General features: G+C 50.6%; 7 non-coding genes across 7 annotated transcripts; 5 read left to right on the forward strand and 2 right to left on the reverse strand.

The window, feature by feature from the left end:
- The first annotated feature begins 33540 nt into the window (after positions 1–33540).
- TRNAC-GCA lies at positions 33541–33612 on the forward strand. The gene has a single exon. It is a non-coding gene; the product is annotated as a tRNA-Cys (tRNA).
- Positions 33613–38386: 4774 nt separating this feature from the next.
- Positions 38387–38459, forward strand: TRNAK-UUU. Its single transcript has one exon. It is a non-coding gene; the product is annotated as a tRNA-Lys (tRNA).
- Positions 38460–47956: 9497 nt separating this feature from the next.
- Positions 47957–48030, reverse strand: TRNAT-UGU. Its single transcript has one exon. It is a non-coding gene; the product is annotated as a tRNA-Thr (tRNA).
- Positions 48031–55038: 7008 nt separating this feature from the next.
- Positions 55039–55110, forward strand: TRNAK-UUU. Its single transcript has one exon. It is a non-coding gene; the product is annotated as a tRNA-Lys (tRNA).
- Positions 55111–56379: 1269 nt separating this feature from the next.
- Positions 56380–56451, forward strand: TRNAA-UGC. Its single transcript has one exon. It is a non-coding gene; the product is annotated as a tRNA-Ala (tRNA).
- Positions 56452–59830: 3379 nt separating this feature from the next.
- TRNAK-UUU lies at positions 59831–59903 on the forward strand. The gene has a single exon. It is a non-coding gene; the product is annotated as a tRNA-Lys (tRNA).
- Positions 59904–69502: 9599 nt separating this feature from the next.
- On the reverse strand, positions 69503–69576 carry TRNAT-UGU. The gene has a single exon. It is a non-coding gene; the product is annotated as a tRNA-Thr (tRNA).
- Between the last annotated feature and the right edge of the window lie 1328 nt (positions 69577–70904).

Consider the following 70904-nt stretch of genomic DNA (forward strand, 5'->3'; position numbering starts at 1 on the left):
TGGGTGTCTCTAGGGGCAATACTTCCCCTGGCCAGCACCGAGTCTGAAGCCGTGTCTACACTACCAATGGCAACAACGGGTTCCGCTCGACAACGATTCACAGCAGTGCGGCCCGACACACGGTCATTTTCATCCTGTGAGTCAGGAAACCCACAAAAGCCTTTTCTTTTGTGCTGGGGCAGGCAAAAATAAGGGGACACTAAATTATTCTGATTGCTAAAAGCAGGTTTAGGGGGTTGTGTATTTTTGAAAAAAAATCAGTACTGATCCTTCTAGCTAGCAGCATGAGATAAAGAAAAGAACCTGGACAAACCTTGTCAGTAACGGCTAATGTCCTAACTGGGAAATCAGCAGCGGTTTGTAGCTGGGGGAGCGCACAGTCTGAATGTGTGTGACCCGACCCCAGCCCCCAGCCCCACATAGCGGTAGGGCTTGGCACTCTCTGTGCATTGGTGTGGTGGTGAGTGGTTAACCAAGCAGTGACAATCCAAGGAGGTTCCCTGAGTCGGTTTCACTCCTCAGGAGATTCTGCATAAAAAAAAATAAAAATTCTGTGCACAATATTTTAGAATTCTGCAAATTTTATTTGCCAATAAATAAATGTGGAGGCTCCAGCATGGTAGAGGGGAGCAGAGGCTCCTGGATGCCCAGAGGTGGGATATCACCCTGCAGCCCCCTCTCGCCTCCAGGGAAACAGACTCTGTGGTGAGGCTGCACCTCTCTGCCGCCTACTCCAGGAGCCCCCAAAAGACTCCCCAGAACTGCTCATGAGGGGCACATGTGCCTTCCCTTTGCTTCCCCGGGGCCGGGGGCTGGTCGGGGCCGGTTATTACGGGGGGGTCACGACCCCCCCCGGCTCTGCCGCTCCCCGGGAACAGGGGGGGGGGGGTGGGTGAGGCACCGGCTGGGGGAGGGGGCGGGGCCGGGGGGAAGGAGGAGCGGTGGGGGGAGGGTCCGGCTGGCCCCGGGAACCTCCCTTCCCGGGGCTGGGGAGGGCGGAAGCGCCCCCGTGGCAGGCTGGGAGATGTAGGTCCTCACGCTCCCTGGACAGGAAGTGACGTTGGCGAGGGAGGCGGAGCCGGAGCCGGACTGCGAACGCGCGCGGGGCCGTTGGCGCCTCTCCCGGAGCCAGAGAAGAGTTGTGTGTCTCCCGGCTCTGGGCATGCGCAGATCGGGGGGGGCGGAGTGTGATCAGCTGCTGGGTGAGCGCCGCGCGCTGCTCCATTGGGAGCCGGGAGCCCGGGCGGGGCAGCGGGGTCCCGGGGCCCGTGCCCCGGGGCTGGGAAAGGGGGAAGTGTCAGTGCAGCCCGGACATGGCCGGGAGCCAGTGACCCCGAGGAGCGGGGAGAGAAAGGGGGGGGCTGAGACCCCCTCGGATTTACCGCTGCCCCCCCCGTGGGGACCCCCGCCCCTTTCTCTCTAGAGCCACGAGCAGCCCCCAGGGTGACCCCCCTCCCCCAAACCCTGAGAAGTTCCCTGTCCCCCCCCCCGATTGTGCCCCATTTTCTCTCCCCTTCGCCAGTGGCCAGTTCAGAGCTCGGGTTTGGGGGTTTCCCCCATTTCCCCTGCAGGGATTTGTCCTTGTGCGGGTGGGAAATGGTTCCCCCGAGTGATCCCTGAGCTGGGCAGAGGGTGAATGGGCAGAGGCTGGGGGGGGCCTGAGACAGGGACACCTCTGGGCTGGGGGGGGGCCTCTCTCTGCTGGCAACGGGGCCTGGGAAGGGCCAGGAAGGGGGGGAGGAGCAAGTGTCCCCCATGGAGACGGCCCAGCCCCAGGTTTCCCCTCCCAGCTACTTCCCCTCCCCCACCCTGCCCAACCCAGCATTCCCCCCCCCCCCAGTCACATTCCCAGATCCCCCCAGCCAGTGACTTTCTCAGTCACAGCCAGCGACCTTCTGACTCCAGCCCCCTCCTCTCCCGGTCAAAGCCACATCACCCAGGGCTCCCTGCCGGCCATGGGAATGTGAGGCAAGAAGAATCCGTCCCATTCTGCTGTTGATTCAGTATCGCTGTATAATCGCCTCAAATTTCCCCTCTTTTCTCTTGAGTGGTTGAATGGTGACACAAAATCTCCCCACCTGTTTTATGCTTGTCCCTTATATTGGCAAATATTTAGTTTGTGCCCCATTTTCTCCTCTGTTCTGAAATACTGATATCGAATGTTCAAAAATCTTCCCCCTTTTCTCCCCAGGTGTGTGACTGAGATCAGGGCTCTTATCACACTGAGCGTGGCCCTGTTCTGCCAGGCGCTGCAGAGACCCCAACTGAGATCTGGGCCCTGTTCTGCCAGGCGCTGCAGAGACCCCACCTGAGATCAGACCCCACTGTTGTGCCAGGTAAAACTGAGACCTGGACCAAGATCATGGCCCCCCTTGTGCCGGGCAGCGCACGACTGCAGCCCAGATTGCTGCCTCCATTGTGCTGGGCACTTCAGAAGCCTGATTGAGATCTGTGTCCCTGCAGGGCCTGGCCCTGCACTGACCCCGACCCAGATCACACCCCACCACTGTAATGGGCACTGCACTGACCCTGACAGAGCTCCTGGCCCCACATTTTACCAGATGCTCCAGGGACCCCAAACAAAATCCGGGATCCTGTAATGCCGGGAGTTGCAGAGCCCCGACTGAGATCAGGCCCCCTGTTGTGCAGGGCTCTGCACAGACACCGACCAAGATCATGGTCCCCATTGTGACAGGTGCTGAACAGACACCCAGGGTATCTCTACCCTGCCATAAAAACCCCCCAGCTGGCCCATGGCAGCTGCCTCAGGCTCACAGGGCTCAGGCGAAGGGGCTGGTTAATTGCCGGGTAGATGTCTGGGCTCAGGCTGGAGCCAGGCTGTAGGACCCTGCGAGGTGGGAGGGTGCCAGACCTTGGGCTGCAGCCCCAGCCGGAACATGGACACCACCATTAAACAGCCCCACAGCCTGAGCCGTGTGCACCCAAGTCAGCGGGCACGGGCCAGCCGCCGGTGTCTGACTGCAGTGTAGACGTGCCCACAGGGACAGAGAGGCCTTGCCACAAAAAGCTCAAAGGCTAAATAGGCCAATGGTGGGAGGTGACTCTCCATTTTACAGATGGGGAAACTGATGCTCCAAGAGCTGAAGTAATTTGCTCAAATTTCTATGGAGAATTTGGGGCAAAACTGGGAACTGAACCCAGATTGTTAGAATTCTTGCCTCTCCCCTTAACCCCAGGCCCAGCGTGTGTGTGTACAGCTTGTTTTGAGCTGTGCCTGCCTTGCATTGGCTTCCAAGGGAGGCTGTGGCATTTCCTTCACTGGAGGTTTCTAAGACCAGGTTAGAGATACACCAGTCTGGGAATGTCTAGGGATACTTGGTCCTGCCTCATCACAGGGGGCTGGAGTAGACGCCCTCTCAAGATCCCTTCCAGGCCTACACTGAAATAATTCTCTTTTGTGCTGTGTCCTGTTCTACGCTGAGCTGTTTTGCATGGTGCCATTTGGAACTGTGATGCACCATGTTGTGTAGCAGTTTTATGATTCATTGTTTTGCCTCAGCATGTTTGGTGCCTGTGCTGTGTCGGTTTGAGTTGAGCTATTTTCCATTGTGTACTTTTGTCCTAGGAGGTTGTCGTTTGCATTGTGTTGCTTTCTTTTCCTTTGTATTGTCATTTTATGCTGTGGAGTGCAGGTTGTGTTTTTTCCCCCCTGAATTGCCTGACATTATGTTGTGGTGGGTTTTATTCTGTATGTTGGGGTTTTATATGTATATATTGCATCGCATCCTAGATATGTAGGGCTAGATAAGACCTCAAGATGTCATCAAGTCCAGCTCTCTCTGCTGAGGCAGGACCAAGTCTCTGTAGATTGTCTCTGACAGAGCTTTGTCCTACTTGTTCTTAAAAACTTCCAGGGAAAGAGACTCCTCAGCCCCCCTTGTAAGACTATTCCAGAGCTCAACTGCCTTAGCTCTGGGGACACCCACACAGATTTGAGTGGTGAGCAGCTCTGGAGAGAGAGGAGACCCCAGTGAGTGGGCAGCTGGGTAAAGAGACTGAAGTTGGGAGGAGAAAAATTGACGTGTCCGAGGTCACCCAGGCTGTCCTGACAGAGCTAGAAATAGATCCGAGTTCTAGTGCCACCGTACTGCTGTTTTGGGCACTGAAGGGCTCTGCCACACTGGTGTTTTAGGCACTGGTGCAAACCTTTAGTGTAGACAGAGTTTACACTAGTGCACTCTGATTGGTACTGGTGCACCATGTCCCACTTTGAAGGTTTGAGGTGGGGGCGGGGGGAAGTGTATGGAGATTTCACCAACCTAGAATCCAGTGTAAACGCTTCAGGCTCTGTAACAGCATTAACATGGAATCACAGACAGTCCCCTTGGGTGATCCCATATATCTTTCTGAGCCCCCCCCCCCCCCGCCCCATACACACATGCTATAAAAACTCCACTGCCCATGTGGGCCACAATAACTGGTTTTCTGCATATAAAAGCCAGGGCTGGCGTTAGGGGGCAGCAAGCAGGGCAACTGCCTGCGGCCCCATGCCACAGGGGCCCCCACAAAGCTACATTGCTTAGGCTTTGGCTTCAGCCCTGGTGGTGGGGCTCAGGGCCCTGGACTTCAGCCCCATGCGCTGGGACTTCAGCTTTCTGCCCTGGGCCCCAGCAAGTCTAATGCTGCCCTTGCTTGGCAGCCCCCTGAAAGCTGCTCACGGCCCCCCAGGGGGCCCCAGACCCCTGGTTGAGAACCACTGCCTTACCTCACGAATCACAGCAATGTTCAAGTTACTGCCAGTCCCAAAGGACCAGTCACTTCCTTAGGTCAATTGAATCTTAGATCTTCCAACAAAGACAACACTTGTAGCCAGTCCTGTCATAACCTGTATTAAGACTTATTTAAAAGGACAGGAGAGTTGTTTACAAAGTTAAAGCAGGTAATCCTATAGATGCAGACAAGTTGCAGTCTTAAATATCAATGGTAATAGAAGCTTCTATAATAAGCAAGCTCTACATATTCTTTAGGACTAACCCCGGTTAAGCAGCTGGGGATCTCTTGCTTATGCCTAGAAACTTTGCCCCCCAGAGTCCAAGCAGCATTACAGATCATCAGTTCCTTCTGCATGGGGTTTTATATCCCCTTCCTACCATGTGCTCTGTCCTGGAAACTCAGCTAATGGGAAATCAAGAGCACAACAGTTTTTTGTGTCTTCGTTAACGTCCCGTAATAGTCTCTCTGATGTTGATGGGCCTTTCCTACCAGGCAGGGTGTAATGCATTCTGTTGCCAATCAGCACTTTGCACAGGTAAAGTCTCTCTCCTGTCTGATGATTTACAGAGCCACAGAGGCTCACAATGCAACTAGTCAGATGTTAACCCAGGCAGCAACTCACAAGCATTCAGTAAAGTCTAAACACTAAACACATTCTTATGTTCACAGTCTGTATGAGGAGTATCTACTCATTTGGACTTGCTGGGGAGCCACAGAAAGGAACAAGATGTGCTGAGGCAAGAAGGCCCAGTCTCAGAGCCCCCGGGGTCACGCTTCCCAAAAGCTAAAACTAGGCCCAGCCCATGAAGGGGGCACTGCCAGGAGAGACTGGATAAAGGCTGGAGCATCCAACAACTTAGTTAACCTGAGAGAGCTGCCTTGGGGACAGTGACAGGGAGAATCCCCAGAGTGACTCCTTTGATTCTGCTCGTCTCTGGCCTTTGGTTCATGGAATCACAGAACTGGAAGGGACCTCGAGAGGTAGCTAGTCCAGTCCCCTGCCCTCAAGGCAGGACGAAGTATTATCTAGACCAGGAGTGACCAACCTGAGCCTGAGAAGGAGCCAGAGTTTACCAATGTAGATTGCCAGAGAATCACAGTAATACATCAGCAGCCCCCCATCAGCTCCCACCCCCTGCTCCCAGCGCCTCCCACCCATGGGAAGCCACACTAATCAGCACCTCCCCCTCCCTCCTCGCACCTCCCGATCAGCTGTTCACGCTATGCAAGACACTCGGGGGGCGGGGGGGGGGGGGAATGGAGCGAGGGCACTGCAGGCTCAGGGAAGGGGTGGACTGGGGGCAGGGCCTGTAGCTGAGTAGTGAGCACACCCAGCACACTGGAAAGTTGGTGCCTGTAGCTCCAACCCCGGAGTTGGTGCCTATACAAGGAGCCGCATATTAAATTCTAAAGAGCCACATGTTGGCCACCCCTGATCTAGACCATCCCTGAGAGGTGTTTGTCCAGCCTGCTCTTAAAAATCCCCAACGATGGAGATTCCACAACCTCCCTAGGCAATTTATTCCCGTGCTTAACCACCCGGCCAGTTAGGGAGTTTTTCCTAATGTCCAACCTAAACCTGCCTTGCTGCAATTTAAGCCCATTGCTTTTTGTCCTGTCCTCAGAGGTTAAGAAGAACAATGTTTCTCCTTCCTCCTTGAAACGAACTTTTACGTACTTGAAAGCTGATCATATCTTCTCCAGACTAAACAAACACAATTTTTTCAGTTTTCCCTCATAGGTCATGTTCTCTAGACCTTTAAGCATTTTTGTTGCTCTTCTCTGGACTTTCTCCAATTTGTCCACATCTTTCCTGAAATGTGGCACCCAGAACTGGACACACTACTCCAGTTGAGGCCTAATCAGTGCGGAGTAGAGTGGAAGAATTACTACTTGTGTCTTGCTTACAATACTCCTGCTAATACATCTCAGAATTATACTTGCTTTTTTTGCAACAGTGTAACACTGTTGACTCATATTTAGCTTGTGATCCACTGTGACTCCAGATGCGTTTCTGCAGTGCTCCTTCCTGGGCAGTCATTTCCTGTCTTGTATGTGTGGAGCTGATTGATCCTTCCTAAGTGGAGTACTTTGGATTTGTGCTTATTGAATTTCATCCTATTTACTTCAGACCATTTCTCCAGTTTGTCCAGATGATTTTGAATTTTAATTCTGTGCTCCAAAGCACTTGCAACCCATCCCAGCTTGGTATCGCCCACAAACTTGATAAGTTTAACAGAGAGACTCTGCTGCTGGGAGGGTGTCACCCTGTCTCGGAGGGTCACACCCTCGTGGGAGGGGGCTAGGCCTGTACTGGGATAAGGTCACTCTGTGCTTCACAGTGTGGCAGAACCTAGAATGTCCATTAGCAGGGGAAAATCCTGGGGGGAATCGACATGTGGAAAGGACAGAAACCCTGTCTGAATTCTCTCACATTGCCCTTCTCGCCCTGGCAGGCTACAGAATAACGTCCACGTTTCGCCCCAAATCATCCCCTCCTCCCAGGGGGAAGGAAATGGCTGCAATGGAGCTGGCTCAGGTAAGGGATTATCAGACAGCTGGTGGTGGGTTCTGCTTGGAGGGAGAGGAGCAGTAAATGTATAGGAGGGTGGGAGGCAGAAACTATCTAGGGTGTGGAATGGGAGGGGACAGGATGTGACAAACCTGCTGAGACTTGTGTACTCTAGGATGTGATGGGTTGTCACCCCGGGGTGCAGTCTGGGGGGCTTCTGGGAACCGCTGCGCCCTCTAACCCTCAAGCTGGGCTGGCCCTTCTCACACTGCTTTGCTGGAGATTCGGCCAGCCTCTCCAGGCCCTGTTATCACCCAACACGACAGCAGGGGGCGCCATGCAGCCAACTGAGCGTTTTACCTAAGCCACTCAAGGACAGATAGAAGACAAAAGCCAATTTCCCAGCCGTAAGTGGTAGCAAACAGATCAAAGCAGATTACTTAAATAACCAAAAACTCAAACTAAGCCTAACATACTATCTGGATAGAATTTGAATTAGCAATTTCTCACCCTGACTGATGATAGAAGCAGTCCCCCAAGTTTCCATACACAAGCTAGAAATCCCTTTACCCTGGGACCAACACTTTCCCCCAGTTCAGTCTTTGTTCCTCAGGTGTTTCCAGGAGTTCTCTTGTGTGGGAAATGAGGCCAAGAGATGACGTCACACCCCACCTTATGTAGCTTTTCCATATGGCAGGAACCATTTGTTCCAAACTCAATTCCCAGTCCAGTTTGTGGAAAAATACAGGTACCAAAATGGAGTTTAGTGTCATGTGGTCTGGTCACAGGCCCTACCATATCCTGCTGAGTCATAGTAGCCATGACTCATAGGCTGGCTGAAACATTCACAGGAAGGCTAAGCTCTTCCATGGTCCATTGTCTTTGTTGATGAGCCATGAACACTGTCTGGCTTCTTTGTTGTACCTGAAAGGCTCGTTGTGGATGTTACCCAGAGTAAGCACATTTGAAATACAGATACAGAGTCAATATCCATAACTTCAGATACGAATATGAAACATGCACACAAATAGGACAATCATATTCAGCAAATCATAACTTTTTCAATGACACTGAACATGACGCATCTTGCACAAAATGCGTCATAATTATGTCCTAATCATTTGATAATCATACCACTCTGCTGAATGTGGGGTGTAGTGTCAGGGCCTAATTTCAAGGCACAGGTGTTGTGAATGGAACTTCCCCTCTTTGTGGAACAGGAAATAACCCTCTAGCCAGGGCTGGGAAAACTTCCCAGACTCCCAGTGCTGGAGCCTGAACCTACTGACACTTCATTAGTTACCACCAACCCCGATCTTTGTGGCAACTGCAAACGTTATCGGTGATGATTTTATATTCTCTTCCAGGTCATGGATAAGAATGTTAAATAGCACAGGGCCAAGAACCAATCCTTGTGGGAACCCCCTAGAAAGAAATCCACTCGACCATGGTTCCCCATTTACAATCATAGTTTTTAATCTGTTTAATGTATGCCGTGTTTATTTTGTATCTTTCTAGTTTTCTAGTCAAAATGTTGTGCTGAACCAAGTCATATGCCTTACAGAAGTTTAGGTATATTACATCAATACTATTAGTTGCAACCAAACTTTTGATCTCATCCAATAAGGATATCCAGTTAGTTTGATTGGATCTGTTGTCTCTGAACCTTTGTTAATTGGTACTAATTATATTACCCTCCTTTCATTCTTTATTAATTAAATCCATATTTGCTGCTCCATTATCTTGCCCAGTATCAGACTAACACTCTTGTAATTAGCTGGGTCATCTCTTTTACACTTTTAAAATATTGGCACAGCATTAGCTTTAGTCCAGTCTTCTGGAATTTCCCCAGTGTTCCAAGTCCTTATTATAATCACCATTAACAGTCCACCACACTTCTCCACCAGGTCTTTCAAAACTCGTGGATACAAGTTATCTGGACCTGCTTATTTAAACATGTCGAACTGTAATAGCTGCTGTTCAACATCCTCGTGAGTTATTGTTGGAATGGAAAGACTGTCGTCGTCAATGTCTTATATGACTTACATCATCCGTTTTTCTCCAAATCCAGGAGAGAAATATTTATTTAACACTTTTACCTCTTCTACATTATTTTTGATAATTCTGCCATTTCCATGTAGTAATTTGCCACTTCCATTGTTAGGATTAATTTTGTACTTAATATACTTTTTAAAAACTTCCTTCTTATTTTCATTAATTGGTCATTTCTGATAGCTTCCCTTGCCAACTTTCTACAATTCTGACCTTCTATTCTTTACTATTGACTTCCCCTTTCTTCCATATATTTTATTTGGAGAGTGTTGGGATTCCTACCAGGGAGACACCAGCAGGGTCCAGAAACAGCCTCATCTCCTATATCAAGCTCTGGCTAGTAGGTATGTGATAAATGTGAAGATCCTGCCTCCGTCAGCTGAGAGACACAGAGGTTCTCTCTTTCTACCCTCTGATGCCTCCTGGCTGCTCTAGACAAGGTGGGGTGGGACTCTGTTAACATGGGCCTCCCGGAGCTTCCATTTCCCTGGTGCTGCTGTTCCGTGAATAGCAGGGTTGTGAGTGGGGCAGCAGGTCCTGAGTGTTGGACTCTTGCTCTTTCAGGGGCCGGTGACCTTCGAGGAGGTGGCTGTGTATTTCACCAGGGAAGAGTGGGCTCTGCTGGACCCCGCTCAGAGAGCCCTCTACAGGGATGTCATGCAGGAGAACTATGAGACGGTGACCTCGCTGGGTAAGGAGTCCTGTCCCCTGGGTTATTAGAAGCTGCGGGGTCTCTAAAGAACCCGAGTAGTGATAACTTTATACCTTGATTTGTCATACAAGTTTTGGCAAGTTTCCTTGCCCCCCCTTTTTTTGCCTTATCTCCCACCCACTAGTATCATTTTGGACATGTGCCTTTTTAGTGCCATCAGTCATTTTAAAATTGAATTTAATGTATCCTTATTGGATAAATTAATAACTGTAGCTTTCATGCCTTTCCCTCATTTTAAGAGGAAAATATACCTCCTGTAGAATTCTAAATTGAGTAAATAGGTGTATGACTCATGCATGGCTGGTGTGACAGTCAGATGAGCTCCTCTTTCTAAAGGAGAGCGTATAATGTTGCCATTCAGGACCCCATGGGTGAAGGGAGAACAGAGCTGTGGGAGGGGAGGAGAAGGGGGGAGTAGATAATTCTGGGGTGCCAGGACATGGGGAGGGTGTGTGCAGGGTTAGAGCTAAGAAGCAGCAGGGAGGGACGAGGTAGTGAGAGGTGAAGAGGGAACACAAGAATCTCCCAAGGTGCCGGCAGGTGGTGCCGGCTGAGAGTAATGGGAAGAAGTGGAGAGGAGTGTGGAGGAAGGGCACCGAGGAAGTGGCTCAGTCTCAGGTGTTGAAGCTAAGTGGCCTGTCCTTGTGGAAGAGTGGGACCCCTTGGGGGTCTAGTGCACTCAAGAGGCACCTCCCAAGGACTGTTTAAAAGCCAGGGCATTGCAGAGATCCTATGGATCCATGACAGTGTGCCAGAGGTTCAGCCTTATGGGGAAAAGATATAAAACAAGAAAAGGATCTAAATGCGTGTTTACCATCACTCCCTCTCGGTCTTCAGGGGAATCCCTGGTCCGTTCCAAAGTGTATTAAAACCTTCCTTAAAGGCTCACCTCTTGGTTATCAGGTCATGTCCATTTGTTAGAGGGTTTTCCCTTCACCCTCCCACTTCCCTGGTTCTTGTCACGCAGACAGCAAGCAGCGGAAGACCAGAAGTCTGAAGCACAGATAATGCGATATTTATTAGGGTTATTTCCAAGCAAGCATATTCCACTGCCCTAATGAACTTACACCTAGAAAAATTAATTATGCAGCAGACAGAAACAATTAGAGAACCAGACTGATTAACAAGGTAAAAGTGGTGGCCATAAAGATAAAACAATACAGAAATGAGGGTTTCAGAACCACAACCATTGATAAGGGATTTCTTGCCAGACAGGATGCTATCAGACTAAGTTTTCATTAACCATATTAAGATCTGTTTCTTTATCTGGTGGTGATGGGCGCTATCAGGACAGGATCATCTTCCTAACAGCCCCAAAGCACCTTATTTCAGCGTGACTGGTTTGGGATGTGAGGATGTGACCCTTCGCTTCCCAGCTTATGGCTGCCCCTGCTGCTTAGCCAAAGGCCTTAGCCTAAGAACAAGGCCTCAGACTGTCACAGTGAGAGAAGGCCCAGACACAGGCAGACTGAGATTTTGATTCTTAGCTAGTTACAGGGGTATAAAGACAAAGTGATAAAAATACCCCAAAGTTCTTAAACTATAGGCTTTACAGGCAGGCCTGAATGTCTGTTCTAACAGTGGGTTCTAGCCCTTCCCCCATTCTGTGTCTGTCTTGTGTATTTAGATCAGGGGTCAGCAACCTTTCAGAAGTGCTGTGCCGAGTCTTCATTTATTCACGCTAATTTAAGGCTCCGTGTGCCAGTAACGCATGTTAACGTTTTTAGAAGGTCTCTTTCTATAAGTCTATAATATAGAACTAAACTATTGTTGTATGTAAAATAAATAAGGTTTTTAAAATGTCTAAGAAGCTTAATTTAAAAGTAAATTAAAATGCAGAGCCCCCCCCTCGGACCAGGGGCCAGGACCCAGGCAGTGTGAGTGCCACTGAAAATCAGCTCGCTGCCGCAGGTTTCCTACCCCTGATTTAGATTGTAAATTCTTCAGGGCATGGGCCATCTACTATTCTCTGTTTGTACTTTGCCTAGCACAATGGGGACCCACTGTTAGTTGGTCCTTAGGCACTAAGGTAGTGAATATGATTTGTTATAATAGTAACTCTCCTGCCACTTTGAGCCAAGGAAGATGGCCTTGGGATGCGTAGCCTTATTTGGGGTGTGTTAGTAATGTTGATTTGATTTATCAACTTAATTTAATGTGTATTTTAATTATTTTAATTAATTAATAATAATACTTAATCATTTATATTAATTAATATGAGTTTAGGCTCGCCAATTTGTTTGATCAGAAGATAAAAGTTCGTGTTTCGAATCAGGTTCCACAGAATTGATAAAGGGACCTTCGAGGGTATGACAGGAAGCTCACACGGAGACAGATATAGTCATAAAGACTTTTTATTAAACTCAATGAAATAGTAAGTAAATTGTAAAACAGGTAGAATTACAGAGTTACAATTGTATTACTGTTATTCAAGAGATACATATGATGATACAATATTATGTGCTGCAAACTTTGGTTAATATTCACACCCTGTTTTGATAAACTGGCGTTGGCCTCACCTCTGGCGGTTCTGGTTTCACAGCTCTTGCAAGGGAAACTAATGTAAAGAGCTGTCAAAGCTACTTTGGAATTTACTTTTTAGCTCAACTAAATAATCTAATACACAAATTAAAATAAAGTTTAGAGAGACCAAGCTTAGCCGAGTCCCTTTTGAACTTAAAGTTTGAAAAGAAAATAAGTGCGGCCTATTACTGGTTAATAGCTGTCGTAGATGGATAGCATGAATACGTAGTTGAAGATGGTGAAGTGTGGAGAAGGAGGAGGAGGTTGAGGTGCGGGTAAAAAAAGGTAGGTTACTTCTTTTTATAGTGAGGTAGGTTACCTCTTTTTATGGAAATAAATGCCGGAAATCCTTCCTCTTATGCCCAAATTTCAGTCTTCCCCCATAGAAATGTTAGGATACGCTTACTCCATAGGCTAGTATGTGTGTGCGTATGGATGGCAGGTATCTGCGCACTTGTGGGGTACTTGTTAAGTCTGTGAGTACAACTTTGAAAAATCCCCTTTGCTATTCTTCATTGTCTGTTGGTCTAGGTAAAGGGTCTTAGACCTAAGCGTAGGCACTTTATTTGGGTGTAGGAAAAACAGTTCTTTTTCTGGGTAAAAGGGCACAGGATGTAGCTATGCTAACTTTGCTTTAGCTTAAAATGCAGGTTTCTGGCCTGTAGGTTTCTTGCATTACAGCCAAACATATTTTTAATATGAATTAATAAACCTATCACAATACTGTACTTATAAAAAAAGAGATATTGATGCAGGCAAGCAGATGAATCCTGAGGGCTACAGATGTTACTGCCTAAAAATGAGATGGGGTTAAAACTATGGAATATTCTTTGTGACAAGTATCCCACAAATTCCACTGACCTCCCTTGTTTTCTTTGCCTGCAGTAGGGTTTCCAATTTCCAAACCTGATGTGATCTCGCAGCTGGAACGAGGGGAAGAACCGTGGATCCCGGACCTCCAGGGCCTTGAGAAAGAAGTGATCCGAGCTGCCTTCACAGGTGAGGACTTGGTTAAACAACTCAACAACTGCTTAGAAATGCAGGAAACATTTGGGATGCCCTACAAAGACCCTGTGAGCTCTTCAAGTTCAGGATTGTTCCCTGCAGATGTGGAATCATTATGGCAGATGTCACTCATGGCTTCCCTCCTATTCTGACTGACAACTGGCAGCAGGTCCCTCCCCGATCTCACTTCCCCTGAGAGTTATGGTGCAATGAGGACCCAGAACTGATGCCTTCCTCCCTTCTCTGTGGAAGGGCTTGGGGAAAATCAGCACCTGATAGGTTTGATCTCTCCCACATATATTTTGGTTTGTTCATCCCTTTTTCCATTCCTCTCTCTGACATTTCCTTTTTCTCAGGCACAGGGAGTGACCTATGTCTGGATTCTCTGTCTCCCATCCGGCGATGGGCTGGTGAGTGAGAACGAGGAGGAGAAACCCCAGCAGGAAGACACTGTGCAAGTAGATCCACATTGGCTGTTATCAGGAAGATCCAAAGGGAATGTTTCCAGGAGTTGTGCACTCCCAGAAAGCACAAAAGCCTGTGAGACTCAGCAGAGGCCAGACGAAAACTACAGTAGCCACTCAGCCCTTATTCCACGCAACAGAATCAACTTGGAAGAGAGACGCTACATGTGCCATGAGTGCGGGAAAAGCTTCGGGCGGAGCTCTCACCTTATCACACATCAGAGAATCCACACAGGGGAGACGCCCTACACGTGCTCTGAGTGCGGGAAAAGCTTCAATCAGAGCTCTGTCCTTATTACACATCAGAGAATCCACACAGGGGAGATGCCCTATACGTGCTCTGAGTGCGGGAAAAGCTTCAATCAGTGCTCAAACCTTATTACACATCAGAGAATCCACACAGGGGAGACGCCCTACACATGCTCTGAGTGCGGGAAAAGCTTCGGGCGGCGCTCTGACCTTATCACACATCAGAGAATCCACACAGGGGAGACACCCTACACGTGCTCTGAGTGCGGGAAAAGCTTCAATCGGCGCTCTCACCTTATCAGACATGAGAGAATCCACACAGGGGTGACGCCCTACACGTGCTCTGAGTGCGGGAAAAGCTTCAATTGGCGCTCTCACCTTATCAGACATGAGAGAATCCACACAGGGGTGACGCCCTACACGTGCTCTGAGTGCGGGAAAAGCTTCAATTGGCGCTCTCACCTTATCAGACATGAGAGAATCCACACAGGGGTGACGCCCTACACGTGCTCTGAGTGCGGGAAAAGCTTCAATCAGCACACAAGCCTTATTAGACATCAGAAAATCCACATGAGAGAGAACTGTTATAAATCCCTTGACTAGGGCTGGCCAAAGTTTGGTTTTTTTAATTACATTTGCTAATTCCCACATAGTGATTTTTGCACCATCTTCACCAAGGTCTCTCAGCTCCATCAGATCAGTTGCCTGCTTCTGCCTTTTGCAGCTCACCCTTCTTTGGGGTCAGTCCTGTGATCTTTTCTATCAACTCCTTTCCTTTGAGTCGTAGGAGTGTGTGTCCCTCCTGCCAGGAATGTTCATCAACTCCAGGTGGGAGAGGGGTTTGATCCCAACAAGCTACACTGAGGCAAAAAGTACCTGTGCCTGACAGCCACTAGGGCTGTACATGGCGGCTGCTTAAGTTAGTGATCTTGGTGTAACAAGACAATTATAGTTGTAGAGCAGATGTAGCCCAGGTGCAGGGGTTGGCATTAGCTTTCCCCTTGACCTGACCTAAACTCCATCACTTTTCCTAGTCTAAACAAACCCTGAGCATCACGGTTATACTGTTCCCCCATTTCACAGCAATTGTTAGTCATCGAGTTCTCCCTTGGGGAACCAATTGTTTCATTCCCAGTTGCTCTGATGTTGCTTTAGGTTGTGCTGGGGAGCAGATATTTTTATTATTTTCCACACTTAAAATATATTGAACTATAACAAAGAGCAGGAACAGGGCAGGGATAGGGAAAAATGTCATTTCACCCATTGTAACAACAGACGTAGTTAGGGTAAGTCAGAGGGATTCCCTTATTCCCCATCACCATCCTCGTTCAATCCGTGCTAGAGCCTAAGAATCCTTTTCCTTTCCCCCGTTGTGGGATGGGAGACTTCCCAAAGTGCTCCCTGTGCTATAGCACATGGCTAAGCTCAGAGAATAAACCCGAAATAGCCCCTGAGCTTTGCTTTTTGAATTCTGTGTTTCCGATTACTTCAAGCCAGGGCACTGTGATTATTTACCAGTTTCTCTAGCACTGTTCCTACCACTGTTTCTGTAACATATTTTGTTTTTTGTGGGACAGGGTTGTTATTCCTTTGCCTAACCCCAACCTGGAAGGCCAGGGTGTCTGTCTTCTCTGGCCCCTCCCCACAGACAAATCTGACAGGGTTGCACCTGCCAGGAGCAAACAAAAAGCCCCACTGGTCACACACAGAAAGCAGATAGACACACACAAGATACAGAAGAAACTGAATTATTTGAGCTATCAACATTTCCACTTTCCCACGGCATGTTAGTTCTGAAGGTTGTTTTAATTTATTTTCTTGGAACCAGAAATGGGGAAAGAGACACTGGAGTCAGTTGAATTACAGCAGGAAGAGTTAAGTCTCATGATTTGTCACTAACCCAAAGGCTTTGTAAACAGAGCGATAATGTTACTGAATGGTCTGGCTAACCCTGCAGTTAGAAACAATCAGCTCTATGGGTGGCAAATTGACAGAGGCTCTGCTGCTGATCATGAAATAGAAGCACATTACTTTAAAATAGCTGCTACTTCAGTGCCTCTGGAAGTACAGAAAACAATGATCTGTGTTAAATGAAAGTTGCCATTTCTCAGAGCCCCAATTTCTATTGTGTGTGTACAGGAAGGTTTGAATGTGTAGCAGGTAGTTTGGTCAAGCTTAGCTATTTTATGTGTGTAACAGGCTCCTGCCCACCTCCAGCAGAGGTTTCAATCACATACGATGGCAACTTACCGAATGTCACACAAATTAGTCCATCCCTCCCCATATTCAGTCTCTGACGGGAATGTTAGGATGAGGCAGAGAACTGGGAAAGTATCGCAGTAGGAATACATTAAAAAGTGGGATTAATCAGAGCTGGGCTGCAGACAGAGCCTGTTCTAGAGCTGGTGAAGTGACAGGGACACACTCCCAGTAGTGCTGGCTCTGAAGTAACAGCAGAAGCAGATCGAAGAGAATGAGCTCAAGGGCAGCTGCCCTGTCAGTGCATCACTCACCTGGCAGGTGTTACACAAAACACAGCATTTCCCCCACCCGCCACCACTTCATTATACTGTCCATGGGGCTGTTTGTCCTGCAGGACTTTGATCTCTCTGGGTGGTCCATGGTGATTCATAACAGAGCCATTAGGGGAGCAGGAGTCATCCCAATGGAAATCTCTCCACTTCTTTCTCAGTGTTACCTTCTTAGTCCTGGCTTTGGAGATGACATTAGCCTTATCCTGTCTTGATTTTAGGTAGGATTGTGATCACCTTCTGGGGCTTGGCAGCTTAGAACTTTTGAGGGCTTTTCTCTGCCTTTTTGGTCCCCGCTGCAGTCAGTACATTCTAGACATGGGCATGGTGACCTTCCTGAGGATCTTGACAGCTTTGGCCAGCTTCTTGGTGGCTATTTTCCTGCTCAGAGCCACTGTCGTCTTCTCATGCCTTGTCCTGGGGGCCCAGCCGTTGGCTGAATGTGAAGGAGCCCAAGTGCTGGTGACTTTAGCCTGCAGCAAGTTGCCTTTGCTCGTCAGACTCCTGAACTGCAGCTGGATGTGGTTCTTGTTCTTCTGCACAGCACAGCCCTGGAGAAGAGGGATCTGCAAATGTACATTCATATGATCCCTTTGTTTAATTGATGAAAACATAAACTAGACACTTAGAGGATTGGAACTGATTTCAGCTGATGGACAGGTTTGCTAGGTTTTTATGCATTTGGACAGCAAAATGTTGAGTGTTCACATTCATTTCAAGCATCCTTGTATAGTGGAGCTCCTGAACATAATGGAGAATGGTTTTTGTAAAGGAAAATCATGCCTCACGAATCTACTATAATTATTTGAGGAGTCAACAAGCATGTGAATAAAGGTGATCCCGTGGATATAGAATACTTAGATTTTCAGAAAACCTTTGACAAGGTCTCTCCCCAAAGGCTCTGAAGCAAAATGGGATAAGATGGAAGATCCTCTCTGGGATAGGTAACTGGTTCAAAGGCAAGAACGAAAGGGTCTGATTTTCAGAATGGAGAGAGGTAAATAGTGGTGTCCCCTCAGGTCTGTACTGGGACCAGCACTGTTCAACATACTCCTGAGTGATCTGGAAAAGGGGTAAACAGTGAGGTGGAAACATTTGCAGATGATACTGTCAGAGTCTACCCTCACTTGAAACTGGGGGTTTCAAGGTGAGGACCCGCATGTCTTCCCCACCCCAAAATCCTAGGGTAGGTCTCCTTTTGCTGCCACCACCTCGGTCAATTACGTGGGCCAGGACACCCTGTTTTCCCCTGTCTCCTCAGAAGACACTCCTGGGAACACAGATCAACTCACAGAGGAGGAACCTCCCCCTCCTCTCTCCTAGCCACTGGGAAGATATACACCGAGTCAAATCCTTGACTCAACACAAAGAGGGACTTACCTCCCCTCCTTCCTAGTCCAGGAAAGAGATACCTGATTCAAACTGCTTGAATCAAACCCAAGAGGAACTATCTCTTCCCCCTCCCTTCTCTGCCCGGAGATAAGCTGTCTCACCACCAAGAGAGAATGTCTTAGCCCCTTCCCCTATATCCACAGTAGAAGGGATTTAATCAAATCTTTATAGAAAGAATTTATTAAAAGAAAAACAAGAAAATACAGAATCACTATGAGTCCAAGCTGGACACTCCTAGGGTATAACCTTGCTAAGTTCTGGAGAGACTCCTCTCTCTTCTCAGTACAACCAGTACAGGCAGAATTAAGAATAATCAATAACAAACACACAGAATTGCAAACATAGGATTATTAGATAATGACACAAAGTATCTTTCTAATACTCACTATCTTGACTAGAAGAAATTAGTTCAGAAAGGTAGAAACTTGTAGACTTGATTAAAACATCTGGACTCTTGTAACTCCAGACGGCTAAAGACAAAACACATAGGATCAGAGGGAAAAAGTTCCCTCCTAGAAATTTCAAATTCTCTTCCCTGATTGGTCCTCAGGTCAGGTGCCTACCAGGTACTATTTTTAACCCTTTACTAACTATTCATGACAGATACAAACCAACTCAAGTTAGTTACGTCCAAAAGAGAGTGTGAAGTGTGACAAAGGGATCTCACCAAAGTGAATGACTGGGCAGCAAAAAAGCAGATGAAATTCAATGTGGATCAATGCAAAGTAATGCACATGGGAAAACATGATCTCAATTCTACATCTAAACTGATGGGGTCTAAATTAGCTCTTACAACTTAAGAAAGAGATCTTGGAGTCACTGTGGATACTTCTCTGAAAACATCCACTCAATGTGCATTGGCAGTCAAAAAAGCGAACAAAATGTTGGGAAGTCATTAGGAAAGGGATGGCCAGCAAGACAGAAATATAATATTGCCTGTCTATAAATCTGTGGTAGGCCCACATCTTGAATACTGGAGCTGGTCCCCCATCTCAAAAAGATATATTGGAATTGGGAAAGGCACAGAAAAGGGCAACCAAAATGATTGGGGTGTGGAACAGCTTCCATGTGAGGTGAGATTAATAAGACTGAGGGGAGTTTTCAGCTTGGAAAAGAGATGACTAAGGCGGGGCTAGGATAGAGGTCTATAAAATGACGGGTTTGGAGAAAGTAAATAAGGAAGTATCAGAGGGGTAGCCGTGTTAGTCTGGCTCTGTAGGGAAGTGCTATTTACTCATAACACAAGAACTGGAGTCACCCGATGAAATGAATAGAGAGCAGGTTTAAAATAAACCAAAGGAAGTATTTCTTCACCCAACACACAGTCAACCTGGGGAAACATTGCCAGAGGATGCTGTGAGGGCCAAGACTATAACAGGGTCTACCAAAGAACTAGATAAGTTGATGGAGGATGGGTCCATCATTGGCTATTAGCCAGGATGGGCAGGGATACAAAACCATGCTCTTGAAGTGTCCCCAGCCTGTTTGCCGGAAGCTGGGACTGGGCGACGGGATGGATCGCTTGATGATTCCCTGTTCTGTTGATTCCCTCGCGGGCACCTGGCATTGGCCACTGTGGGAGGACAGGATTCTGGGCTGGCTGGACCATTGGTCTGATCCAGTCTGGCTGTTCTTATGACCAATAGAGGGCAGTCCTCGACAGCAATATTTATATTTGGTGCACTGAAAGGGCTAACTTTCCAAAGCTGACCCAAATGATCAGTGAAAGTGTTTTGGAGAAAAACACTAAACAGAAGAATGTAAATGAAAACTGGGAGCTATTGTTTAAGGAGCTTGTTAGATGGGGCATAAGCCACATTGCCTAATTAGCTGAGCTTGCAATGGCCTTCCACTCAACTCGCTGACATTTCTCCATCTGCAAATGTGGTAACTGTTTTAAAACCTAGATCCAATCAATTACAACATGTCAGGGAAGATTCTAGGCATCAATGATCTGATCATTGGGTTGATGGCGGTAAACAAGAGATTCCCATAAGGCTCCCTCCCTCTTCCCAAGAGCCACCCTCATCCTCTCTCCCCTTTCTGCTCCCGCATCCTCTGCAAATTTTCAAAGACAGATGCCTCGTGACAGCCTTCGCTCTTGAGGAAGTTGCCTAGTGGTCAGGGTTTTGGTCCTTTGGGGTGGAAGGACGCAGCAGATAGTGGGGGAGCCCAGGGCCTCCCATGGGCTCTGACCCAGGCCACTCTGAGGGCAACACTTCCTGCCACCTCACTATTGTCCAAAGTTTGCAGTTTGTCACAGGAAGCTCTGAACAGTGTCAGCTCACTGCTTGGCACCTCTTTGCAGCCGGGTATGGCATGGCAGCTCTCTCCTTCTTGGGGTGGCAGCTGTGTCTGTTACGCTGACAGATCCGGGTCAGTGACTTGTCGGTGGGTGGGATCGAACTGGGAACTCAGGAGCTTAGTGCGTGGGCCTCTACAGCATGAACTGAAAGCCACCTAGCTGCTAGCTAAGACTGTAGAAAAGACTCGTTTTATCTCTCCCTCTAAGTAATCCCAGTGCCACTAGCTGGGACGCCCCACCACACCCGGGAGGTGTGTGGGTTACATACTTCCCCTAGCTGAGGAAGCGCATCCGGAGCTTCGGAGAGTTCCCAGCTGTAATCCTGGACAACCCCTGTAACGATGCGGCCTCTGGCGGGACACTGCTGAGAGTATCAATTCAGGGCAAATTGCTTGGAGCAGGGCAGTCACAGCCCGAGGCTGGGTGCCCTTTACTATTAAAGCACGTCACAGCAGCCATGCCGGGAGAACTTTGGTTTTACCCCACTGGCCAATCGGACGTCATACAAGCAATTCCCTCAGCTATTCCAGTTCCCTTCTATCACCACCAGCCCCGCTCCTTATGGGGATGAATGGTTATGAAAACCGATACCCCAGTAAAAGAAAACGGGTTCTGTCAAAGGACCAAGCCCCAAATGCAGGTGAATAGATGAATCAGATCTTACCCACAAATCACGCTCTAGCAAATCCTTCAGCATGTAAAATCTAAAGGTTTATTCATAAAAAGTAAGAAATATGGATGAGAGCTAAAATTGTTAAAGGAATCAGTTACATCCAGTAATGGCAAAGTTCTTGGTTCAGGCTTGTAGCAGTGATGGAATAAACTGCAGGTTCAAATCAAGTCTCTGGAGTCCATCCCCAGCTGGGATGGGTCATTCAGTCCTTTGTCTAGAGCTTCAGTTTGTAGCAAAGTCCTCCAGAGGTAGAAGCAGGACTGGAGATGAGGCATCAGCCTTTTATAGTCTCTTGCCATGTGGTCTTTGCTTTCTTTGTCGCAAGGACACTCGATCCAGCACGTGGCACAGAAAAACCTTCGAGTTCTGTCCATAGGCAGGTCCCTGCAGACCTTGCTGAGTCACAGGGTGTATCTGCCTTCTGTCAGTGGGTCGATTGTAGATGGTCCTTAGTGGGCCATCAAGGAGGCGAGGCAGAACTGACACCAACTTGTCTGGGGTATTTCCCGGAAGCAGAGCACAAGTTTGAAATATGGGCAGCATAGAGCCAATATTCATAACGTCAACTACAAAAAATGATAGACATCTAGAGATAGCATCATTATAATCAGTCAATCAGAACCTCCACATAGACCCCTTACACAACAACCTTTCTACAATATTGGCTGCAAATAGAGAACAGTGGCCACAACGGTGATCTGTACCGTTACAGATTATGTCAGTAACATCACAGGAGGTGACATGGCATCAGTGAGACTGGGGGTTTGGCTACACTTGCAGGTGTACAGTGCTGGGAGTTAAAGCTGTCTTCGTACAGCTGTGTAGGGAAAGCGCTGCAGTGTGGCCACATTTGCAGCATTTGCAGTGGTGTTGGGAGTGGTGCATTATGGGCAGCTATTCCACAGAGCACCTCTTCCCATTCTGGTGCCATGGGTTGTGGGAAGGGTGCAGAGGGTGTGGATCATTCTGGTTCCTCTCCCAATGCCCTGTGATGCATCGCTTCACATCCCAGCAATCCCTGTTTTTCCGTCCATGTTTGGCGCCATCTTGCATCTTTCAACGTTTTCTGTGCAGCGCAATTCTGTGTTCCGTTTCGGTCTGCGGAAAGTGGAACCTGAACTGCTGAGGAGTTTGCTGACGAGTCTCGCCAGCACATCACATTTGGCAGTTGAGCTATTCCTTAAGATCCAAAGTGACAGTGAGGAGTGCAACAATGATAGCGAGTCGCATAACGCGTACGACACAAAATTGCTTGTAACATTCACAGACATGCTCAGCACCATGGAACGCCACTTTTGGGCTCAAGAAACAAGCACTGAGTGGTAGGATCACATTGTCATGGAAGTCTGGGATAATGAGCAGTGGCTGCAGAACTTTCGGATGAGAAAAGCCACTTTCATGGGACTGTGTGAGGAGCTCACCCCCACCCTGCAGCACAAGGACACAAGATTGAGATCTGCCCTGCCGGTGGACAGGGGCGGCTCTACAGTTTTGGCCGCCCCAAGCAGTCATGCGCGGGAGGCGCCCCGGAGCCGCGGGAGCAGCGGACCTCCCACGGGCATGACTGCAGAGGGTCCGCTGGTCCCGCGTGGCCCGGCTGGACCCCCTGCGGCTGCGGACGGTTCGCGGATCCCGCGGCTCCGCTTGAGCTGCCGCAGTCATGCCTGTGGGAGGTCCAGCCGAGCCGCGGGACGAGCGCTCCCTCCGCAGTCATGCCTGCGGCAGGTCCGGTCGTCCCGGGGCTCCGGTGGACCTCCCGCAGGCATGACTGCGGCAGGTCCGCCGGTGCAGCCTGCCGCCCCCTAGATTTGGCCGCCCTAGGCACCAGCTTGTTTTGCTGGTGCCTAGAGCCGCCCCTGCCGGTGGAGAAGCGGGTGGCTATTGCAATCTGGAAGCTGGCAACTCCAGACAGCTACTGATCCGTCGCAAACCAGTTTGAAGTGGGAAAGTCGACCGTTGGAATCGTGTTGATGCAAGTTTGCAGGGCCATTAATCGCATCCTGCTAAGAAGAACTGTGACTCTGGGGAAATGTGCAGGACATTGTGGATGGCTTTGCACAAATGGGCTTCCCTAACTGTGGAGGGGTGATAGATGGGACCCATATTCCTATTCTGGCACCACCCCACCTAGTATCTGGGTACGTTAATCGGAAGGGGTATTTCTCTATGGTTCTCCAGGCGCTTGTGGATCACCGTGAGCATTTCTTTGACATTAACGCAGGCTGGCCCGTAAAGGTGCATGATGCACGCATCTTTCGGAACAGTGGCCTGTTCAAGAAGCTGCAGGCCGGGACTTTTTTCCCAGACCAGAGGATCACAGTAGGGGACGTCAAAATGCCCATTGTGATCCTTGGAGACCCCGCTTACCCGTTACTGCCTTGGCTCATGAAACCCTACACAGGGAGCCTTGACAGCAGCAAGGAACGGTTCAACTACAAGCTGAGCCAGTGCCGAATGACTGTAGAGTGTGCTTTTGGCCATTTAAAGGGGTGCTGGTGATCTCTGTATGGGAATCTGGACTTGGGGGAAAGCAGCATCCCTGCGGTTATATCCGTGTGCTGTACCCTTCATAATATTTATGAAGGGAAGGGTGAAAGATTCAATCAGGCATGGACCTCCAAGGTTCAAGTCCTGGAGGCTGAATTTGCACAGCCAGAGAGCAGGGCTACTAGAGAGGCCCAGCACAGGGCTGCAAGGATTAGGGATGCCTTGAGGGAGGAATTTGAGGCTGAAAACCAACAGTAATGTTTGGTGCCTTGCACAGGAGTGAAGTGCAGTGGTTACAATGTTAGTGGGAATCTGTGTTTGCTAAGCTGATTTGCAGTGCCTGTGTCTTTCCTGGGCTAAGGTATCTTTGACTTTATGCAATAATAAAGACTGTTTTCAAAGCCAAGAATTCATGTATTGAAAAGAAAATTACTTTATGGAAAGACACACAACTTTTGGGAATCTGAAAGGGCAGGGGGTGGGGTGGGGAACTGTACACTCACAGGTTTAAATATGTCCTGGCTGGAGTGCTGTGCAATGACTGCTGCACTCCAGGGTGGCTATACTGCATGGTGATGGGGTTGAGTGCAGAGGGTAAGGGTCATAGTTCTCAGGGCTGGTTGGTGAACGTACAGGTGTTGGGGGCAGCTGGTGGTGATGAGAACCTCGATGTTGGGGAAGGGGTTGGAGCTAATATGGGGCACAAGGGAAAGAGCTTTGGGACAAGGGGTGCAGGGGAACCAGGGGCGGTAGTGCTCTGCCTGCATGGCTACGAGAGCCTGGATAGAGTCCGCTTGGTGCTCCAGGATGCTTATCAGCCGCTCCGTGCTTTGCTTCCTGTGCGCTGCATTTTCCTTGCGGATCCTGCTTTCCCTCTCCCTCCACTTCTGCGCTTTTTGATTTTCTGTGAGAGGTTGGTGCATCACTTCGTGCAGCATGTCGTCTTTGCTTTTTCGCTGTCTCTGCCAGAGGTTTTGCAGTCTCTCAGCCAGTGATAACACGGACAGCTGAGATCTCAAGGTTGCATCTGTAAAGGCAAAATGCAACACTTAACAGAGGCAGCATTGTTTATACCAGACAGAGTAATTCCCCTGCACTTAAGGAGGGCACATACAGTCTTCACAATAACGTAATTTTCCCATCCCAAAGAGAGCGCACATAACCCACGGGAGCCCCGAAAGGGGGAGTAAGGGGGACTAGTTGTTTCAGGGCTGTACTGTCCTCTGGGTTTCTGTGCCTTGGGGAGAGCCAACAACTGCAGGGGGCACCTACACTGAACACTATCCCAACATTTTCCACAGGAGTGTATCCTGGAAGATATCTCGCTGCTGCGGGTCACCTGGGAAGAGCGGGAGGGTCTTCTACTGCAATGTGGATTCCGCCCTGACCCCTATGCAGCTTGCCTGTGTGCAGCAATGGTCCCCCCACCCCTCGTGGACACATTAGCCTGACTGGGACAAGGACCACAATGGCTCTCCCAATAAACGTGCACAAGCGCATTGCCCACGCTCTGGATGAGACTTTTGATGAGATTACTGAGGCCGATTACCGGGACGTGATAGACCACATCAGTGCGCTATTCTGCATCTAGGCATGCATGCATGCAGCCGTAACCCTCCCGCCTCTCCCGAAAAATTTCCATCCTGAAAATAAAAGCCGCTTACTGGGAACCTGCTCCTCTGTTTGTCCTCCACCAAGTACCGGGTGCTGCGACTGGCTACCTTCCTCTTGGCTTGAGAAGAACTCCTGGCTGCTTGCCTCCAGGGACTCCGGGGTGTCTCCCCCGACTCCAGTACCCTCCCTCTCGCTTTCCCCCTCCTCCCCCTGCTCTGAAGTGTCCATCGTGGTTGTCGGATTGGCGGTGGGGTCACCCCCAAGTATTGTGTCCAGCTCCTTGTAAAATCGGCAGGTCGTGGGGGCGGCGGTTTCCATTGCGGGCTTTGCAGTAGGCACTCCGCAGCTCCTTCACTTTAACCCTGCACTGCAGCGCGTCCCGGTCATGGCCTCTTTCCAGCATGGCCCTTGATATCTGCCCAAAGGTTTCGTAATTCCTATGGCTGGAGCACAGCTGGGACTGCACAGCTTCCTCCCCACAAACACTGATGAGGTCCAGCAACTCGCCATTCTCCATGCTGGGGCTCATTTGCCACGTGGAGGCATGGTCACCTGGAAAGATTCACTGATTGCACTCCACACCTGGCTGAGCAAACAGGAAGGGGATTTTTTTTAAATTTCCGGGGCATTAAAGGGTGGGTCTGACAGCTGGTCACCTGAGGCCAGGGCAGTAGAGTTCGAACTGATGAGCAGAGTAGCTAGAACAGGCACTCTGGGATAGTGCTGAATACTTCTGAAGGCCAATAACAGCGCTTTTGGTGGCCACAGTGGCGGGGCAGCACTGCATCAGCAGTGCTATAGTCTTTATTCCTCTTGTAGAAGTGGAGTACAGCCAGTGCTGTAGCCAGGGAGATACAGCGCTGTATGCGCCTTGGAAGTGTGGACGGTGAGTGAGTTACAGCACTGTAAAGCCAACACCAGTGCTGCAACTCTCAAGTGTAGCCAAGTCTGAACACTAGATGCCTTTCTGGAATGTGTTTGCCCCAAAAGTAGCTCTTGTGTCATACAGGAGGCCTCTGATATGCAGGGGGTCAGATTAGATGCTCTAATGGTCTCTTCTGGCCATAAAGTCGACTAATTTCTGAAAAACTGAGTGTAGCATTGGGAGCAGCGTCTGATGTTTTCCTGTCTAGCCAGCTTGCTGCCTAGAACGAACGCTTCTTGAGTGGGGTGAGCCACAGGGAGTAGCTCAAACCTCCAAAGTGCCTGGGCAGGAGCAGGACATTGGCACAGCAAGGGAGGGGTGTGGCAGTGACATCACAAAGGCCTTTTGCAGGACCTCAGACTATTGGTCAAAGGTGGTGGGGAGGTGGTGACCTCACAGAGAGACGCTGACATCAGCCAGGCAGGACAGGGGCGAGGGGCCAGGGAAACCTCAGAGACCCCTGTGGCTTTGCAAAGAGACCCCCCCCCACTGTCCTGGACTCCCTGGGAGGTGCCTCCCACCCCCCACCCAATGGAGCACCAAGGATTAAAGTGGCAGCATCTAGTGTCAGTGGGGTTCAGTGGCTCAGGCCAGACCCCTGAGCTGGGGACCCACCCCCATAGCTCTGCTCGCGGGCCTGGGGTTTCACAGCCCCTCCTCACCCTCCCTGAGCCCAGCCTGGCTCCTCACCCGGAACAAAGCCGACGCGTCCGTCGGCCTCACGGCTGTCCGAGTCCCAGGCGCTGCTGCTGTCCCATGGGGAGCAGGCCGAGCTGCTGAGGCTGGGAGAGGATCCTCCACCTCCTGCCCTGGGAAGGCTGGAAGGTCCCACTGACCGGGCAGGGCGATGCCTCCTGCTGGAAATGGGGGCTGGGCTCCTGGGACCGCTGCTGCCCACACAACAAGCCCCGGAGCCACCCTGCCTGGTTCTGCTCCTGGGCTGGGTCCTGCCTGCCCAGCCGCATCCTGGCCCAGCTCCATTTTGGCCAGGCCGGTGCCTCTCCCACCTCAGCACCTGCGCCAGGAGCAGGTTTCCTCTTCCAGAAGGCTGGGCACTTCCACCTCCTGGCCCGGCCGGGAGCTCCTTCCCCGCCAGCGGGGATGGAGGGGCCGCTCCGCTCCTGGGGAAGATGGCAGCTGCTCCCCTCAGGCTCTGGGGCCACTGGCAGAGCCTTCTTCCTGAACATCCTCAGGAGCCTGGCCATCCTGGAACCGAGCGGGGAGCAGGCGTGAGTCCAGGGTCAGGGCAGCCTCTCACTAACCAGCCTGTTTGGTCCCTCCCCATCCCTGCCCCAGCCAGAGCAGCTCCTCCTCCCAACACAGGGGTGCAGAGAGTGCAGGCTACACACACTGGCAGGAGTTCATTGCATGACCTGCTCCCCCTCAGCACTCCCCCTCGTCATCCCTGGGGCTGCAAGAACCGGGGAGTCTCGTCCTTTTCGAGCACTGGGGTCAGTCACAAAGACCATTGGTCACTTTGGACAAGCAGCTCCCTCCTGCCAGCCCAGGACACACTCACACCTCCCCCCCCCCCAACCTCCCTCCCAGGCTAGAGAAGGAAGAGAACCCAGGAGTCCGGACTTCTCCTGGGAAACCATTCCCCACTTCTAAGTCCCTCGGCATAGCAAGGCCAGGGCCCCTCAGTTCCCATTGATTTCCATGCTCAGCAGCTCCCGGGTCTGGCCCAGCTCAGAGACTCTCAGCCTGGGGAACAGTCTCCCACCAGGGAAGGGCTGGGAGCCCCATTGCTGGGACCTTGCCAAACACACTGGAGACGGCTCTGGAGAAGCCCCTCCCCGGTCTGAGAGCGAGGGGCTCCTGGGGCTGTTTGCAAATCCACTCTCCATTGGGAGAGATTCTCTCCCCCTCTTTCTGCCTCGCCCCAGACAGACAGGGGACGCCACCGAGGAACCCTAATGCCACTCACTTGCTCTGGTGACAGAGCGATGGATGGAGGATGTTCAGTGTCATCCTCACCCTTCTCCTCACTCCAAGCCCAAAGCAGGCTGGAGACGGGGTGGTGACCTGAGGAGTTACCCTGCCCAGCCAGCAGGCAAGGTGATGACATCGGGCGATCGGCTGGCTGGGAAAACAAGAGTCTGTCTTATTGCCAGGGAAAAGAGAAACTTGGCCAGCAGCAGGGGGTGCAGAACATCACCCTAGTGCGGGGTGACAGCACTTATTTCCTTGGTCTTAAAGAGAACAACAAGGACCTGAGTCTCCTCCCTGTCAATAACCCCCTGCTCAGCCAATCAGGGTAGAGACTGAGGGCGGGAGGCTGAGGGTTCTCACCAGAGAGCCCAAAGGATGGCCCAGGTCACCGGTGGGGATCACTGCCCGAGCACTATTTCAGCCCCACATTTTTGGGTGGACCTCCCACAGTGGGAGCTGCCGAGCACTCCCCTGCAAAACACACCCACACCCACACACCCCTTCTGGTGTTGGGAGGGGAACAGGTGAAAGGACAAACGAAGCACGAGACAAAGAGAAAGGAGGGAGGGATGAAGGAAAAGATTAAACAAAAAGGACAAACCCTAATGTCCCCAGTGATTCTAAGGGACAAAATCCCAAGTGCAGAATAAAATTCGGCCTCCTTAAGCTCGTGTTTTCCATGCGTAGAATTCAACTATCACCAGATGGATCAGACTGAACAGGTTTCAAACCTCGAGGAGGCTCTTACCTTCTAAACAGGGATGGTTGTTTTCTAGTAAACTCATTAAAAGGGAAGGAGAAAACTCGAAAGAGGTTACTCCTGGCGCTCAGGTACCTGAACCCGAATACTCTCTCAGTCCTCAAAGAGAGACCTGGAGAAGGAGACTTGCTGAAGCAAAGCCACAGGGGTCTCTGAGGTTTCCCTGGCCCCTTGCCCCTGTCCTGCCTGGCTGATGTCAGCATCTCTCTGTGAGGTCACCACCTCTCCACCGCCTTTGACCAATGGTCTGAGGTCCTGCCAAAGGCCTTTGTGATGTCACTGCCCCACCCCTCCCTTGCTGTGCCAATGTCCTGCCCCTGGCCAGGCACTGTGGAGGTTTGAGCTACTCCCTGTGGATCACCCCACTCAAGGAACGTTCGTTCTAGGAAGCAAGCCGGTAGTTTTGGATCATCTGCAAATTTTGTCAGCTCACTGTTTAGCAGATCATTTATGAATATGTTGACTAGTCCTGGTCCCAGTACAGACACCACTAGTTACCTGTTTCCATCCTGAAAACTGATCATTTATTCCTATCCTTTGTTTCTTGTCTTCTAACCAGTTATTGATCCATGTGAGGACCTTCCGGAGATGAAAGTAAGCCGGCATGTTCCGGTATGGGGTACCGGCAAGAGCCGGTACGCTGTGCCAGCCCGGCCCAGCTTCCCCAGGCTGGTGATTTAAAGGGCCCAGGGCTCCCTGCTTCGGACAGAGCCCCGGGCCCTTTAAATCACCTCCCAAGCCCCTGCCAGAGCCCTGGGAGCCATGGATGCTGCTCTCCCGCTCTGCCAACACAGAGCAGGGGCGGCAGAAGCTTCCTTACAGTGGGTGGCGGCACCATTGTCCAAACTGTGGCACTCCCATGACACCCCTTCCCTAAGGACCCCCCGTCACACCCCCTCTCACCCCGAGGCCACACCCAGAGAACGCCTCTTCCCCAAGACTGCACCCTTCCCCATCACTTGTCCTAACAGCGAGTAAAGAGTGGTGGGGCCATGGCGCTCTGAACCCCCTGGTCCTGCCCCCCGGACACAGAGCTAAGCAGACAGCAGTGTGTGTGTGTGTGACAGAGAGTGCTGTGCTGAGCTGAGCCAGTGAGAGAAGGGGGCTGATGTCGGGGCTGTCCCCTGCCTCAGGACTGGTCGCTTCCAGCAGCTGTCAGAACTTAGAGACAGTGTGCGACACACTCACTCTTCCGCAACACACACACTGTCTCTCCCCCCCCCCCACACACACACATGCTCTCTACCCATGGGTGGCAGTTTGTAGAAATTTTGGTGGTGCCCAGAACCCGCCCCTGCCCAAACTCCGCCCCCCCACCTGCCCAAGGCTCTGGGTGGGAGTTTGGGTGAGGGAGGAGGTCTGAGGTGCAGACCCTAGGCTGGGGAAGGGGATTGGGATGCAGGATGCAGGCTCTGGGAGGGAGTTTGGAGATGGGAGAGGTGCAGAGGGATGGGGTGCAGGGGTGAAGGCTGTGGGGTGTGGCTGCAGATGAGGGGGTTTGGAGTGTGGGAGGGGCTCAGGGCGAGAGTAGGAGTGTGGGGGATGAGGGCTCTGGCTGGGACTGGGGATAAGGTATTTGGGGGGCTGGAGGGGCTCAGCTCAGGCAGAGGGTCAGGGTGCGGCGGGATGGGGGCTCTGGCTGGGACTGGGGATACGGTATTGGGGGGGCTGGAGGGGCTCAGCTCAGGCAGAGGGTCAGGGTGCGGCGGGATGAGGGCTCTGGCTGGGACTGTGGATAAGGTGTTTGGGGGCTGGAGGCTCAGCTCAGGCAGAGAGGTCAGGGTGCGGCGGGATGGGGCTCTGGCTGGGACTGTGGATAAGGTGTTTGGGGGCTGGAGGGCTCAGGGCTCAGGCAGAGGGTCAGGGTGCGGCAGGAGGGGGGCTCTGGCTGGGCCGGGGGATAAGGGGTTTGGGGGCTGGAGGGCTCAGGGCTCAGGCAGAGGGTCAGGGTGCGGCGGGATGAGGGCTCTGGCTGGGACTGGGGTAAGGTGTTTGGGGGCTGGAGGGGCTCAGCTCAGGCAGAGGGTCAGGGTGCGGCGGGATGGGGCTCTGGCTGGGACTGGGGATAAGGTGTTTGGGGGCTGGAGGCTCAGGGCTCAGGCAGAGGGTCAGGGTGCGGCGGGATGGGGGCTCTGGCTGGGACTGGGGATAAGGTGTTGGGGCTGGAGGGCTCAGGGCTCAGGCAGAGGGTCAGGGTGCGGCGGGATGAGGGCTCTGGCTGGGACTGGGGATAAGGCGTTTGGGGGCTGGAGGGCTCAGGGCTCAGGCAGTGGGTCAGGGTGCGGCTGGATGGGGGCTCTGGCTGGGACTGGGGATAAGGTGTTTGGGGGGCTGGAGGGGCTCAGCTCAGGCAGAGGGTCAGGGTGCAGCGGGATGGGGGCTGTGGCTGGGACTGGGGATAAGGTGTTTGGGGGGCTGGAGGGGCTCAGGACTAGGGTAGAGGGTTGAGGGTGCGGTGGGGGGGCTCTGGGGTGGGGCAGAGCTGGGGATGAGTTTGGGGTGCAGGCCGGCTGCTCTGGGAGAAGGGCCAGAGAGGACTCCCCCCAGCCCTTTCCCTGCAGGCAGCAGCAAGCTCTGGGGGAGGAGCCCCCTTTCCTGCCCCCCAGCAGCACACTGTCACTGTGGCCTCACTGGGGGTGAGGGATGGGGCAGGAGTGGTGACTGTGGGCAGAGGCCCCCCCCCCTCTGTGCTGCTTGAGGGTCCTGCCGGAAAAGGGTTTCAGGGGGCAGGGCAGGCTCAGTCAGTCTGTCCCGGCCATGGGGCACTAACACCATGCGGCATCAGTTGCTGGGAGGCAACATGGAGCTGCTCAGGGAAGAGACAATCAGTGATTCTCTGCTCCTGGGCCCGGGAAAGACGAGCAGAGCGGGGGCAGAGCCCGGGGCCGCAGAACACTCGGGGGAGGCGTGGGGGGCACCTGGCTCCACATATTGCTGGAGCTGGGTCCCTGGTTCTGCATATTGCTGGTGCCCGAGCACCCTATGGGTATGGAACTCTCCGCGTATGTCTCTACCCCACACTGCAGTTGGAAAGCAGCTGGCAATCTAGTAGGGTGCCCATGGATCAATGAGATAGAGAAATCTGCATCATGTGATGCTGTACCAGCCTGTGAGGCATTGCAAACCCTTCCCAAAGCACCCTGCAGCCAGCTGCACAGTGGGATAGCTACCCACAGTGCACTGCTCTCTGTGGCAATCCAAGAGATGCTAGCATGGATGTGCTCTGGTGACACAGGGGCATAGGCTGGACATGCAACAGCTGTTCAATTAAAACACTTTAGTTAAAGCCACATTACTCTTTCATGCAGACATAGCTTAAGAGTGAGACAAGACCCAGCTCCATTGAAACGGAAGAACCACAACTTCCTCTACAGTCGGCAGGATTTGAACCTGCACAGGGAGACGCCAATGAATTTCTAGTCCATCACCTTAACCACTCAGCCACAACTACTTGCTGGATATGTGGCTTTCACTGCACTCTAGTTCTGTTCTCACTGAGTGATCAATTCCAGTTGTTTCCTGAAACCAGCTTCCACAACACACACACTGCTGTGCCCTTGTGTAAGTGTGTCCATGGCTGAACTGCAAGAATTCCTGCTCCTTTCCCTTCCGGCTGGAGCACGAGGAGAGTGTGTTTGTGGCTAATGACTTTGCTGTAGCTTGTTGTCCATTTCCTGCCTCGATCATTCAGACAGTCCCTTTCCCTTCATATCCCCAGTACATCAGTGATTGCGATAGCAGGGGGCAGGGTTTCTCTGGGGCACTGAGCTTTGCCAGAGGGTTGGTGGCTCCTTTCTTTCCTCACCCTGGAGTAAACTCAGCTTTTTATTCCATCCTTGATGTTTCAAGGAATAACAACAGATGACCAAAGAAAGGTGGACAGGGTGGGTCTCAGGGGAGGCAGAGAGGTGTGGGTGATGGGCAGGGTGGGTCTCAGGGGAGGGGCAGAGAGGGGTGGGCGATGGGCAGGGTGGGTCTCAGGGGAGGGGCAGAGGGGGTGGGCGATGGGCAGGGTGGGTCTCAGGGGAGGAGCAGAGAGGGGTGGGCAGCAGACAGACCTTGGGGTAGGGGGTGGAGAGGCGCGAGGAGGCCTTGGGGGAGGAGAGGAGCGAGCGACCAGCAGGCCTCAGCCAAAGAGCAGGGGTGGGAAGTGGCCAAATGGGAGTGAGGGCGGAGCACAGATGGGGCCTCAGAGGGAGGAGAACGAGGGAAGGGGGTGGACTGGGGGGACAGCACCGCGGTCTGGGCAGGGGCCGCCCACAGGATTCAGGGGTCCTGGGGCAAAACAATTTCAGGGGCCACTTCCATAAAAAAAAGTTGCAATACTATAGAATCCTGTATTCTCCTGGGGGCCCTGCAGGCTACATTGGTTCCTGTCCATTCAGGAGGTTATTTCCCACCTATTCATAAATAATGAAGCTGCTCTAAGCGGAGGGGAGAGAGCTGTCCCATCCGTGCAGTTAACCCACCTCCCCTAAAGGTGGTAGCTATGTCAGTGGGGGAAGCTATGCTGGTGGGTGTGCAAGCTGTGGTGTCTACATGTATATATAAAGTTTAATCAAACCCCATTTTTAAAACCCTTGTGGTCTCGGAATAGAAAAGGAGCTCTCTGAGGCAGAGCCCGTCCTTCAAAATCCTTAAGATCACGGACTTGCCAACACAAATGTCCTGGGGGTATAACTCAGTGGTAGAGTGTTTGACTGCAGATCAAGTGGTTCTTGGTTCAAATCCAAGTGCTCCCTTCCAAACTTGTTATTTCAGTAAAAATAATTCTATTTTCAGGAGCTCCACTAAATAGGGATCCCTGAAATGAATGGACACACTCAATGTTTTCCTGTGCAAATGCATAAAAACCTCCCAAACATGTCCCCCAGCTGAAATCAGTTCCAATCCTCTAAGTGTCTAGGTTTGTTTTCATCAACTAAACAAAGGCACATGAAGACACATTTGCAGGTCCTTGGCCTCCATGGGCTACAATGTGCAGAAGAACAAGAACCACATCCACTTGGGAGGCATGGACTAGTCTGTATTACATTTGGTAAGTAAGTTGCCATTGGGACTGAAAACTCTACTGGGGGTGAACAGGAGCCTGTTACAAAAATAAAATAACCAAGATTTACCAAACTCCCTGTTACACATTCAATCCTCTCTTTGTGCACACGGCATCAACTGGGGCTCTAATAAATGGCAGCCTTCCATTAACACAGATTGTTGTTCCTTGTAACTTTCAGATGCATTCGAATGGCAGCTGTTCAGAGGTCATGTGCTGCTAGTTCATTTTCATGTATGAAGTCCTGGGTTCTATCTCTTTTTTTCGCTCTGCTGCTTTGCTCATGCCCATCTGGAATGTGGCCCTGCAGGAGTTTTAATCCTGCTGAGTGAGGACCAAGTGCCAAGTGCATGCAAGGTTGGGGGGGTTCTGCGCCTAAGTCACCTCAGTACATTTAAGATTCCCACCTGCTGTGCTGCTTGGGACAAGGGTAGATGAGAAGGGCAAATCCTCCAGCACTGGAGGGAAAGGTCCCATCTGCTCAGACTGAGAGGCCAGGAAACAGAGGGGCAGTCAGTGCTCAGGGAGGAGAGAAATCAGTGATGTACACCCAACAGGGGACACTGTCTTTTTGAGTATCACAGGGGTAGCTGTGTTAGTCTGGATCTGTAAAAAGCGACAAAGTCCTGTGGCACCTTATAGACTAACAGACGTACAGGAGCATAAGCTTTCTTGGGTGAATCCAGGGGTGAGCTGCAGCCAGTTCGCACTGGATCGCGCGAACCGGTTGTTAAATTTAGAAGCCCCCTTTAGAACCTGGAGGAACAACTAGTTCCAAAAGGGCTTTTAAATTTAACTAAAGCTCTAGTAGCTCCCTACCCTTCCCCCGCCCCAGCTCACCTCACTCCGCCTCCTCTTCTGAAGCTCCTCCGGCTTCTCCTTCCCTCCCCAGCTTCCCGCCAATCAGCTGTTTGCGCGGGAAGCCTGGGAGGGCTGAGAAGAAAGCAGAGGCTTCCAGCAGGTAAGTTTCAGCGGGGGCGGGGGCGCCAGCGGGTGGAGGGTTCCAGGCGCCGCGCTGCCCAGCGAGGTCGGGGCCGGACCTTGGTCCCTGGGGCCGGGCGGTGCAGCATGGCTCCTGGCCCCCCAGGTCCAGCTGCGACCTCGCTGGGCAGGGCAGCGGTGTGGCTCCTGTTCGGCCCCGGGGCCGGGCGGCGGGGTTCCTGGCCCGGGTCCGGTCCCCAGTGTCCGGGCCCGGCGGCGGGGTTGCTGGCCCGGGTCCGGTCGGTCCCCCTGCGGCCGGGCGGGCGGCGCAGTTTCTGGCCCAGGGTCCGGTCGGTCCCGGCGGCCGGGCCGGGTCCGGGCGCGGGGTTGCTGGCCCAGGGTCTGCTCCCGGGCGGCGGGGTTGCTGGCCCGAGGTCCGGTCCCGGCGTCGGGCCCAGCGGTGGGGTTGCTGGCCCGGGGTCTGGTCGGTCCCCGGCGGCCGGGCCGGGCCGGGCGGCGCAGTTTCTGGCCCCGGGTCCGGTGGGTCCCCGGCGGCCGGGCCGGGCAGGCCCAGCGGGGGGGTTGCTGGCTCGGGGTCCGCTCCCGGGCGGCGGGGTTGCTGGCCGGGTCCGCTCCCCGGGCGGCGGGGTTGCTGGCCCGGGGTCCGCTCCCTCGGCGGCGGGGTTGCTGGCCCGGAGTCCGGCCCCGACGTTGGCTGGGTGGCTCCGATCCCAGCCCCAGGCCAGCTGGGCCCCCAGCTCCAGGCAGCATGGTAAGGTAGCAGGGAGCCGGTGTGGGAAGAGGGCAGGGGAGTTGCGGGGGGTGATTAGTGTCAGAGCGGTCAAAGGGCCGGGAACAGGGGGATTGAATGGTGGCAAGGGTCCCCAGGGGCAGTCAGGAAGGAGCAGGGGTTGGATGGGGCAGTGGGGGGGCAGTCAGGGGTAGGGATTCCAGGGACAGTCAGGGGACAGAGAGAAGGGGTGATTGGATGGGGTAGGGGTCCTGGGTGCCATCAGGAATGAGAGAAGGGGTTGGATGGGGTGGCGGGGGGCGGACAGTGAAGGGGGTTGGATAGGGCATAGGTCGGGGGGGCTGTCAAGGAACATGAGGGGTTGGATGGGGCACGACCCCCCTCCCGGGGGGGGAGGGAGGGAACCGGTTGTTAACATTTTGGCAGGAGGAGGGAACCGGTTGTTAACATTTTGGCAGGAGGAGGGAACCGGTTGTTAACATTTTGGCAGGAGGAGGGAACCGGTTGTTAACATTTTGGCAGCTCATCACTGGGTGACTCCCCACTTCGTCAGATGAATGCAGTGGGAATTCTGTGACTGGCTAGCCAACTACAAAAGTAGTTTCTCCTCCCTTGGTGTTCATACCTCATCCTCACCCCTCACCCCTCACCCTCCCTGATTGAACTAATGCTCAAATAAATGTGTAAGTCTCTAAAGGTGCCACAAATACTCCTGTTCTTTCTTTGAACTAACGTTGTTATCTCTAGACTGATTCTTGCCTGCATATTTATACCTGCCCCTAGAAATTTCCACGACATTCATCTGACAAAGTGGGGATTCACCCGCGAAAGCTCATGCTCCAATATGTCTGTTACTCTGTAAGGTGCCACAGGGCTCTTTGTCTTTTTGAGGCGAGTGCAGCTTGCTTGGGATGGTGCTGACGATGGATAGAAAAAAGGCTGGAGTCAATGACAGATGAGACCACAGAAGGGGAAGGGGAATGGCAGCCCCACAGAAGGTCCTGGGTGCTCAGATGCCCCAGTTATTGCACCCTGGCCTGTCACAGAGAGAGAAAAGACCCAGCGGGACCCAGGCCCCCTACAGTGATCCCATGGACAAGAACCTGGCTGGGAGTGGGGTGAAGGCTCCCTGTGGGCAAAGGGGAGTTGAAATCCCTCAGTGTCCTGGAATTTAAGCAATGGAAGCTTCAAACCCTGCAGGGGTGTGGGCTGAGGTGCATCAGCAGAAGGTTGGACTGGACACGGGAGGCAGGTTTGTATAATTTTTGGTGGTGCCCAGAATGGGACTAAGTCCTGCCCCACACCCCACACACACTTGCCTAAGGCTCTGGGGTGGGGGGAGTTTAGGTGAGGGAGGGAGAGGGGCTGGGCTCTGGGAGAGAGTTTGGGTGCAGGGTCTGAGCTCAGTCAGGGGGTTGGGGTGCAGGAGGGTGTGCAATGGGCAGGGTCCTGGAGAATGTTTGGGTGCAGGTGTGGGGTCTGGGTTGGGGCAGGGGGTTGGGGGTGCAGGAGATGGTGAGGGGTGCAACATTTACCTCAAGCATCTCCCAAAAGCAACCTGCACCCCATCCCCCTCTGGCAGCAGCCCCTAAGCGGGAGGGCCACGGGTGTCTCTGCGCACCGCTGCCCACAGACTCCAACCCCTCAACTCCCATTGCCACAGTTGACAGAGTTGGCACTCAGGGAGGGAGCAGCGCGTAGAGACCCCACCCCACGCCAGGGGCTGCAGGGATGTGCCAGCCGTTTCTGGGAGTGGTGTGCCACATGGAGTGAGGGCGGGCAGGAAAGTGCCTTAGTCCCCTGGTGCTGCTGGCAGTGGTGGCAGGAGTCTGGGCCCAATCTTTTCACCTGGTATAGTCCGTGTTCCAGCTCAGGTGGTAGCTAGGGGATGTCTCATGACTGCAGCCACCTTTCTTCTGTTCCACCCCCTTATACAGCTTTGGTACAAGGCAGGAATCTGTTGTCTCTCTCCTGGGGAAAAGCCCCAGGTTTAAGATGGATTCCTGTACCAGGTGACATGGTCACATGTCCTGTGAGACCCCCCCCCCCCCAAGCCTTCATTCTTCCTGGCCTGACTCACGGATGGTGCAGGACGGAGCCATCTCCAGTCTATTGTCCTGGTTAATGGGAGCCATCAAGAGTCCAAACCACTATTAATGGCCCACACTTTGCATCATTACAACAGGACCTCAGAGTTATAGTCCATATTTCTAGTTTCAGATACAGGAATGATCGAGTCATACAAATAGGATGAACACACACAGTAGATTATAAACTTTGTAATGATACCTTACAAGAGACCTTTTGCATGAAGCATAGTCCAGTTACATTATATTCACACTCATTAGCATATTTTCATAAAATCCTATGGAGTGCAATGTCACAGCAGGGAAAGGGTTTTACTGCAGCACCTAGGAGCAGTTGAGTTTCATGTTCAGGCTGTGGTATGAGTTCCTCCAGGTTTCTTGTAAGCACGCAGGGCCCTTAGCGGGTGCTCTCAATGCAGGAATGGCCCAGAAACAATAAAGTGATGGGGATTGCATTTTCCTTTTTTATTTTTGTATTTCCAATGACATTTCTGTTTGTGATTTCGTTTTGCTTTGTATAACTGTGTTTTCTCCTATATTTGATAGTTAATGAAAAAAAGAATAATGCCTCAGGGCGCCGGATGGAGGAGCAGGCTGGGGCTAGGACTGCTAAGAGAGCGACAGTAGCAGGTTTTCTGTATTGTTTCTGGCCTTCGTTTACATGACTAGTTTCTCTTCTGCATGAAATTTGTTTCCTTTATGTGTGAGCCTGGCTAGCTCAGTTGGTAGAGCATCAGACTTTTAATCTGAGGGTCCAGGGTTCAAGTCCCTGGTCAGGTGAAAAAGGAGCTGTTCCCCTCAAAACAAAAGAAGGCATCTCTCCAGGATGTTATCTGACATTACTTCTCCCCCCCCCCCAGGACTTGGCTTTTCACTAGGAAGGGCCATGTACTGCCTGGGACTCTATCTTGCTTTCTCAAAGGACATGAAAGCCTGTCTTTTGCCCGCTAGCTGTTGTGACTTGAGCACAAGAGGGGATGTTTGATCCAGAAGCCTGGCCGTGCCTGGAGTCCTGTAGGGAGGGATGCGAGCTCCATTTCCTCTGAGTCCTGAAGCTGGGCTGCAGCCTGGCCTAGCAGGCAGCCCTATTGGTTGACCTACTGGCCCAAAGTCACTTGGGTGGCGTTGGTGTTCCCCAGGGATGCTGAAGGGCCTAAGGGAGGGAGGCTCAATACTCCCCCCATCAGTCAGGGTGGAAGAGGAGGGCTGCAAGAGTGGGCAGGTTGATGGCTGGGCCTTCTAGCATTCGGTTGGGGACGAGGTGAGGAACGCGAACTGGGAGAAATGGTTGCTGGCCTGTGAGGAGTGGCTCAGCCGGTGCCGTAAGTGGACCTTGTCATTACCTACAAGGTTGTGATGCTCAAGACCCATCTGTGGGGAATTTCCTCAGCCAGGTGTTTCCCCCTGCTCCACGAGTGCTGCTGAGACCAAACACGATGGCCTTCCACTTCTTGTGGGGCAATAGGACGTCCCTACCTTGTTAGGTGAAATGTGGCTTTTCTGCCGTATGAGAAGGGGGGTTGGGCCTGGTGGGCCTTGAAGCCTTTTACGGCTCTACTGTTTTGTGTTTCAATTTTCAGTGAGTGGCTGAGCTGGAGGGCAGGTCAGGCCCGAGGGGACTGGCGGGGCAACCGCAAAGAACGCAACTGACTCTTCCGATATGGCCACATTTTCTTTTTACCCCACTGGGTGCGGCACCGGGTATGGGATGGCTGATGGTGGCAGAAGGGGGAGGAGATTAGGAAGCCCCTCCTCTCCCGGTGTTCTTCTATTCCCACCTTACATCCTACAGGATTTTCAGTGGGTGGCTAGGTGGAAAGTGCTTGCAGGATGGCTTCATCCGCAACAGCGGCCGCTCTCACAGCAGCAGCAGCCACAGCAGCGAGCCCCGCCCCCTCCCCTTTGGCTCAGTCTGAACAGAGGTCAATGTACCACTGGGTGAGACAGGCCAATTTTAGGGAGCTTCCTCTGAAGGTGAGCAACTGTCCCCAGAACTTACTGACAGGAGCTTTAAAGTATTTTCAAATCTGCACGGCCGGCATATGCACAGCAAAGGCTGCCCGGGGCACTGTGTCAGGCTCTGGCACCGCTTGAGACAATGGACCATCTTCAGCCACCAGGTGACCCAGGATCTAAGGCAGGAATGGGGTGAGGAAGCAAGTCAAGCTGAGCAAAGCAGGCAAAAATTCATCTCACCTTCGTGGGCACTCGCAGTGATGCCCTTTTTGTGTGCCAGGGCTGACAAAAACATCCCAGACAGAGAAACAGCAGACCAAAAAAGTGCCATTTACATGCTGAAGTAGCTCAGCACTGGAGAGCTAGAGGTTCCCTAGTTCAATCCCAGGCTTTGGCATGCTCTTTTGGTCCCTTTGTGTGCTGTGGTGGGATGTTTTCTGGAAGCACAGCAGTGCCTTTACCCACCATGAGTTCCTCATTTTGGGCTCCCAAGCAAGAAAAGACAGCATGGACTTGTGCACCGAGCTGGCCCACCTGACCTTTCTTCTCTTGCTCTTTCTCAGCAAGGGGAAGAAAAAGAAGCTCTGCCTCAAGCTGGAGTCAGAAGGGTGACATAAGGATGACTTCCTGAGTGCCGGCTCCAGTCCTTTGCTCTACCAGCTGATCTATCGAGGGACTGCCACCACTTTCTCCAGGTTGGCCCATCTGTGTGTTCAGAATGGAGAGGGGTAACTAGTGGTGTTCCCCAATGGTCAGTCCTAGGACCAATCCTATTCAACTTATTCATAAATGATCTGGAGAAAGGGGTAAACAGTGAGGTGGCAAAGTTTGCAGATGATACTAAACTACTAAAGATAGTTAAGACCAAAGCAGACTGTGAAGAACTTCAAAGAGATCTCACAAAACTAAGTGATTGGGCAACAAAATGGCAAATGAAATTCAATGTGGATAAATGTCAAGTAATGCACATTGGAAAAAATAACCCCAACTATACATACAATATGATGGGGGCTAATTTAGCTACAACTAATCAGGAAAGAGATCTTGGAGTCATCATGGATAGTTCTCTGAAGACGACCACACAGTGTGCAGTGCCAGTCAAAAAGGCAAACAGGATTTTAGGAATCATTAAAAAAGGAGAATAAGATAGAGAATATCTTACTGCCTTTATATAAATCCATGGTAGACCCACATCTTGAATACTGCATATAGATGTGGTCTCCTCATTTCAAAAAAGATATACTGGCACTAGAAAAGGTTCAGAGAAGGACAACTAAAATGGTTAGGGGTTTGGAACGGGTCCCATATGAGGAGAGATTAATGAGACTAGACCTTTTCAGCTTGGCAAAGAGAAGACTAAGAGGATATGATAGAGGTCTATAAAATCATGAGTGGTGTGGAGAAAGTGAATAAGGAAAAGTTATTTACTTGATCCCATAATATAAGATCTAGGGGCCACCAAATGAAATTAGTAGGCAGCAGGTTTAAAACAAATACAAGGAAATTCTTCTTCACACAGACACAGTCAACATGTGGAACTCCTTGCCTGATGGGGTTGTGAAGGCTGGTGCTATAAGGGGGTTTAAAAGAGAACTAGATAAATTAGTAAGTTTCAGAATGGAAGCCATGTTAGTCTTTATCAGCAAAAGAATGAGGAGTACTTGTGGCACCTAACAGACTAACAAATGTATTTGAGAAACAGCTCTGACATCATAATAAAAAGGCTGACAAAGGAGGTGCTGTCGTCATCATGAATAGGTCGGAATATGAGCGAGAGGTTCCTAGGCACCTCTCAAACACCACATTCTACAAGCCATTACCCTCTGATCCCACTGAGAGTTACCAAAAGAAATGACACCATCTGCTCAAGAAACTCCCTGAAAAAGCACAGGAACAAATCTGCACAGACACACCCTAGAACCTCGACCAGGGTTATTCTATCTGCTACCCAAAATCCATAAACCTGGAAATCCTGGATGCCCCATCATCTCAGGCATTGGCACCCTGACAGCAGGATTGTTTGGCTATGTAGACTCCCTCCTCAGGCCCTACTCTACCAGCACTCCCAGCTATCTTTGAGACACCACTGACTTCCTGAGGAAACTACAATCCATTGGTGATCTTCCAGAAAACACCATCCTGGCCCCTATGGAGGGAGAAGCCCTCTACACCAACATTCCACACAAAGATGGACTACAAGCCATCAGGAACAGTATCCCCAATAATGTCACGGCAAACTTGGTGGCTGAACTTTGTGACTTTGTCCTCACCCACAACTATTTCACATTTGGGGACAATGTATACTTTCAAGTCAGCGGCACTGCTATGGGTACTCACATGGCCCCACAGTATGCCAACGTTTTTATGGCTGACTTAGAACAACGCTTCCTCAGCTCTCGTCCCCTAACGCCCCTACTCTACTTGCCCTACACTGATGACATCTTCATCATCTGGACCCATGGAAAAGAAGCCCTTGAGGAATTCCACCATGATTTCAACAATTTCCATCCCACCATCAACCTCAGCCTGGACCAGTCCACACCAGAGATCCACTTCCTGGACACTACAGTGCTAGTAAGCGATGGTCACATAAACACTACCATATACTGGAAACCTACTGACCGCTATACTTACCTACATGCCTCCAGCTTCCATCCAGACCACTCCACACGATCCATTGTCTACAGCCAAGCTCTAAGATACAACCGCATTTACTCCAACCCCTCAAACAGAGACAAACACCTACAAGATCTCTATCAAGTGTTCTTAACTACAATACCCACCTGCTGAAGTGAAGAAACAGATTGACAGAGCCAGAAGAGTACCCAGAAGTCACCTACTACAGGACAGGCCCAACAAAGAAAGTAACAGAACCCCACTAGCCGTCACCTTCAGCACCCAACTAATACCTCGTCATCGCATCATCAAGGATCTACTATCTATCCTGATGGACAATCCCTCACTCTCCCAGATCTTGGGAGACAGGCCAGTCCTTGCTTACAGACATCCCCCAACCTGAAGCAAATACTTACCAGCAACCACACAACAAAAACACGAACCCAGGAACCTATCCTTGCAACAAAGCCCGTTGCCAACTCTGTCCACATATCTATTCAGGGGACACCATCATAGGACCTAATCACATCAGCCACACTATCAGAGGCTCGTTCATCTGCACATCTACCAATGTGATATATTCCATCATGTGCCAGCAATGCCCCTCTGCCATGTACATTGGCCAAACCAGACAGTCTCTACATAAAAGAATAAATGGACACAAATCAGACATCAAGAATTATAACATTCAAAAACCAGTTGGAGAACACTTCAATCTCCCTGGTCACTTGATAACAGACCTAAATTCGCAATATTACAACAAAAAACCTTCAATAACAGACTCCCACGAGAGATGCTGAATTGGAATTAATTTGCAAACTGGACACCATTAAATTAGGCCTGAATAAAGACTGGGAGTGGATGGGTCATTACACAAAGTCAAACTATTTCTCCGTGTTTATTTGTCCCCCTACTGTTACTCACACCTTCCTGTCAACTGTTGGAAATGGCCGTCCCGATTATCACTACAAAAGGTTTTTTTCTCCTGCTGATAATAGCTCACCTTAACTGCCCACTCTCATTATAGTGTGTATGGCAACACCCATTTTTTTGTGTTCTCTGTGTATATATATATATATATATATATGTATCTTCCTGCTGTATTTTCCACTGCATGCATCCGATGAAGTGGGTTTTAGCCCACGAAAGCTTATGCTCAAATAAATTTGTTAGTCTCTAAGGTGCCACAAGTACTCCTGTTCTTTTTGCAGATAAATTAATGGAGGTTAAGTCCATGAATGGCTATTAGCCAGGCTGGGTAAGGAATGATGTCCCTAGCCTCTGTTTGTCAGAGGGTGGAGATGGATGGCAGGAGAGAGATCATTTGGTCATTACCTGTTAGGTTCGGTCCCTCTGGGGCACCTGGCATTGGCCACTGTTGGCAGATAGGATGCGGGGTTGGATGGACCTTTGGTCTGACCCAGTATGGCCATTCTTATGTTCTTATGAAGGGAGGGGCAGAGCCCCACAACAGAGTTTCTGTAGTGTAGTGGTTATCATGTTTGCGTAACATGCAAAAGGTCCCTAGTTTGAAACCAAGCAAAAACATGATGGTTTAACTTTCCTAGCTCCTACTGGCCTGTCCCTGCTGTTGTAGGAGCAGCAGTGATTTCCTTGCTCAAAAGGTCTGTTATACTTCCCCTGCGCCCACTTTTGTCTCCGCTCCCTCTCTGAATGCCTGTGAAGTGGCTTTTCCCTCCCGTTCCCCTTGGAACGCTTGTGGGATGAATGGGCTGGTTGAAGAGCAGAAGAGCTTCCAGGTAGACAAGGTGTCTGGGACTCTAATTAGGCAGCACTCACACACCCAGAGCATGGACACTGCCCAAGGTGGAGTGTGACCAACCAGATGCAACCAAGTCATCTCTGGTCGCAGGCCATGAGGTGCAGGCCCTTAAAAGGGGAAGGGACCCTGTGCTCAGGAGAGCACTCACAAGCTTGAACCTCCAGTGAATGCCCTTCGCCCGGACCGCCTGGCCAGTGGTTCACAGCGTTGCATTTCACTGTGCCTCAGGAAGACTTACCTTCATCGCACCGTCCATAGCTGTGCTGTGGGACACTTACCTTGCAGAATCCTAACATCTCCAGTGCCGTGCCCGTCCTGGGAGTGTGAGTATGCGAGTGCGAGTGTGACACACCCTGCCCCCGCTTATTTTGAGCTTAGCTGTCAGTATAACAAATGTGCTGCTTTCTGCCAAACTCTGGTGGGTCATTTGTTCTCCTTACACTTACTAGTTGGCCCAATTTTGGGTAACACCTGCGATAAACTCAACCCCTGCAGGACAGAGGGTGGTGAAATGAGCTGAGAAAAAGCCTTAGCATCAGCAGGGGAAAGCTAGAGGACCTTGGCCAGTCACCTTTTGAAGCCTTGTGGCTTGGTCTCCTCTGCCCTTGGAGGTTGGCCTATGGTGGCCGGCTCTTCCTGCTGCCTCCTCTGTGTGACTTGCCAAAGGAGGGAGTGAGGCAGGAATGGGGCAAAAGAGGAAAGTCGAGCTGAGGAAGGCAGGGCAGAAGCTAAGCGCCTTAGTGCGGCTAAGTGGGGTTAGTAGAGCGCCACCATTTGTTCTGCAAAGCCTGGGGAGGTGCGGTTGGCTGCTGGGAGGTAGAATCCTGTGCCTGCCTCTTGGCTTCCCAGGGGTGGCTACTTGCAGCCCAGGAGAAGGACAGTTCTGGGTGAAAGGAAGACAAGCAAAGCTCTGGGAGGAAATTTGGGTGCAGGGTGCGGGATCTGCACTGGGGGAGGGGGTTGGGGTGCAGGAGGGGTGGCATTTACCCCGGGCACTGCAGCTCCCAAAGTGACCGGTACACACAACCCTGCGTCAGCAGCTCCTAGGTGGGCGGGGCCAGGGAGTCTCCGTGCGCCGCTGCCTGCAGGCGCTGCCCCCAGAGCTCCCATTGGCTGCAGTTCCTGGCCAATGGGAGCTGCGGAGTTGGTACTCAGGGCAGGGGCAGTGAATGGAGACACTCCGCCCACCCCAGGGGATGCTGGGACATGCCGGCCATTTCTGAGAGCGGCACGGACGGACGGAGGCAGAGTGGGCAGGGAGCCACCTTAGTGCTGCTGGCACATCTCTGCACACCCATGGGGGGAGGGGAGCAGAGGGCCTCCATGTGCTGCCTGGGGTAGGGGCAGTGCACAGAGCTGCCTCCCCTCCCAGGTCTATTACAGGAGTGGGTGGGTGGGGTCTTTTGGCCTGCAAGGTGCAGCAGGTCGGACTAGATGATCACACTGGTCCCTTCTAACCTTAAAGCCTCTGAGTCTAAAATGGAGATGGAAGTAAAGGAAGTTTTTTTAAAAAATAAACCAAACATTGTAATATCAGGATAACTCCAACAGCTCATTGTATAGTCCTGCCCCTTTCTTCCTCCAGTGTGTGTTGAATGACCTGCAGCACATGGATTCTCTCATTCCATTGATAAACTGATACAATGTGACTGAAATTAAATCACTTCCCAGCAGAGAAAACATCACATCATTGCATTAGCTGGGAATTGAACCCAGGTCAACTAGCTTGGAAGGTAGCTCTGCTCACCACTATACCACCAATGCATCTGGCAAAAGTGTCACTTATGCTTGCCTAATGAGGTTAGACCAGCGTTGAAGAGATTTTTCTGCCTGTTAAAATGTACTGGATTCTCATCACTAAAAAAAACCCTCATGACGAAAAAAAACCACCTCCATCTTCACTTGGGTTTCAACCATCAGCCTTTCAATTAGCCACCAATGTTGTTAATCACAGGGTATGTCTACACTACGGGATTATTCCGATTTTACAGTGCATCCGAGTTCAGATTGCTGTCCAGAGCAGTCACAATGGTGCACTGTGGGATGGCGCCTGGAGGCCAATACCATCGAATTGCGGCCACACTAACCCTAATCCGACATGGCAATACCGATTTCAGCGCTACTCCCCTCGTCGGGGAGGAGTACAGATATTGGTATTAAGAGCCCTTTATATCGATATAAAGGGCTTCGTTGTGTGGACGGGTGCAGGGTTAATGCCCTTTAACGCTGCTAAATTCGATATAAACTCACAGTGTTGACCGGGCCAGAGAGAGCAGCAGGTTTCCCATATTGTTTCCCGCTCTTGTTTTCTTTACTAGTTTCTCCTCTGCACCAACTTGCTCTTTTTCTTCATGAGCCTGGCTAGCTGAAGTGGGGATTCACCCATGAAAGCTCATACTTCAAAACCTCTGTTAGTTTATAAGGTGCCACAGGACTCTTTGCTGCTTTCAGTTGGTAGAGCATCAGACTTTTAATCTGAAGGTCCAGGGTTCAAGTCCCTGGTCAGGTGATAAACTACTCACCAAGATCTTACACTGTCTTTCCCATGTCCTCTTTGATGTTACTTTTTCTCTTCAGGATTTTCCCTTTCCTCAGAAGGGCCTTTTTGTGTGTGGGTTTGAAGGGGCAACTTCCTGACAGCCCCTCTGTCCTTGCAGCCTGGAGGAATAAAGGCCTCTGGGCATAGAGCATGTTCTTTCCCTGCACAGACACACACAGACAAAGACACAGAATATCCCTAAGGAATTACAATCACCTGCTGCCTTCCCCTGTCCTGCTGGATCCCCAAATGAATATGCTCTTCAGCCTAAATCCATGTCCCCTCTTTTCCCAGTGCCCCTCAGACCCAACCCTCAGTCCCTCCTATGCTCACTGCTCCTCACTCCCAACCAGAGCCTGCTCCTCTTCACCCTTCTCCTCTGTCCCAACCCACAGCCCCCTCCTATTCCCGGTGCCCCTCAATCCCAATCCACAGGCCCCCCCCTCCTCACGCTGCTCCTCAATCCCAACCCACAGCTCCCTCCTTCCCTCCAGCAGCAGGTGCTTCAGGCCCCCTCAGGAAGATTTTCTTGCAAGGTTTCGTGTATGAGTCTGCATGTGGATTTTACAGTATGTTGGAAATAGGTTGGGTTGCTTGCCGAAATGATCACTTTTGGCTGGTGTTGGATTCCCAGTCTCCATGTTATAGGGGCAGGAGAAATAAAGGGTTGTTATCCTTGTTGTGTGAACCAAGGGCAGCACAACTGTGCTTGGCAGACCCCGATTGAGGGACTCATCCTCAGTTCAATAGCACTTGCTAGGCAGGGGACATGGGTTCCAAAGCTGAGTGGGTTGGGGCTATGTCCATACTGTAATGAAACACTCATGGCTTTCCTGTGCCAGTGCAGGCTCCCAGGCTAGGGCCATGGGGTGGTAAATTTGCACCGTAGACATCTCAGCTCAAGCTCAATATTGGGCTCTGGGAGCCCTCAAGGTTGGAAGGGAGTTTAGCAAGCAAAAAAGATAAACTGGCAGGGGAGTATTACCCTGGACTTGACAGCATTTCTCCATTGGTCTGTCTGCTTTGGGGCAGGGACAATAACACGTCCTGCTGCATCTGTTATTTCAAAGGGCGGTTTAGGATTTTCATTCTCACACATGGTGCATGAAGCAGGACTCAACCTCAGTGCAAAATAAATGAGCTGCCCACAGGTTCTGGCAGCCACAATGAGCCATTTGGTGTGAGAGCCCAGACCTGCCCCTGTCCCAGAGGGAGGGGGTCATCTGTGACAGGCTGGACCACTGACCTATCAGCTCTTAACTCTCAGTAATTCCATTATCAGTGCCTGTGAGTGTAATTGAAACAACCATATTGGGCTGGACCGAAGGCCCATTTAGTTCTCTGACAGCTGCCAATACCAGGTGCCCCAAGAGTTAGTCAAGAAGGCACCACTGGGAGTTGAACCCAGGATCTCCTGTTTACAAGACAGGTGTTTTAGCCAGCTAAGCCATGGTGCCTGCTTGTGGCTCAGGGACACTCTCTGCCCACACCTGACTCCCTGCCATCCCCACTGGGGCCTGAAAAGCTTTGCTTGTGTTGGATTCTGCAAAGCAGAGGAGCAGGTGAGGTTTTCCTTGCAAGCTCTGTGTGTGTGTGTGTGTGTGTGTGACTCTTTGGCCAGGTCTGCACTACAAAGTTATTTCAGCATCATTATATTGCTCAGCTGTGTGAAAAACACACTACGCTCCTCGGTCAGCAGCTTTTGGCTGGTGCACACACTGCAATGCCACGTCTGGCGACAAAATAAAACCACCTCGACAAGAGGCCTAGAGCTTTGTGCCAAATTGTCAGTGTAAATGCTGCTGGTCATTATATCACCATAACTGGTCTCCACCAGTATCCCACCATGAACTCGCCTGCCCTGCATTCCTGCTACAGAGGCCGGACCTCTCTCCTTTCATAGCTCCAGAAAGTTCTGACAGCTGAGCTGCTATCTACACCGGGATTAGGTTGATAGAACTGCATTGCCAGCCTAAGTAATGTAATTACACCAACCTAATTTCATAGTGTAGACCTGTCCAAAGAATCGCACACACACCTTGGGAGCAAAACTTCACCTGCTCCTCTGCTTTACAGAAGCCAAACACGAGCAACACTTGTAAGGGCCCAGTGGGGATTGGCAGAGAGTCAGGTGTGAGCAAACACGCTGCTTTAAGCAACAGTAGTTACCATGGCTTGGCTGGTTAAAGCACCTGTTTTGTAAACAAGAGATCCTGGGTTCAACTCCCGGTGGTACCTTAAAGACTGGCTTTTGGAGCACCTGGTATTGGCTACTGTCAGAAGACAAGATTCAGAGCTAGATGAACCTATGGTTTAAATTACACTCGCAGTCACTGATAAAGAGTTACTGAAAGTTTGGGTGTTAAGAGCTGATAGGTCAGTGGTCCAGTACCCTCAATGTGGTTTTAGCTGGAAACACACCTGGAGGACAAAGACTCAACTGAACTGATTCAGAAGAGAATAATAACAATAATACTTTCAAACCAAAGTCCCCAAACAGATTAGTACTGGTTTTTCAGTTTGGGAATTTTTTCCCCAGTCAGACCTTGCCAAGGGAAGCAGGAGAAAATGTTTGAGTTGCCTCCTTCAGAACAGCTTGGCCTAGACACTAGCTCTGGTTCACTGCTCTGGCCTTGCTCGGGTTGAGGGTATTTTAATAATTTGGGCAGGTCCCAGGGTGATTGGAGGAGATGACGAGGATGTTTCCTTTTGAGATATAAATTAAGAAATACAGGACTAGAGAATTTTTCTTTTTTTAAGAAATCTGGGATTTAGACATTTTATTTAAAGCAAGAGAGTTCTGAGTTTCTGAGAAGGTTTTTGTTTGCAAGAAGCAACATCATACCAAACGGGGACATGGTTGTCTACAAAGGAGGAGTAATGACTAAATGCATCTGATGAGGATGCGATTTGTACCCATGCATGCAGAGCACAATGGACTAGCAGTCCATCACCTTAACCACTCAGCCACCTCATCAGAACTATCAAGGAAAAGACAGGAGGAGAAATCTGATGTCAGCAGAGATAGGGACAATAAGGAGTTTTTAAATACTAAGCGGAAGCAGAGGCTGAATGAGCTCCCCCTTCACATCTAGTGAGGAGCTGGGGGAAAGACTTCAGGAACAGACCGTGTTTGCACAGACACACCTACTCTGCCTAGCTATGCAGCATGATGGGGCCACTTTCCCAAAATGACCAGTTTTGGCTGGTGGCAGGTTACAAATCACTTTAGGATTGAGTGGAATGAAATGTTATTATCCTTCCTGCATGAGTGAAGGGCAGCAGAACATACCTAGTCGGTCCTGATGGAGGGGTAGGTGGGTGAGGAATAGCTTTCATTGGACTTCATAGAAGTGATTGAGAACGTCATCCTAAAACAGTGGTCCCCAAACATTTCACACTGTGCCCTCTTATCCAGTTGGGGGAGGGCAAAACCAGAGCTTGAGGGATTCAGCCCTGGGTGGTGGAGCTCAGACTTTTGGCTTCAGCCCCAGGCACCAACAAGTCTAATGCCAGCCTTGGTGACCCCATTAAAACAGGGTTATGACCCACTTTGGGGTCCTGACCCACAGCTTGAGAACCACTGCTCTGTGCTGAGGGGAGAGAGTTTTCATATGGGTGCAGTTAATCCACTTCCCCAAGAGGTGGCAGCGATGTCAGTGGGAGAAGCTATATCGGTGGGTGTGCAAGCTGTGGTGTTCACCACATTTAAGAAGTTTAATCAAACCCCATTTTTAAAACCACCTGTGGTCTGGGAATGGCAAAGGATCTCGAGGAAGCAGGGTCTGTCCTTCAAAGTCTTGGAGATCATGAGTCCATGGTCATGGGGGTATAGCTTAGTGGTACAGTGCTTGATGGTAGATCAAGTGATCCTTGATTCAAGCCCCAGTGTTCTCTTATAACCTTCTTTCTTTTTTTAAAAAAAAGGAAAACATTTTCATTTCCATTCTTCATTATGTTCAGGAGCTCCACTATACGGGGGTGCTTGATATGAATGTAAACACTCAACATTTCACTGTCCAAATGCACAAAAACCTAGCAAAGCTGTCCATCAGCTGAAATCAGTTCCAATCCTCTGTCTAGTTTATGTTTTCATCAATTAAACAAAGGTATCATAGGAATGTACATTTGAAGATCCCTCTTCTCCAGGAGCTGTGTTGTGCAGAAGAACAAGAGCCACATCCAGCTACAGTTCAGGAGTCTGATGACCAAAGAGCCAATAAATGTTCTGAGGGATGGAGAAAAATGCCTTCTAGTGAGCTCAACCTGTTTCGCTTATCAAAAGAAGATTGAAAGGTGACTTCATTGAAGTGTTGAAGGGCCTTCATGGAGAGAAAAGATTGGGTATTAAAGGGCTCTTGAATCTAGGAGAGAAAGGCATAACAAGACCCAGTGGCTGGAAGGTGAAAAGAGACAAATTCATATTACAACTAAGGCACAAATATTCAACAGCGAGGATGATTCACCACAGGAACAATCTACCAAGGAAAGTGGTGGATTCACCATCTCCTGATGTCATTTCATGAAGACTAGATGCCTTTCTGGAATGTGTTTGCCCCAAAAGTAGCTCTTGTGTCATACAGGAGGCCTGTGATATGCAGGGGGTCAGATTAGATGCTCTAATGGTCTCTTCTGGTCATAAAGTCGACTAATTTCTGAAAAACTGAGTGTAGCGTTGGGAGCAGCGTCTGACGTTTTCCTGTCTAGCCGGCTTGCTGCCTAGAACGAACGCTCCTTGAGTGGGGTGATCCACAGGGAGTAGCTCAAACCTTCAAAGTGCCTGGCCAGGGGCAGGACATTAGCCCAGCAAGGGAGGGGTGTGGCAGTGACATCACAAAGGCCTTTTGCAGGACCTCAGACTATTGGTCCAAGGTGGTGGGGAGGTGGTGACCTCACAGAGAGATGCTCACATCAGCCAGGCAGGACAGGGGCGAGGGGCCAGGGAAACCTCAGAGACCCCTGTGGCTTTGCTTCAGCAAGTCTCCTTCTCGAGGTCTCTCTTTGAGGACTGAGAGAGTATTCGGGTTCACGTACGTGAGCGCCAGGAGGAACCTCTTTCGAGTTTTCTCCTTCCCTTTTCCTGATTTTACTAGAAAACAGCCGTCCCTGTTTAGAAGGTAAGAGCCTCCTCGAGGTTTGAAACCTGTTCAGTCTGATTTATTCCTTTTTATGCCTTTCTCTGCGAGATTAAAGAGCCCTTTAATACCCCATCTTTTCTCTCCATTAAGGCCCTTCAACACTTCAATGAAGTCACCTTTCAATCTTCTTTTGATAAGCTAAACAGGTTGAGCTCATTCAATAGCTCACTAGAAGGCATTTTTCTCCAGCCGTCAGAACACTTCGTGGCTCTTTGGTCATCAGATTCCTGAACTGCAACTGGATGTGGTTCTTGTTCTTCTGCACAACATAGCTCCTGGAGAAGAGGGATCTGCGAATGTACATTCGTATGATACCTTTGTTTAACTGATGAAAACATAAACTAGACACTTAGAGGACTGGAACTGATTTCAGCTGATGGACAGCTTTGCTAGGTTTTTATGCATTTGGACAGCAAAATGTTGAGTGTTTACATTAATATCAAGCACTCCTGTATAGAGGAGCCCCTGAACATAATGGAGAATGGAAATGAAAATGTTTAACTTTAAAAAAATAAAAGAAAGAAGGTTATAAGAGAACACGGGGTTTGAACTGAGGACTACGTGAAAACTGCAGTTAAGCACTCTAACACTGAGCAATATCCCCGATGACAACAGGAGTATGGAATTGTGAAGTCCAGGACTTTGAAGGACAAACCCTGATTCATCGAGCTCCTTTGCCATTCCCAGACCACAAGTGGTTTTCAAAATGGGGTTTGATTAAACTTCTTAAATGTGGTAAACACCACAGCTTGCACACCCACCGATATAGCTTCTCCCACTGACATAGCTGCCACCTCTTGGGAAGTGGATTAACTGCACCCACAGGAAAACTCTCTCCCCTCAGTATAGAGCAGTGGTTCTCAAACTGTGTCAGGACCCCAAAGTGGGTCATAACCCTGTTTTAATGGGGTCGCCAGGGCTGCCATTAGACTTGTTGGTGCCTGGGGCTGAAACCAAAAGTCTGAGCCCCACCACTGAATCCCTCAAGCTCTGGTTTTGCCCTCCCCTAACTGGGGCAGGGCTCAGGCTTTGTCTCCTCTGCCTGTGCTCAGTGTAGAGGGTCTTGGTGTGTCTTTCTAGCGTCATGTAGTAAGTTTTTTTTTTTTTTTTTTTGCAAAAAGGGGTTGTAGTGAAAGGAAGTTTGAGAAACCCTGGCATAGAGCCTCTGAATATGTCTAGACTTGGCTCCCTGGGGCAGATCAGACACTGAAAGTACAGCCATGGAGACACCACACACCAGCCTGGCCTAGCAGGCAAAAATCAAACCTCCACAGAAAGATGCCCATTGCTTTCTAACCCGTCTCCCTAAGCCCTCAGCCACAGCCACTTAACAAAGGGGCTTTTCTACACGATGGTTCTGGTCTCACTGAAGGGGCATTTCCAATTGTTTGCTCAGACCAGCATTAGGGAAAATGGTGCCCTGGGCAAAGCTTGTACTTTGGCACTTCCCCATTGCCCCTGGACGATCCCCACTCCCCCTTTACCGCTAGCTCCTGCACTCCCAACCCTTGCACCTCCTTCACCCCTAACTCCTGCCCCCTCCTGTGCCCCCTTTGCCCTTAACTCCCTGAGCCACCAGCCATTGCCCCTCTCCTGCAGCCCCTTCACATGGCTCCAGTGCTGGGGGCCCCGCACTTGTTCTCCCTTTCCCTGGGCTTTGGCATCACTAGCCCCTGCTTAGCGAGTAGGGTTCAGTGGTCCCCAAAAAGTGGGGCATGACTCCTAGGGGGACACAGAGGAACATTCATGGAGTCAATGAAATCAATTGAGCTTCTTCAGTCTCTCGCTGGAGACATTTCCCTTGTTTTTAAAGGCAAAAATCCTGATCTTTCCAATGGGAGCTGCTGCTTCAGTGTTCAGTTTGGGGAGGGATCTGGCTGCACTCAGAGATCTGCCCGCGGGTTACAATCTGTGATCCGAAGGGTCGAACGCAAACAGCGTTTAGATGGGACCCTTAGTGCCGCCCCCGTGTGGCCAAAGATTAGAACTGACCAGCAGAGTTTACAGCTGGAGCCTGGGACGCTCCTGAACAAACTCGCGTGGGATCCTCGCTGTGCAGCAGGAGGCGGGGGGAAGCTGATTGTCAGGGCTCAGGGCTGCACCCTGCCAGGCTGAGCCGGTGTCTGTGCTAAGCTCGGCATCAATCAGGTGATTCTGGGCAGTTCGGGGTCATGCTATCATGTGGGCAGCTTGTTTAGTTTACAGCAAAGGTTGAGTCCTACTTTGTGCACCGTGTGTGAGAATGAAAATCCTAAACCTCCCTTTGAAATATCGAATGCAGCAGGACGTGTTATTGTCCCTGCCCCAAAGCAGACAGACCAATGGTAATACTCTGCTGCCATTTTACCATTTTTGTTTGCTAAACTCCTTCTTATCTGCCCGGCCCAGGCTGTCCTCTGCCGCAGCTGCTGCTCCCGGCCTGCTCTAGAGTCAAACACGCAGGGCCCCCAGGGGAACAGAGGCTGGGACAGGGCAGCAGCCTGGGCTGGGCTGGGAAGATGCTGGGAGTTCTCTTTCCCTGAGAACTGGCCTGGCTCCCTTCTCAACAGCAAACAAATCAATTCCACGTCCCCTCCCCAGAAAAACCAGCCTGGAGCCAAGGGCAGCAGGGGACGATTCCCTCCAGTTCCCACCGAGGCAGGAGAGAACCCAGGGTGTTTCTAGCAGAGCTTATGGAACTGAGGTGGGGAAACCAGCCTTTAATAACAGGCAGTTCCAGTTTTAGCTAAGTGTTTTTAACAATTTCTACAACATTAAATAACCCTTCAATCGTAGTGTCACCATCCATAAAATTGCTTCAGCCTTACAGGTTCCTAAGTGCCCAACTAAACATCTCTTCAAATCCAAGGGAGTGGAGATCAGTCAATGTTCAGAGTCATCCCACAAAAAAGAACCATGTTGTGGTACATACTGGCCCCATCATGTGGCCATGGCCTTTCCCTCCTCCTCCAGAGTCAGAATGTGATCAGCTCTCACTGAAGGGGTGCAACACCCCCTCCTTGGTCTCTGTGCCAGAGCTCCTATCAGCTCAGTGTCCTTCCACCAAGAGTTGGCTGCTGAGAGGGTTGCGATGGGGTAAATGAAGGCAGAGGAGGATTGTTCCTCATGGGTTTCTTTGTGTGGCCCTGTGATCCTGCTGGAGGAAGCATGATTTGTGCTTGTTTCAGTAGCTTGAGTTGGGCTCAGGTTGTGACCCTGAGTACAGGGATTCCTGCACTCTCTGCTCTTAGCCCCTCAGGGAATGGACAATGGAGCAACTTCAGAAATTGGATAGAAAGTAGCCTAAGAAAGTGTAGCATAAGTGAGGAGACAAATAGCATCTACCCCTCCCTGGTGGTCTAGTGGTTAGGATTTGGCACTTTTACTGCCAAGGCCTGGGTTCAATTCCCAGTCAGGGAAAAGTGACTTTAAACCAGAGCTGCTTTTGTTATTCTTCACTTACAACATAAACGAATCCGTGGTGTTTTCCTGATTCCCCCATCTTCCCAGTGTCTCCATGGCAGGGCTGGCTCCAGGAACCAGCCCAGCAAGCAGGTGCCTGGGGCGGCCAATGGAAAGGGGAGGCTTCAGCAGCAATTCGTCCCTCTCAGAGGGAAGGACTTGTGGCCAAAAGCAGCGGAGGTAGAGCTGCAGTTGATTGCAGCTTTTTTATTTTTTTTTCCACTTGGGGTGGCAAAAACACTGGAACTGGCCCTGCTCCATGGAAGACAATTTGTTAAATCCCAGATGAGTGGAGTTAAATCAGTTCTCAGCCTGAGTTCTTAGGTCTTAATCCTGAGGATATTGTCCCACCATGGGGTCATTTCCTGCCTCTCTTTCATACAGAAGCACAATTTTCCTTGCACAGACACAGGAACAGCAAGATCTTTCTCTGTCCCTTGTGCAAAGCAGGGGGCCAGATTCCATGGAAACAATGGACAAGCAGGGGGCCCTGGGCACATCCAGCCCTGGCAGTGAGATGTTCCCTCCCCTCTTTCTTTATGCCCCTGTTGTTATTTCATGGATAGTCTGGGATGGGGAAAAGCTGAGTTCACTCCAGGTGGAGGGGAAAAAGGACCCTGAAAATCTCAGGCCCCAACCCCTGCTACCAGGATCACTGAGGTGCTGGGGATTTGAGTAGGAAAGGGACTGTGTGAATTGTCAAGGTGGGGAATGAATAACAATCTACAACTAGATCCACCTCATTAACCACTGACACAGGCTAACCCTGCTGCCGATAGAAGGGAAAGTGGGAGTGATTCTTTGCTGTTCAGCCATGGAAACAGTGACCCAATTGCACTGCAGTGAATGTGCTGGGGAAAGCTGGACTTTACAGGCATGTGGAAACACCTGGAGCTCCCACCCCACTTCTGCCGCCAGGGTGAGGTGTTGAGCTGCTCACAGCATCCCCCACCATGACCTTGCAGCACGGGGTGGCAGCACCCCCCACCCAATGCAGGGGAGAGGTCTGAGCGTATCTCTGCACCCTGAGACCAGGGCACAAACTCTCTCTGTCCCACACATAGAATCTGGCCCTGCTGCAAAGTGACCCCTATGAACAGTTAACCTCCAGGAGAGCAGGACTGGCCCTCAGAGAGGGGAATGGGCTTCTCATGAGGCTTATAGGTCACTGGATCCAGTGGAGACAGGAGGGCTCTGGGTGTAACCCATAGTCCATCTAACCCATGTGGGCATGTAGTTCAGTGGTAGAGCACATGCGTTGCATGTATGAGGCCCTGGGTTCAATCCCCAGCATCTCCAAGTTCATTTTTTCACCCTGGTGCTTTGCTCATGCCCAGCTGGGATGTGGCCCAGCAGTCTCCCTGCAGGAATTTCAATCCTGCTCAGTGAGAGCAAGTGCCAATTGCATGGAAGGTGGGGAGGTTCTGCTCCTAAGTCACCTTGGTACATGTAAGATTCCCACCTGCTGTGCTGCTTGGGACAAGGGTAGATGAGAAGGGCGAATCCTCCAGCACTGGAGGGAAAGGTCCCATCTGCACAGACTGAGAGGCAAGGAAACAGAGGGGCAGTCAGTGCTCAGAGAGGAGGGAGGTCAGTGATGTACACCCACCAGGGGACACTGTCTTTTTGAGGCGAGTGCAGCTTGCTTGGGATGGTGCTGACGATGGATAGAAAAAAGGCTGGAGTCAATGACAGACGAGACCACAGAAGGGGAAGGGGAATGGCAGCCCCACAGAAGGTCCTGGGTGCTCTGATGCCCCAGTTATTGCACCCTGGCCTGTCACAGAGAGAGAAAAGACACCGAGGGACCCAGCCCCCCTACAGTGATCCCATGGACAAGAACCTGGTTGGGAGTGGGGTGAAGGTTCCCGCTGGGCAAAGGGGAGCTGAAATCCCTCAGTGTCCTGGAATTTAAGCAATGGAAGCTTCAAACCCTGCATGGGTGTGGGCTGAGGTGCATCAGCAGAAGGTTGGGCTGGACAGGGGAGGCAGGTTTGTACAATTTTTGGTGGTGCCCAGAATGGGACCAAGTCCTGCCCCCCCCCACACACACACCTGCCTAAGGCTCTGGGAGGAAGTTTGGGTGTGGGAGGGAGAGGGGCTGGGCTCTGGGAGAGTTTGGGTGCAGGGTCTGGACTCAGTCAGGGGGTTGTGCTGCAGGAGGGTGTGCAGGGGGCAAGCTCTTGGAGGGAGTTTGGGTGCAGGTGTGGGGTCTGGGTTGGGGTTGGGGGTGCAGGAGAGGGTGAGGGGTGCAGCATTTACCTCGGGCATCTCCCAAAAGCAACCTGCACCCTCCTCTGGCAGCAGCCCCTGGCGGGAGGGCCAGGGGTGTCTCTGTGCATGGCTGCCCGCAGACTTCACCCCTGCAGCTCCTATTGCTACAGTTGGCAGAGTTGGCACTCAGGGCAGGGCAGTGCATGGAGACCTCCCCCACACCAGGGACGTGCTAGCCGCTCCCGGGAGTGGCGTGCCACATGGAGTGAGGGTGGGCAGGAAACCGCCTTAGTCCCCTTGTGCTGCTGGTGGTGGTGGCGGGGGTCCCTGGGCCCTTTTAAATTGCCCAAGGGTGGCAGGCAGCACTGGGGGGGGGACACTCCCAAGGGCCTAACGTTGCTTTGCACAATGATAAATCTTGGAACAGGACAGAAATGAAATGGCGGCAGAACCTAAGGAATTAAAAGCCTCCAGATTCTTGTGTGTGCACTGACTCGAGCGGAAACTGTAATGTGACTCGCTTTGTGTCTGCGGCCAGTAAAATGTCAAGGCAAACTCATTCCAGTGATTGTGACCCTGGGATTGAGGAGGCTTTGGTCATATTAAAATGTAACTAGCATGTTACACTTGTGTTTTTAAAGGTGGCTTCCCCATGGAATCCCAAGTTGTTCTTCCCACAGCTGACTGATTGGGGCAGCAGTGGATCTCCCAATCTGGGGGAATCTCTCTGGGCCCCACTGTTAATTCTCCATCCTTTCTCCCCATAACCATGCCCACCCCTCCCCCCCATTATCAGTGTTTTGGAGTAACCCCTCCCTCTCTCCCTTTATGGGATACAGACTCTGTGACAGAGACTGACTGGGGCTCCTCTCTGCACGGCCCCAGTGGGGAAGGAAAGAGACTGTGCTGGGGGGAGAAGACAGGCAGAAGCAGTCAAAGGGGGCTAAACCAGAATAGAGGAGATTTTCTTCCTGTTAAAATGTCCTGGAGTCTCATGGCTGACAAGCCGCATCTTGAGTTAGGTTTGATGCATCAGCCTTTCAATTACCAGGCAAAGGTGTGAATCACAGAGACTGATAACTGCCTGCTTCCCAGCTTTGCCTAAGGCTTTGGCTACACTTGCACTTCAAAGCGCTGCCGCGGCAGCGCTGAGCGCTAAGTAGTCAAAGCGCCAGTGCTGGGAGAGAGCTCTCCCAGCGCTGTCCGTACTCCACCTCCCTGTGGGGAATAACGTACAGCGCTGGGAGGAAATCTACAGGAAATCAGAGAAAAGAAACTAGAGGAGAGTGGTTTCTAGACACCCTCCCACCCATCTCTCTCTCACACACACACAGACTTTTCTAGGGCATTTTCTTTTCCTTCTCTATGGACCTTGTATTTTTCACAGAGCAAAATAAAACAAAAACATGCAAGTCCAAGCCTAATACAGTATGAAACTCAATACAGATCAAATCTCACCCTCAGAGATCTTCCAATAAGCTTCTTTTGCAGACTAGATTTATTTTATGTCTGGGTCCAATCTTTTCACCTCGTATAGTCCGTGTTCCAGCTCAGGTGGTAGCTAGGGGATGTCTCATGACTGCAGCCATGTTTGTTCAGTTCCACCCCCTTATACAGCTTTGGTACAAGGCAGGAATTCTTTGTCTCTCTTCTGGAGAAGAGCCCCAGGTTTAAGATGGATTCCTGTACCAGGTGACATGGTCACATGTCCTGTGAGTCCCCAAGCCTTCATGCTTCCTTGCCTGACTCACAGATGGTGCAGGACAGAGCCATCTCCTGTCAATTGTCCTGGTTAATAGGAGCCATCAAGAGTCCAAACCACTATTAATGGCCCACACTTTGCATCATTACAACAGGACCTCAGAGTTATAGTTCATATTTCTAGTTTCAGATACAGGAATGATCGGTTTATACAAATAGGATGAACACACACAGTAGATTATAAGCTTTGTAATGATACCTTACAAGAGACCTTTTGCATGAAGCATAGTCCAGTCACTTTATATTCACACTCATTAGCATATTTTCATAAAATCACATGGAGTGCAACGTCACAGCAGGGAAAGGGTTTTACTGCAGCACCTGGGAGCAGTTGAGTTGCATGTTCAGGCTGTGGTATGAGTTCCTCCAGGTTTCTTGTAAGCAGACAGGGACCTTCGCGGGTGCTCTCGATACAGGAATGGCCCCGACACGATAAAGTGATGGGGATTGCATTTTCCTTTTTTATTTCTGTATTTCCAATGACATTTCTGTTTGTGATTTTGTTTTGCTTTGTATAACTGTGTTTTCTCAGGGATTTGATATTTAACTGAAAAAAGAATAAGGTCTCAGGGCGCCGGATGGAGGAGCAGGCTGGGGCTAGGACTGCTAAGAGAGCGAGAGTAGCAGGTTTTCTGCATTGTTTCCTGCCCTCATTTTCATGACTAGTTTCTCTTCTGCACGGAATTTGCTTTTTTATGTGCAAGCCTGGCTAGCTCAGTTGGTAGAGCATCAGACTTTTAATCTGAGGGTCCAGGGTTCAAGTCCTTGGTCAGGTAAAAAGAGAACAGTTCCCCACAAAAGGAAAGAAGGCATCTCTCCAAGATGTTATTTGACATCACCTTTTCCCCCAGGACTTGGCTTTTCACTAGGAAGGGCCATGTACTGCCTGGGACGGAAGGGGCAACTTCCTCACATGCCCACTGGCCTTTCACAGTCTGGTTTAAGAAAGGCCTCTGGGAGCTGCAGCAAACTGCTGCAGGCCAACTTGGTGAGCAAAGGCAGGGCTGCTCCCACAGGGTCATCCTCACCAGAGCTCAGCAGAGTTCTGGGGGTTCCCTATTGGTCCCATTGTGTAAGAGCAGCACTCGGGGCTTTGAATCCTGCAATCTGAGGTGGAGTCTCAGTGGGATCTGAGGACAATTCCTGTTCCACAAACCCTGCTGGGTCTTCCAAGGCTCTATCTTGCTTTCTCAAAGGCCATGAAAGCCTGTCTTTTGTCCACTGGCTGTTGTGACTTGAGCACAAGAGGGGATGTTTGATCCAGAAGCCTGGCCATGCCTGGAGTCCTGTAGGGAGGGATACGAGCTCCATTTCCTCTGAGTCCTGAAGCTGGGCTGCAGCCTGGCCTAGGAGGCAGCCCTATTGGTTGACCTACTGGCCCAAAGTCACTTGGGCGGCTTTGGTGTTCCCCAGGGATGCTGAAGGGCCTAAGGAAGGGAGGCTCAATACTCCCCCCTATCAGTCAGGGCGGAAAAGGAGGGCTGCAAGAGTGGGCAGGTTGATGGCTGGGCCTTCTAGCGTTCAGTTGGGGGCGAGGTGGGGGAACGCAAACTGGGAGAAATGGTTGCTGACCTGTGAGGAATGGTTTGGCTGGTGGCGTAAGTGGACCTTGTCATTACCTACAAGGTTGTCATGCTCAAGACCCATCTGTGGGGAATTTCCTGAGCCATGTGTTTCCCCCTGCTCCACGAATGCTGCTAAGACCGAACAAGAAGGCCTTCCACTTCCTGTGGGGCCAAAGGACGTCACTACTTAGTCAGGAGAAGTGCGGCTTTTCTTCACTATTAGAAGGGTCGTTGAGTCTGGTGGGCCTTGAAGCCTTTACGGCTCTACTTTTTGTGTTTCAATTTTCAGTGGGTGGCTGAGCTGGAGGGCAGGTCAGGCCCAAGGGAATGGTGGTGCACCCGCAACGAACCCCACTAACTCTTCCGATATGGCTGTAGTTTCTTTTGACCCCACTGGGTGCAGCACCAGGTATGGAATGGCCGATGATGGCAGAAGGGGGAGGAGATTAGGAAGCCCCCCTCCCCCGGTGTTCTTCTATTCCCACCTTACACCCTACAGGATTTTCAGTGGGTGGCTAGGTGGAAGGTGCTTCCAGGATGGCTTCATGCGCAACAGTGGCCACTCACAGCAGCGGTGGCCACAGCAGCGAGGCCCCCCTCCCTTTGGCTCAGTCTGAACAGAGGTCAATGTACCACTGGGTGAGACAGGCTAATTTTAGGGAGCTTCCTCTGATGGTGAGAAACTGTCCCCAGAACTTACTGACAGGAGCTTTAAAGTATTTGCAAAAAAATTCATCTCGCCTTCGTGGGTGCTCGCAATGATGCCCTTTTTGTGTGCCAGGGCTGACAAAACATCCCAGACAGAGAAGCAGCAGGCCAAAAAGTGCCATTTATATGCTGAAGTAGCTCAGCGCTGGACATCTAGAGGTTCCTAGTTCAATCCCAGGCTTTGGCATGCTCTTTTGGTCCCTTTGTGTGCTGTGGTGGGATGTTTTCTGGAAGCACAGCAGTGCCTTTACCCACCATGAGTTCCTCATTTTGGGCTCCCAAGGAAGAAAAGACAGCATGGACTTGTGCACCGAGTTGGCCCACCTGACCTTTCTTTCTTCTCTTGCTCTTTCTCAGCAAGTGGAAGAAAAAGAAGCTCTGCCTCTAGCTGGAGTCAGAAGGGTGACGTAAGGATGACTTCCTGAATGCCGGCTCCAGTCCTTTGCTCTACCAGCTGACCTATCGAAGGGCTGCCACCTCTCTCTCCAGGTTCGCCCATCGGTGTGTTCAGAATGGAGAGGGGTCACTAGTGGTGTTCCCCAAGGGTCAGTCCTAGGACTAATCCTATTCAACTTATTCATAAATGATCTGGAGAAAGGGGTAAACAGGGAGGTGGCAAAGTTTGCAGATGATACTAAACTGCTCAAGATAGTTAAAACCAAAGCAGATTGTGAAGAACTTCAAAGAGATCTCACAAAACTAAGTGATTGGGCAACAAAATGGCAAATTAAATTTAATGTGGATAAATGTCAAGTAATGCACATTGGAAAAAATAACCCCAGCTATACATACAATATGATGGGGCTAATTTAGCTACAACTAATCAGGAAAGAGATCTTGGAGTCATCATGGATAGTTCTCTGAAGATGACCACGCAGTGTGCAGTGCCAGTCAAAAAAGCAAACAGGATTTTAGGAATCATTAAAAAAAGGAGAATAAGATAGAGAATATCTTACTGCCTTTATATAAATCCATGGTAGACCCACATCTTGAATACTGCATATAGATGTGGTCTCCTCATTTCAAAAAAGATATACTGGCACTAGAAAAGGTTCAGAGAAGGGCAACTAAAATGGTTAGGGGTTTGGAACGGGTCCCATATGAGGAGAGATTAATGAGACTAGACCTTTTCAGCTTGGCAAAGAGAAGACTAAGGGGGGATATGATAGAGGTCTATAAAATCATGAGTGGTGTGGAGAAAGTGAATAAGGAAAAGTTACTTACTTGATCCCATAATATAAGATCTAGGGGCCACCAAATGAAATTAATAGGCAGCAGGTTTAAAACAAATACAAGGAAATTGTTCTTCACACAGACACAGTCAACATGTGGAACTCCTTGCCTGATGGGGTTGTGAAGGCTGGTGCTATAAGGGGTTTAAAGAGAACTAGATAAATTAGTAAGTTTCAGAATGGAAGCCATGTTAGTCTTTATCAGCAAAAGAATGAGGAGTACTTGTGGCACCTAACAGACTAACAAATGTATTTGAGAAACAGCTCTGACATCATAATAAAAAAGGCTGACAAAGGAGGTGCTGTCGTCATCATGAATAGGTCGGAATATGAGCGAGAGGTACCTAGGCACCTCTCAAACACCACATTCTACAAGCCATTACCCTCTGATCCCACTGAGAGTTACCAAAAGAAATAACACCATCTGCTCAAGAAACTCCTGAAAAGCACAGGAACAAATCTGCACAGACACCCCTAGAACCTCGACCAGGGTTATTCTATCTGCTACCCAAAATCCATAAACCTGGAAATCCTGGATGCCCCATCATCTCAGGCATTGGCACCCTGACAGCAGGATTGTTTGGCTATGTAGACTCCCTCCTCAGGCCCTACTCTACCAGCACTCCCAGCTATCTTTGAGACACCACTGACTTCCTGAGGAAACTACAATCCATTGGTGATCTTCCAGAAAACACCATCCTGGCCCCTATGGAGGGAGAAGCCCTCTACACCAACATTCCACACAAAGATGGACTACAAGCCGTCAGGAACAGTATCCCCGATAATGTCATGGCAAACCTGGTGGCTGAACTTTGTGACTTTGTCCTCACCCACAACTATTTCACATTTGGGGACAATGTATACTTTCAAGTCAGCGGCACTGCTATGGGTACTCACATGGCCCCACAGTATGCCAACGTTTTTATGGCTGACTTAGAACAACGCTTCCTCAGCTCTCGTCCCCTAACGCCCCTACTCTACTTGCCCTACACTGATGACATCTTCATCATCTGGACCCATGGAAAAGAAGCCCTTGAGGAATTCCACCATGAGTTCAACAATTTCCATCCCACCATCAACCTCAGCCTGGACCAGTCCACACCAGAGATCCACTTCCTGGACACTACAGTGCTAGTAAGCGATGGTCACATAAACACCACCCTATACTGGAAACCTACTGACCGCTATACTTACCTACATGCCTCCAGCTTCCATCCAGACCACTCCACACGATCCATTGTCTACAGCCAAGCTCTAAGATACAACCGCATTTACTCCAACCCCTCAAACAGAGACAAACACCTACAAGATCTCTATCAAGTGTTCTTAACTACAATACCCACCTGCTGAAGTGAAGAAACAGATTGACAGAGCCAGAAGAGTACCAGAAGTCACCTACTACAGGACAGGCCCAACAAAGAAAGTAACAGAACCCCACTAGCCGTCACCTTCAGCACCCAACTAAAACCTCTCCAGCGCATCATCAAGGATCTACTACCTATCCTGAAGGACAATCCCTCACTCTCCCAGATCTTGGGAGACAGGCCAGTCCTTGCTTACAGACAGCCCCCAACCTGAAGCAAATACTTACCAGCAACCACACAACAAAAACACTAACCCAGGAACCTATCCTTGCAACAAAGCCCGTTGCCAACTCTGTCCACATATCTATTCAGGGGACACCATCATAGGACCTAATCACATCAGCCACGCCATCAGAGGCTCGTTCACCTGCACATCTACCAATGTGATATATTCCATCATGTGCCAGCAATGCCCCTCTGCCATGTACATTGGCCAAACCAGACAGTCTCTACATAAAAGAATAAATGGACACAAATCAGACATCAAGAATTATAACATTCAAAAACCAGTTGGAGAACACTTCAATCTCCCTGGTCACTTGATAACAGACCTAAATTCGCAATATTACAACAAAAAACCTTCAATAACAGACTCCCACGAGAGATGCTGAATTGGAATTAATTTGCAAACTGGACACCATTAAATTAGGCCTGAATAAAGACTGGGAGTGGATGGGTCATTACACAAAGTCAAACTATTTCTCCGTGTTTATTTGTCCCCCTACTGTTACTCACACCTTCCTGTCAACTGTTGGAAATGGCCGTCCCGATTATCACTACAAAAGGTTTTTTTCTCCTGCTGATAATAGCTCACCTTAACTGCCCACTCTCATTATAGTGTGTATGGCAACACCCATTTTTTCGTGTTCTCTGTGTGTGTATATATATATATATCTTCCTGCTGTATTTTCCACTGCATGCATCCGATGAAGTGGGTTTTAGCCCACGAAAGCTTATGCTCAAATAAATTTGTTGGTCTCTAAGGTGCCACAAGTACTCCTGTTCTTTTTGCAGATAAATTAATGGAGGTTAAGTCCATGAATGGCTATTAGCCAGGCTGGGTAAGGAATGGTGTCCCTAGCCTCTGTTTGTCAGAGGGTGGAGATGGATGGCAGGAGAGAGATCATTTGGTCATTACCTGTTAGGTTCGGTCCCTCTGGGGCACCTGGCATTGGCCACTGTTGGCAGATAGGATGCGGGGTTGGATGGACCTTTGGTCTGACCCAGTATGGCCATTCTTATGTTCTTATGAAGGGAGGGGCAGAGCACCACAACAGAGTTTCTGTAGTGTAGTGGTTATCATGTTTGCCTAACATGCAAAAGGTCCCTAGCCTGAAACCAGGCAGAAACGTGATGGTTTAACTTTCCCAGCTCCTACTGGCCTGTCCCTGCTGTTGTAGGAGCAGCAGTGATTTCTTTGCTCAAAAGGTCTGTTATACTTCCCCTGCTCCCACTTTTGTCTCCACTCCCTCTCTGAATGCCTGTGAAGTGGCTTTTCCCCTCCCGTTCCCCCCTGGAATGCTTGTGGGATGAATGGGCTGGTTGAAGAGCAGAAGAGCTCCCAGGTAGACAAGGTGTCTGGGACTCTGATTAGGCAGCGATCAGACACCCAGAGCATGGACACGGCCCAAGGTGGAGTGTGACCAACCAGATGCAACCAAGTCATCTCTGGTCGCAGGCCATGAGGTGCAGGCCCTTAAAAGGGGAAGGGACCCTGTGCTCAGGAGAGCACTCACAAGCTTGTACCTCCAGTGAATGCCCTTCGCCCGGACCGCCTGGCCAGTGGTTCTCTGCGTTGCATTTCACTGTGCCTCAAGGAGACTTACCTTCATCGCACCGTCCATAGCTGCGCTGTGGGACACTTACCTTGCAGAATCCTGACATCTCCAGTGCTGTGCCCGTCCTGGGAGTGTGAGTATGCGAGTGCGAGTGTGACACCCCCTGCCCCCGCTTATTTTGAGCTTAGCTGTCAGTATAACAAATGTGCTGCTTTCTGCCAAACTCTGGTGGGTCATTTGTCCTCCTTACACTTACTAGTTGGCCCAATTTTGGGTAACACCTGTGATAAACTCAACCCCTGCAGGACAGAGGGTGGTGAAATGAGCTGAGAAAAAGCCTTGGCATCAGCAGGGGAAAGCTAGAGGATCTTGGCCTGTCACCTTTTGAAGCCTTGTGGCTTGGTCTCCTCTGCCCTTGGAGGTTGGCCTATGGTGGCCGGCTCTTGCTGCTGGCCTCCTTTGTGTGACTTGCCAAAGGAGGGAGTGAGGCAGGGATGGGGCAAAAGAGGAAAGTCGAGCTGAGGAAGGCAGGGCAGAAGCTAAGCGCCTCAGTGCGGCTAAGTGGGGTTAGTAGAGCACCACCAGTCGTTCTGCAAAGCCTGGGGAGGTGCGGTTGGCTGCTGGGAGGCAGAATCCTGTGCCTGCCTCTTGGCTTCCCAGGGGTGGCTACTTGCAGCCCAGGAGAAGGATGGTTCTGGGTGAAAGGAAGACAAGCAAAGCTCTGGGAGGAAATTTGGGTGCGGGGTGCTGGCTCTGCCCTGGGGGAGGGGGTTGGGGTGCAGGAGGGGTGGCGCTTACCCCGGGCACTGCAGCTCCCAAATTGACCCGTACACACAACCCTGCGGCAGCAGCTCCTAGGTGGGCGGGGCCAGGGAGTCTCCGTGCGCCGCTGCCTGCAGGCGCTGCCCCCAGAGCTCCCATTGGCTGCAGTTCCTGGCCAATGGGAGCTGTGGAGTTGGTACTCAGGGCAGAGGCAGTGAATGGAGACACTCCCCCACCCCAGGGGATGCTGGGACATGCCGGCCATTTCTGAGAGTGGCACGGAGGGACGGAGGCAGAGTGGGCAGGGAGCCACCTTAGTGCTGTTGGCACATCTCTGCACACCCATGGGGGGAGGGGAGCAGAGGGCCTCCATGTGCTGCCTGGGGTAGGGGCAGTGCACAGAGCTGCCTCCCCTCCCGGGTCTATTACAGGAGTGGGTGGGTGGGGTCTTTTGGCCTGCAAGGTGCAGCAGGTCGCACTAGATGATCACACTGGCCCCTTCTGACCTTAAAGCCTCTGAGTCTAAAAGGGAGATGGAAGTAAAGGAAGTTTTTTAAAAAATAAACCAAACATTGTAATATCAGGATAACTCCACCAACTCATTGTATAGTCCTGCCCCTTTCTTCCTCCACTGGGTGTTTAATGACCTGCAGCACATGGATTCTCTCATTCCATTGATAAACTGATACAATGTGACTGAAATTAAATCACTTCCCAGCAGAGAAAACATCACATCATTGCATTAGCTGGGAATTGAACCCAGGTCAACTAGCTTGGAAGGTAGCTCTGCTCACCACTATACCACCAATGCATCTGGCAAAAGTGTCACTTATGCTTGCCTAATGAGGTTAGACCAGCGTTGAAGAGATTTTTCTGCCTGTTAAAATGTACTGGATTCTCATCACTAAAAAAAACCCTCATGACGAAAAAAAACCACCTCCATCTTCACTTGGGTTTCAACCATCAGCCTTTCAATTAGCCACCAATGTTGTTAATCACAGGGTATGTCTACACTACGGGATTATTCCGATTTTACAGTGCATCCGAGTTCAGATTGCTGTCCAGAGCAGTCACAATGGTGCACTGTGGGATGGCGCCTGGAGGCCAATACCATCGAATTGCGGCCACACTAACCCTAATCCGACATGGCAATACCGATTTCAGCGCTACTCCCCTCGTCGGGGAGGAGTACAGATATTGGTATTAAGAGCCCTTTATATCGATATAAAGGGCTTCGTTGTGTGGACGGGTGCAGGGTTAATGCCCTTTAACGCTGCTAAATTCGATATAAACTCACAGTGTTGACCGGGCCAGAGAGAGCAGCAGGTTTCCCATATTGTTTCCCGCTCTTGTTTTCTTTACTAGTTTCTCCTCTGCACCAACTTGCTCTTTTTCTTCATGAGCCTGGCTAGCTGAAGTGGGGATTCACCCATGAAAGCTCATACTTCAAAACCTCTGTTAGTTTATAAGGTGCCACAGGACTCTTTGCTGCTTTCAGTTGGTAGAGCATCAGACTTTTAATCTGAAGGTCCAGGGTTCAAGTCCCTGGTCAGGTGATAAACTACTCACCAAGATCTTACACTGTCTTTCCCATGTCCTCTTTGATGTTACTTTTTCTCTTCAGGATTTTCCCTTTCCTCAGAAGGGCCTTTTTGTGTGTGGGTTTGAAGGGGCAACTTCCTGACAGCCCCTCTGTCCTTGCAGCCTGGAGGAATAAAGGCCTCTGGGCATAGAGCATGTTCTTTCCCTGCACAGACACACACAGACAAAGACACAGAATATCCCTAAGGAATTACAATCACCTGCTGCCTTCCCCTGTCCTGCTGGATCCCCAAATGAATATGCTCTTCAGCCTAAATCCATGTCCCCTCTTTTCCCAGTGCCCTCAGACCCAACCTCAGTCCCTCCTATGCTCACTGCTCCTCACTCCCAACCAGAGCCTGCTCCTCTTCACCCTTCTCCTCTGTCCCAACCCACAGCCCCCTCCTATTCCCGGTGCCCCTCAATCCCAATCCACAGGCCCCCCCCTCCTCACGCTGCTCCGCAATCCCAACCCCCAGCTCCCACCTTCCCTCCAGCAGCAGGTGCTTCAGGCCCCCTCAGGAAGATTTTCTTGCAAGGTTTCGTGTATGAGTCTGCATGTGGATTTTACAGTATGTTGGAAATAGGTTGGGTTGCTTGCCGAAATGATCACTTTTGGCTGGTGTTGGATTCCCAGTCTCCATGTTATAGGGGCAGGAGAAATAAAGGGTTGTTATCCTTGTTGTGTGAACCAAGGGCAGCACAACTGTGCTTGGCAGACCCCGATTGAGGACTCATCCTCAGTTCAATAGCACTTGCTAGGCAGGGACATGGGTTCCAAAGCTGAGTGGGTTGGGGCTATGTCCATACTGTAATGAAACACTCATGGCTTTCCTGTGCCAGTGCAGGCTCCCAGGCTAGGGCCATGGGGTGGTAAATTTGCACCGTAGACATCTCAGCTCAAGCTCAATATTGGGCTCTGGGAGCCCTCAAGGTTGGAAGGGAGTTTAGCAAGCAAAAAAGATAAACTGGCAGGGGAGTATTACCCTGGACTTGACAGCATTTCTCCATTGGTCTGTCTGCTTTGGGGCAGGGACAATAACACGTCCTGCTGCATCTGTTATTTCAAAGGGCGGTTTAGGATTTTCATTCTCACACATGGTGCATGAAGCAGGACTCAACCCTCAGTGCAAACTAAATGAGCTGCCCACAGGTTCTGGCAGCCACAATGAGCCATTTGGTGTGAGAGCCCAGACCTGCCCCTGTCCCAGAGGGAGGGGGTCATCTGTGACAGGCTGGACCACTGACCTATCAGCTCTTAACTCTCAGTAATTCCATTATCAGTGCCTGTGAGTGTAATTGAAACAACCATATTGGGCTGGACCGAAGGCCCATTTAGTTCTCTGACAGCTGCCAATACCAGGTGCCCCAAGAGTTAGTCAAGAAGGCACCACTGGGAGTTGAACCCAGGATCTCCTGTTTACAAGACAGGTGTTTTAGCCAGCTAAGCCATGGTGCCTGCTTGTGGCTCAGGGACACTCTCTGCCCACACCTGACTCCCTGCCATCCCCACTGGGGCCTGAAAAGCTTTGCTTGTGTTGGATTCTGCAAAGCAGAGGAGCAGGTGAGGTTTTCCTTGCAAGCTCTGTGTGTGTGTGTGTGTGTGTGTGACTCTTTGGCCAGGTCTGCACTACAAAGTTATTTCAGCATCATTATATTGCTCAGCTGTGTGAAAAACACACAACGCTCCCTCGGTCAGCAGCTTTTGGCTGGTGCACACACTGCAATGCCACGTCTGGCGACAAAATAAAACCACCTCGACAAGAGGCCTAGAGCTTTGTGCCAAATTGTCAGTGTAAATGCTGCTGGTCATTATATCACCATAACTGGTCTCCACCAGTATCCCACCATGAACTCGCCTGCCCTGCATTCCTGCTACAGAGGCCGGACCTCTCTCCTTTCATAGCTCCAGAAAGTTCTGACAGCTGAGCTGCTATCTACACCGGGATTAGGTTGATAGAACTGCATTGCCAGCCTAAGTAATGTAATTACACCAACCTAATTTCATAGTGTAGACCTGTCCAAAGAATCGCACACACACCTTGGGAGCAAAACTTCACCTGCTCCTCTGCTTTACAGAAGCCAAACACGAGCAACACTTGTAAGGGCCCAGTGGGGATTGGCAGAGAGTCAGGTGTGAGCAAACACGCTGCTTTAAGCAACAGTAGTTACCATGGCTTGGCTGGTTAAAGCACCTGTTTTGTAAACAAGAGATCCTGGGTTCAACTCCCGGTGGTACCTTAAAGACTGGCTTTTGGAGCACCTGGTATTGGCTACTGTCAGAAGACAAGATTCAGAGCTAGATGAACCTATGGTTTAAATTACACTCGCAGTCACTGATAAAGAGTTACTGAAAGTTTGGGTGTTAAGAGCTGATAGGTCAGTGGTCCAGTACCCTCAATGTGGTTTTAGCTGGAAACACACCTGGAGGACAAAGACTCAACTGAACTGATTCAGAAGAGAATAATAACAATAATACTTTCAAACCAAAGTCCCCAAACAGATTAGTACTGGTTTTTCAGTTTGGGGAATTTTTTTTCCCCAGTCAGACCTTGCCAAGGGAAGCAGGGAGAAAATGTTTGAGTTGCCTCCTTCAGAACAGCTTGGCCTAGACACTAGCTCTGGTTCACTGCTCTGGCCTTGCTTGGGTTGAGGGTATTTTAATAATTTGGGCAGGTCCCAGGGTGTTTGGAGGAGATGACGAGGATGTTACCTTTTGAGATATAAATTAAGAAATACAGGACTAGAGAATTTTTCTTTTTTTAAGAAATCTGGGATTTAGACGTT

Source organism: Mauremys reevesii, unplaced genomic scaffold (genome assembly GCF_016161935.1).
Source record: "Mauremys reevesii isolate NIE-2019 unplaced genomic scaffold, ASM1616193v1 Contig4, whole genome shotgun sequence".
Taxonomy (NCBI): Eukaryota; Metazoa; Chordata; order Testudines; family Geoemydidae; genus Mauremys; species Mauremys reevesii.